Here is a 60,421-nt window from a genome sequence, read left to right on the forward strand (position 1 = left end):
GATAAACCTTTTTCAGAGCTATTTCAGAGGTGACACACACATCTGGCCACTGCGTGGGCTGCTAGGCAACCGTCAACCTCTCTCCCAACACGTTCACAAGAGTGAATGATGTTGACTGTGCCATCCGTCCTCCTAGTCTATGAACCCCAGTGTTTAGCACCCAGCGAAACTCTTTGAAAAGAAAATAGAAGCAGTGAGTCCATGTAGCAGAAAAAAAAAAAAGACCTAAAATGGAATGATGAAAGGTGGAAATGATAGATTCTAGAAAATGCTTCCAAAGCAAAAATTCCTAAAGGAGAAATGATTTCAGCTTCTAAACTTGAACGTACAGCTGAACACCAATAAATCTCTCATTTCTGGGATGACGGAAGGACCGGATATTTTGTTTGGACTTTTGTTACAAGCAGCCCAAGACCACTGCCATCACACAGGATGCCGGGTGTGTAGGGTGGAGGGAGCACCTTTCAGGGTGCTCAGTGTCTGTCTGCTCAGGAGCATGGAGGGACAAGGTCACCTCTGAAGACTACTGACCTCAGTCCGATCTAGGATGATATTTAGAATCTCCCAAAAAGGGGGCTCAGCCTTCTATGAACCCAAGAGCTGGGCTAGGTAGATCTCAGAATACTTCCAAAGCCCGAGCTCCACTCCAGGTCGCAGACAATTAAACTAGCAAATGTGGTATTTTTGACCCTCCTTATGGTGCCTCCTTGAGGAGAGAAGGCCCGGCAGCAGAGCCCATGAGACACGGGGAATCAGTGAGTGCACCCAGCTCTGAGGGAGATAACTCAACTCACGCAACAAGCTATTAAAAATCTTTATTGTTAATTTTTTTTCTCTAACAGATAATATTTTTAGTTGAAATATGAAGCCACAGCAACACCTTCGTGTCTCCCGTTCAGACGACAAGACAGATCGGGCCATCGCTGTTACAAGAGGGAGGCCCATGACCTTGACAAGGGCAGGCTGGGGCAGAGAACACGCCGTTGGCCAGGACACGGACCCTTCGTGGGGGCTACAGGTACAAAGAGAGGGCAAATGGCAACACTGTGTTGGTGCCTGGTGACAGATGTCATAACCTGGGAGGTGGGGCTTCCCCAGGGGCTCAGCTGGAGCCGCAGGACACCGAGCTGGGAGTGTGTCTGTGAGTACACACACGTCCCACCTCTCCTGGAAGAAGATGCTCTCAGGCCCTTGCCGGAGTCCGCACGGTCCTCGTTCCCTGGGGATCAACAATCTTTGCAGGGTAGCCTAACCAGGTCAGCTAACTAGGGCCAGGCGCCTGCGTGTGGAGGATGTCAGGGCCATCTATGCTGTGATACACAGGTCCTCCTGGAGCAAGGCCCAGACGATGCTCAGAGCACAGCATGAACTGCCCATATGGTCCCAGGTCAGCTCCTGGGATCCATGACAGCCCCAGCCCTGAGAAGGCGGAAATTTGGCTCCGAGAATCTTCTCCTGGCTCTGGGTACCTGGGGCAAAAAAGGAGGCCTCAGCCATTTACTATCTCAGGAGGAGGGCAGAGGCTCCCATCCCTGAGGCCTAATCCTTCACCACCTCCCCACCCAGGTTCTGCTCTGGTGAGAGATACAGGGAGAAGGGCAGGCCACCCCCAAGGGAAGGGGGAGGACAGTTCGAAGACCTGGGGTCCTTCCAGCTCTTCACATACGGCTGCTTGGCAGTGTGTTTCCAGGGACCTGGGTTGAGGGCCAGCCTGGTGGGACCTGCTCAGTGACAGCCCAGCCAGCTGTCTCAGGTGGCACTTCATAAACAAACAACGACTCTGTCCATTCCAGGCTGACATGGAGAGAGACCCTTCGGAAGGCGGTGCAGTGAGGGGCTCGGGCCTGGGATCCGAGAACTCCGAGTGCTGCCCAGGGCCTACTGCCCAGCGGCCGGCACCCTGGGAGCCTGGCTGGCGGAGGTCAGGGCTGGGGGTTTAGAGCTGAAGGCTTCCCGGGCTTCGTGAGCCAGGCTTTGTGAGGCTCCGGGCTCCCAGGCAGAGACCTCTGCTACACGGTGGGGTCTCACAGCTGGGAGAAGCTCCTGCCCTTTACAGCAGGAACCCCAGACGAGGCCTCCAGAAGTAGATCTGGAGGAAAGGGCTGAAAAGGCAGCCGCCCAGTGTGGTCCTCCTCTGCTCAGCACGGGCAGGCCAGAGAGGCCCAGCCAGCGATCGAGCAATTCCATTCCCCCAACGGGGAGCTGGCTGGTTGCCAACCCTTGGAAGTGACGCACATAAATCCTGCCTAACGGTCACCTCTAAGCTCCGGTCTGCGCGTTCAGGACAGCACAAACCTCTTCGGGGGCTCTGTTTTCCAGCTGTAGACCTTGCATGGGGTCTTGGAGGTCCCCTCGCTGGGGGAGCCAGGTGTGGTCGTTAAAGCAAATGCACTCTCCAGGTGGATCCCCGGCTGGAGAGGGACTGCGCACGCGGCAGAGTGGGGGCAACCCATGGCAACGGGAGTCATGGATGAGCCAATGAGAAACCAAACACACGTATCAGAAACCAATCAACAGCAAACACAAACAAAACATGGGAAAGCAGCAGCAAGCTCTTTGTGTAATAAATATTGCAAAGCGCACTTGGTTTCTTTCTTTTTTTTTTTTCAAGTCAAATATAACAACCAATGTCCCGAACCCTGTTTTCAGCATTCAAGAGAGGAGCTGTTGCTATCAGCAGAACACCTGCAGCCAATCAAAGAAAAAAAACCGTTTCCCACTAGCCAGCCAATCAAAATCCTTTTCCAGTTTAAGCAGCCAATCGGGCCTCTTCACATTCCTAAAAAGTGACCTAAATAAAGCACCAGATCTCGGAGAGCTTCCTGGGAAGCCATATACCGAGGCGCAAATTAAAAAAAAAAAAGAAAAAAGAAAAAGTCAGAAATAAAAATAAAAGGTTTCTGTTGGTCAAGATTTAAAAATAAAAGGGTTTCTTTCTGCAGCCAATCATGAGTCCGTCCCTTTAAGCCAATTGTAACTGCACCACCGGTGACTCCCTCGATGTCAGCCCTGCTGAGTGACTGTGGGGTGGGGTTGGGGGGTGTAGGGGCCGGGCGAATCGGGAAGGTGATCTGCTGCCACTCAGCTGGCCGAGGTCCACACAGATCTCTTGGCCCTTGCCAGCTTCCAGGGTGTTCCAAGGGGTTCACCGCTACTGCCTCCGGTCCTCCGTCTCCGACCTGGAAAACGCCATCACCACATCCTCTGCACCTGCAGACCAGGGGAAAAGAACCGTTGGATGGGCCTCTGGCGTCGGGCTGCAGTCAGGACAATGCAAGTCGGCCGGGGCCCCTGTTTCAGCATTGGTCTGCCCTAGTGCGGTCCTTCCCAGTACCCAGTGCTTCCAAGGCAGCCTGGCCAGGGGACATGCCAGCAGCCCCACCGGAGGGTGGCAGGGGGCCCGTCGGGGTGAGGCTCGGAGGCTTGCTCAAGGCTATGCCACCGACAGGGCTGCTGGTCCTAGAGCAGGGCTCACATCCTTTGCTCCGTGGTCGCCAAAGCCAGGGGCACTGGGAACCTCTGTCTTTCTTCTCCAGACTCGGGTCTTGATCTCGCTGCAGGTTCTTGCTCACTGGGACTTCTAATTGCCATCCCTCTTTGCCCAAACCCGGCACCTGCTCAAAGGCGCACAGCCGGGCCCATTTCCAGCCTGCAGTCGGCCTGGCTCCGACAGAGAGAGATAATGGCCAGAATCTTTATTATTGTTATTTTTAATCATGGATTTGAGATTCTGGTCCAGGCACTCATGAAATCACTTCCTTTGTCTTGTTTTCCACAAGACAGGCTCTAACATGCAGCCAGAAAAGGCAAGAGCGGGGGGGGGGGGGGGGGGGCGGGGGCGGGGAGGGAAAGAGCTTAAAATATGAACCTGGAACCTGCCGCAGCCACCAGAGCAAGGTGAGCCGACCTGCAGGTCCCGCCCCGCCCCCGGGGCCCTGCCCTCCCTGGGGCCTACTGCTTTCTCCCTTTTTTCTTTTTCTTTCTTTCTTTCTTGCTTGCTTTCTCTTCTCGCTTTCTTTCTTTCTTTCAACATAGTATTTGTTTTTAAGCATTTTTAAAAAAATTTTTAAGTAATCTCTACCCCCAATATGGGGCTCAAGCTCACAACCCCGAGATCAAGTCGCAGCTCTACCGACTGAGCCGGCCAGGTGCCCCTCCCCTTTTTCTAAAGGACGGTTCTCGGTCACGCCCTGAACAAGAATCAGTGGCCTGTGGCCTCTCCGACATACTTCTCTTCTATACCGTTGGAGGGATTCTCCCCAGGAGGAGAGGATGGGAAGAGCGGACACAGGAAAGGCCACAGAAGAGGGAGCCAGTGTGCGTGGTGCATGGGAGAGTTTTCTGGAGTGTGAAGCAGAATCCGGGAAGGGCAGCATTCTGCCTGGCCAGCCCCAGCACAGAGTCGGCCAGCTTCCTCCACACCACAAGGGGGCTTCCCCCCTTCCTTCCTAACTGTCCCACTACACCTGCAGCTGTGGGTGCTGCAGGAGGAGGGCTCACCCACAAGGACGTGACATCGCAGAGATGGCCTTCACTCTGTCCACCAGCGCACCAAGGTGCCACCAAGGGAACCAAGCCCACCACTCACACCCCGATCTGCCTTGAGGGGTTCTGCTGTTGCCAGCATAACTTCCATTCCTGAACAGGGAAACAGGCATCTAGAAAGAAGCTCAAATTATCTGACTTCTTGGGATAGGGGCTCCTTTGCCTGGGAGGCCCTACAAATCCTTCCCTTGTCTTCTTGGGAACATTCTGTTCTCGCCTCAGTCCTAGGACCACGAAATATCACTGCAGGCAGAATTTTCCTAGCAACCACAGAATCCAAGATGACATCATACCCTGCATGGCAGCCGAGCTGGTTACCTACCAGATGCCAGCTCTTCCCGGGCGGGCGCCGCCTGCCCAGTGCACTCATCAGGAGGGGCTGGCGGGGGCTGGGAAAGGGGCGTGGTCAGCCACGAGCAGTGGCAGCCCACTTGCTTCCTTCCTTGCCTGCCTCGTGGGCTCTCTCACAGGGACCTTAGGCCTCTATACTGAGTTGCAGGCACAAAAATAGCACTGGCTACCCTAGGAGGGAATGGTGAGTCTGCAGGGGGAACAGACCCAGGGGCTAGGACTCCCAGCACTGCAGTCTGCCTGGCCTGTGTACCTGGGCTACGCTCTGAGTTGGGGAAGGAAGTGACCTCCTCAAGGTCACACAGGGACTCTGACGCCTCCTCTTTAGCAAGACACCTGAAGCAGAAGGTTTGCTAGAGTCCCACTGGCGCCACAGTGCCAGCTGGTCTCCCGTCCCCGGCTGGGGTGGGGAAATCGGCAGCTTTCATTTTTAGAGCCTCCCACCCTGCCGCTGGGGCCGGGTCTGGAAGGGCCCACAGAGCTGCTGCCCATCCTGTGCCCTGCTCCGTTCCTGAAGGGCTTGCTGTTTTCCAGGCCTCACCAAGAGGGGACAGGCCCTTGCAGAGCATCGTCTGACCTGTCCTTATCATCGGCTGGCTGGCTCTCGTCATTCCACGAGGGCCTGACCGGGAACTGTGCAGGCCTCTAGGCAAGGATGTTGCTTTCCTCTCTCCTCTTCTCCATGAAATTTGGCCCAACAGCCTAACAGGGAGGGTGAGCTGCTCAGTCAGCTGTTGTAATCGAGCTCTTAGAACTGTAGAGCTGGGGGCCTCAGGTGGGTCCCCACGGTCCCTCCCTCTTTAAAGTCCAGTAAGTGGTGGCTCCCTTGGGTGCTCTCACTGCTGGCCATCACAAGGCTCAGAACGGGAAGGCCCAGCCCACTGCCTCCAGGCTGTCAGCCGGTTTCCTATACCATTTTACAGACGGGGCTGTGTCCATCCCATTGTTAGCTCGGCTGGCCCTGTCTGGACTAGGACTCAGAGCTTCCGTCCATCCCTTCCCACCTGATGCAGGTGAGCATGGGAGGGGAGAAGCTAAGCAGCCTTTCCTGTTCAACACTCTCTGACACACCAAGAGATGAAGATGGCCAAAACCAGATGAGGGCATCGTGAGAAAAGAGAACACACACCCGTCTCTCTTACGAATACAGATATTCATAATACCTGTGATATCCAAAAATACTCAACAAAGTCCTAGCAAACAATACGGCAATATACAAATAGGATTCCATGCTCTGAACAAGTGAGATTTACCCCAGAAATGCAAGGGTGTTTTAACACCTGAAAATCAACTAATGTAACACAGACTATCGATAGGAAAAAAGGGAGAAAAACCATACAACTGTCTGAACAGGCACAGAAAACACATCTGACAAAATTCAACACCCCTTCATCGAAACACGCTCAACACACTAGTAATAGAAGGGAGGTTCCTCAATCTGATAACGAGCATTTACTAAAAACCCACAGCTACTATCATACTTAATGGTAAAAGGCTGGAAGTTTTCGCCGCTCAAGATTAGGAAGGAGGAAAGGATGTCCACTCCTGCCATTTCTATTCAACGTCGTGTTGAAAGTTCAATTCAGGGCAATTAGGCAAGAAAAAGAAATAAAAGGCATCCAAATTGGAACGGGAAAGAAGTAAAACTGTATTTGAAGATGACATGGATCTTGTATACAGAAAATCCTAAGGAATCCACTAAAAAACTATTAGAACAAATAAAGTTGCAGGATACCAGATCGACATACAAACGCCATTTGTATTTCTATACATTAGCGATGAATAATCTGCAAATGAAATGAAGAAAACAACTTCATTTACAATAATATCAAAAATAATAAAACACTTAGCAATAAATTTAACGAATGGAGTATGGAATTTGTACTCAGAAAAGTACAAAACATCACTGTGCGAAAACATCATAGAAAGAAATTCGACACAACTCCTATCAAAATCCCAGGTGCCTTTTTTGCAGAAATTGACAAGCTGCTCCTAAAATTTGTAGGGAAATGCAAAGGGTCCAGAACAGCCAAAATCATCTTGAGAAAGAAGAACAAAGTTGGACCCACACTTTTGGATTTTATATCTACTACAAAGCCACAGTAAACAAGACGTGGTGGGACTGGCGTACGGAGAGACGTGTAGGACGATGGAACAGAACAAAGAGTTCAGAAATAAACCCTCCCACTTAGGGTCAGTTAAGTTTTGACAAGGGTATCAAGACAATAGGGTGGGAAAGAAGTGAACAGGTGGTTCTGGGACAACTGGATAGTCACATGACAAGGATGAAGTTGAACCCTTACCTTGCGCCGTTATTTTAGAAATTAACTCAAAATGCACCAATGACCTACCTGTAAGTGCTAAGATTATAAAACTCTTACAAGAAAACACAGGAGTAAATCTTTATGACCTTGGGTTAGGACAGGATTTCTCAGAGATGACACCCTAAACACAAGCAATAAAGGAAAAAATAGATAAATTGGGCTTTCTCGAACTTAAAAACATTTATGCTTCAAAGGATACCACCAAAAAAGTGAAAAGGAGGTGGAGAGGCACCTGGCTGGCTCAGTTGGAGAAGCATGTGATTCTTGATCTCAACGGTGGTGAGTTCGAGCCCCACGCTGGGTTTACAGATTACATACATACATACATAAATGTAAATAAATAAACTTAAAAAAAGAAAAGCTTTAAAAAATAAAATTAAAATAAATTACAATGAGAAGACTTACTATTAAAAAAAAAAAGTGGAAAGGCAAGCAACAGGCTGGGAGAAAATATTTGCAAGTCATATAATCTGGGAAGGGACCAGTACCCAGAATATACAAATAACACAACTCGATAATAATAAAAAGTCAACTCAATTTTTAAAATGGGCAAAGAACTTGAATAGAGATTTCTCCAAAGATATAAGAATGGTCAACAAGCACACGCAAAGATGCTCAACATCATTAGTCACTATGGAAATGCAAACCGAAGCTACAATGAGACACTTCACACCCACTAGGATGGCTGGAATCAGAAAGTGACAATGACAGGAGTTAGGGAGGAGGTGGAGAAGTTGGAACCCTCACACGCTGCTGGTGGAATGCCAAGCGGTGCGGCTCCCAAGCCCACTCCACCCTCAGCCTTCCCCACCTCGGTGACAGCACCGCCATCCTCTAGTTGCTCAAAAACCCAGGGTGGGGGTACTTCCTGATTCCCCACCCCCACCCCGTCCTGTGCGCACACACTCTACGTATAGCACACCAGCAAATGTTCCTGGCTCTACCTTTATTATTATTTTTTAAAAGATTTAATTTATTTGAGAGAGACAGAGAAAGAGAGAGAGATCGGGGAGGGGAAGAGGGAGGGAGAGAGAGAATCTCACGCAGGCTCCACAACCTAGTGCGGAGCCCACGCGGGGCTCGATCTCACAACACTGAGACCACAACCCCAGCCAAAACCAAGAGTTAGACGCCCAACCGACTGGGCTACCCAGGTGTCCCTCTTATTTTTTTGAAGTGCTTTTGTTTTCATTTTGTTTTAGTAATCTCTACACCCAACGTGGGGCTCAAACTTACAACCCTGAGATTAAGCTCAGCAGAGCCCAACACGGGCTCAATCCCGTGACCCCAAGGTCACGACCTGAGCCGAAATCAAGAGTCGGACGCTCTGCCACTGGTGAGCGAGCCACCCAGGTGCCCCTGGCTCTACTTTAAAACGATATCCTGAATACATCGCTGTTTCCTCTACGACCACCCAGTCCAGGCTCCCACATCCCTCACTAGCTTCCTGTAAACCCTTTTCCTGGATCTCCCCACTCTGGCTGCTGATTGTCCATTCTCCACACAGCAGTCAGAAAGAAGTTCGTAAAAACATAAGTCAGACCCTGCCACTCCTTTGCTCAAAACTCTCCAAAGGCTTCTTAAGGCAAGATTTCTCATCACACTCAAAGTAAACTCCAAACCCCATACCTGGCCTGCAAGACCCGACATGCTCTGGCTTCTGGCGGCCTCTTCACCTCCTTTTATACATACCCCTCTCCTCACTCCACTCCATCGCCACGGGCCTCCTGGGCTCTGCGTCCTTCAGGCACAAGTAACTTGCACCTCAGGGCCTTTGCACTTGCTGTTTCCTTTGCCTCAGTGCTCTTCCCCAAGTTCATGTCATAGTTCTTGCACTTTAAACCAGTGCCTGGGCAAAATCAGCTCCTCAGGCCCTCCCAGACCACAGCTTCTAAAGCCGTGCCCTGTGTCAGTGACCTCCAGAGTTATATATTGACGTGATCTGATTCCCTACCGGAAAGCACATTCCACGTAATCAAGGACTTTATCTTGTTCACTCCCATATTCGCAGCACCTGGGAGAGTTCCTGGGACACAGGATGAATCCTCATTTTATAGACGGGGAACTTGAAGCTCAGAGAGTCGAAGCACCTCGGTGTGTCAGTGGCACAGGAAGGACCCTGACCTAGACCCTGAAGTCCATGTCTTCACCACCACCACACATCGCCGTTTCTCCTCAGGAGGAGGCAGGAACTGACCTGCTCCGGTCACCCAGAGCACCGTGGTGGCTCAGGCTTCCCATCAGAGACCAGACCCATCCCTCTGCCCCTATCAGAATGGAACCAAGACCCAGGATTTAAAAAACACCACCAAAACAGCTCTGGGAGAGTTGGAGAGAATTCAGCGTGGAGCCCAGAGCACCATCCCGGGAGGACCCCTGAGCCCAGACCCCTCCCTCCTGCCCCCAACTCCCCGCCCTGACCTAGAGCTCTGCCAGATGTCTCCCTAGTCCCATGGTTCACCTGCTAGGGCAACAGGGCCAAGGCGCTGGTGAGAACACAGCTCTCTGAACCAGGGCAGGGTACCCATCCCACGCCCAATGCCAGCTTTGCCCCTTTAACAGAGTCCAGTCAAGTGACTGGGCAGAGAAAAATGACAACTATGCAGGAGCTTAGAAAAGAGAAGCCGGCCCCCCGCCGGGGGCGGGAGACAGACAATGGGCTCACTGGTCTGTCTGCAAGCTCAGGATGAATTCACAGCCGCAGAAATCCCAGAACAGGCTCCACACACCAGCATCGGCCCCACCCACAGCCGTGTCCGGCTTACGGAGGCACCTGCACCCGGCCCTCAAGAAGTGAGGCTCCCTACAGGGGGCTGGGGGCAGGGGGCCCAGGGCAGCACGGTATGGACAACGCCCCAGGGGCACAGAGACAAGCCCCAGCATCTGGAGAATCTCTCTCGTTAATGGAGGCTCTAACATAAAGTCTTTCAAAGGTCTTTTCATCAATATGTAAGCACCTCAGTATGTTTCCTGAATTGCTAGAACACTCTCCCATCAGCCGTCAGTTTCTAGGCGGCTCAGTGATCATGCATGACAAAGAACAGGAAAGAGGAGCCTGGAGGTAGCCACAGCCCCGAGGCCGATGTGGAGAGGGTACACGTGGCCTGTTGCACAAACCCGTCTGGAGAAATCCTAGCAGAGCCCTTCACCCTTTTCCAGGAAAGGCGGAGCTTGGTCTTGGAAATGCACAGACCCTACCACGCAAGCCTCGGGCCGACAAGGACTGCTCCGAACCCCACCCTCCCTCTCCAGGAGGGACCCTGCCCAGCGAGAGGCAGGCATGGGGGAAGGAAGAGACCAGGCCTCCTAGGCAGCTATGACGCACTGACCATGCAGTTCCTGCCTGCGTTGCACCAAAGCGCCTGGCTGCAGGGGAACAGACGGACCCTGGGAGCTCTTCCAGCTCTGGAGGCTGCAAAGGCCACCTCGGCAGCAGCACTCACAGGTGGATGGGGAGGGGAGACAGCTTTTAGGGCAGACCCTGCCTAGAAATCGACACATGGTATGGAAAGCCTGGTCCAGCTCCCAAAGGCGGCCGGCCCCCGGCCCCATGGTCCAGGATACAGCCCTGCACAGGTGTCACTGGAGTGAGGGGGGGAGTCGCAGGAACAGCATCAGTCACTGGTGGGGGTGTCCCCATCACCCAACTTGGAGCGGTGAGCTCTTGCAGGCCCTGCCTCTCACAACCGAGGGGCGGGCTCTGAAGGCAGCAAGGCTCTCTGAAACCCCTGCGTCCCTCGCTGGCCGGAGCCTCCTAGGACTAGTCCAGTAGTCCTTCAAATCCCCATGGCTGCTGGAAGCCAGAGACAACAAAGGAAGCTCGCTTTGGCCAAGGGCTTCCAAACAGTCCCGGGCATCTGACCTGCCAAACCCTGGCCATCCTCCATGCACACGGCTGATGGGCTGGAGAGGAAGCATGACCACATGCTCCAGAGTGTCCAGGGTAACTCCCACCTCCTGGTCTGCCCCTTCTCTCACCAAGGCTCTTCGGTTGTGACACTTTCTCCTGAGACCCAGGAGCCTGCTGTCGATACGACAGGGTCTGCTCCCTAGCTACCCCAAGCGGCGTGGCTCAGCTACGAGCTCCGAGCTCCGGGGAGATGAGCCAGGCAGCCAGGCTTCTGGAAAAACAGGTCCCAGACCCTCCTCCACGGGGGACAGTTTCCATGGGGATGAGGCACCAGTGCCACCCTGGACGAGGGCTCCTCGCAGACGAAGCCGCTGGGCGGCACGCGCTGTTTTTAGCAGCCACGGCCCCGCAGCCCGGAGCCGGATACATCTCAGCGCTGATGCCTCAAGTTCCCAGGGGATGGCTTTTACCTAGAGACAGCACGACGCTGGTTGCCATGGGGACAGCGGCCACAGATCCACCAAGGTCTCAGCAGCCAAACCAGGCTCCGGGCTCGGGGGCGCCTCCCGGGCTCCAGGCTGACAGTCGCAGCACCAGGCACTCCGGCGGCCAGAAGGTGAGCACGCGGCACCAGACATGGGACGGGATCCTGGCAGAGGCGCTGGGCCTCCTGACCAGCCAGCGAGGGCCTCCCTGGGCTTAGGCGCCCTCAGGGGACACTGGCACCCCAGCAGCTGGGCCTGGGTCTGACCCCGCCCACCTGAGCAACCTGTCCGCACACCTACCTCCATTTTCTCATCTGTGAAATGTGACAAGTCCCACCTGGCCCACCCATCTGACCAGCCAGGATGACGTCTGCAGCAGAAAGCGTCATAAACAACTTCTGGTGTGTGTGTGGGGGGGTGTCACAACTTGGAGTTGTAGTACGCCTGTTCTGTTCTAGTCCCAGACAAGCTCCCTCAAACCCACCTCGTGCCCTCCCACACCCCCACTGAGCCCAACACACATACCCCCTACCTCTGGGCTTGTTTTCCCAGTGAGGTACTTGTTTTCCTCAAATTCTTCGGTTCCCCCCAAAATGTAAGCTCTCCTAGACCAGAGAGCTCGGCTGTATGCAGAAGGGACAGAATCTGGGAGGACTGGGTGTAAGGGGTCAGGACTGACCAGGTCTTCATCTAAAGCCCTGGTATATCCTCAAATTCTAGTGGGCATCAGAATCACCCGGGGGGGGGGGTTTCAAATGCAGATTCCCAGGCTCAGCTGGCAGGCATTCTGATTCAGTGGAGCTGGGGTGGGGCCCAGGAGTCTGCATTTTTAACAAATACACTCGGTGATTCAGGGGTCGTGGTCTGTGGCCTGTACGCCGAGAACTCAATGCTACAGACAGTCCCCTGACCCCCCACCCCACCCCTGAGCTGATGTCCCTTGTCCAACAGCATTCTGAAAGAGACCTCTCCTCCCACTTCCATTTCCTCACTGATCCCAGGCCCACGGCAATCTGGCTCCCAGCCAGGGCTCCGCAGAAACTGTTTTAGTAAAGTTGCCCCTGACCCTTTCATGACAAGCCTGGGGGACCCTGACAAAGACCCTGCTGCCCCTCCCCTCCTTCCGGAGCTGCACCACGTTCCCCACTGCCCTCACAGCTGTGCTCACTGGGCTCCGTCCTCCCCTCCTCACTCTGCCTGCTCTCCCTGTGTGACCTCCCTCGACTCCCCGCCTCCCCCCGGCCATACCCCTCACCTGCTCCCACCTTGAACCTGAGCCCTGACCTGGCTCCCACCCCGGCCAGACACCCCCAGGCACCTCCCCCTCGGAGCTCCCCTTCCTGCCTCTCCGCCACAGCTACTCAGATCCGGTGCCTCTGGCACTGGGCCACTGGGCCCTGGGTCTCAAACCCTGACCCCACCGGTTCACACAGCCTGCAGGTCCTCGGTCTTAAACGTCCTGCCTCTGAAAAATATCTGCATTGCCTCACATGTGGGGGAAGGTCACTGTGACCTTCCAACTATCGCCCTGCCTTACCCTGTGTCCTGTGACCTCTCACCAGCGCTCACCCTAAACGGATGACAATCTGACCTAGCCATCCCCCCCTTTGGATCCGTGGGGACCCCTTGCAGTCCTCAGGATGAACTCTGTCCAGAGCCCATGTGCCTTCCCAGCCACTCACCACCCACCTGGCCACCCCACACCCGTCTCTTAGGGGGACACAATGACGCCCAACACTCACGCTGGGCAGGCTCCAGAGGCTTCCTCCGATTTCCCCCCCACTCACATTCCCACACATCCATCAGGACTCCGGCAATTCTGGGTGGGCTTCCCTTCCCTCGGGATGAGTCACACTGCGATCTGTGCATTTGTTCGTGCGTCTGTCTGCCCTGCTGGACTGGCAGCTCGAGGGCGGGGGCTGTCACCTGGCACCATGCCCGGCCCATGGACTGATGGCCAAAAGGGAGCAACACTGTCCCATCCACGCTGGACCGAGCAGCCCCTTGACACCCCGCTCCAAGACAGAGACCTGCCTTTGATGGGGTGTTGGGAGGTCAGTGCAGTCCTGCAGGAGGGCTTTGAGGACTCTGAGGCCCTTGATCTGGCTCTATGCACTAGAACCCACTAGGCTGGGTAAAGAAGGGTCAAAGCAGCCCTTCCCAGGCCAGGACCAGAGGCTGGAAGGGGCAACCGGCCCTGCATTTCAGCACACCCCTGACCCGGTCTTGGGATGCTTTTTTCTTTTCCTGTGACCTGGGTTATCACGTACCCAATCCTTCTGATTGACTTTTCAGTCTGATTCAATGTTTATGATCTTTTTGGTTCACTTTTATTATTACTAGGTTACAGGTAATTCTCATCTAAGTGTTGATTAAAGTTAAAAAAAAAAATCATCTTCCTGCCCCATAGACTGGAATTCTCCCGAGGCCTGACTGCCATTTCAGTCCAGAGTTTGTCGTTGCTGGGAGCCTCTGGGAAAAGCCTTGGAGCCCCACCTGGGGGACGAGAGGACACAGAACCCCCAGCAGACGGTCCCCGCTCTTACAGGACTCACCTCCCGGAGGCCCGGTCTGTGCAAGTATTCAGGAAACCCTAGCTCAGGGCCAGAAGCTGGCCTAGGGGCTGAGTGTGTCACTGAGAACACAGCACAGCTTTGGGTCCCAAACGGCACAGCAGCTACACTGCAAGAACGGTCACAGGGAGCTGCAGAGCGAAAGGAGGGGCACGGGCTGACCCCGGAAGGAGTCCGAGAGGGCTCCGTGGAGGCAGTGAAAGAGCTGAAGCCACGGGGGGGGGGGGGGGGGAGAGCGCTCCAGGAAGAAGCTGGCTGGGAATGGGGCCTGTGATGCCAGCACCTCACCAGGGGCGCTGAGAGGGCCACAAAGGGGGGCATGAGTGGAGGAGGGCACTCCCTTGGTCAACCGTGAAGCCCGCGTGGTGGCAGGCCCTCCCCCGGAGTCGCTGGCTTCCTGCGGGTTTGCCTGTGACCACAACTATTTTAACAAGGTTCCCAGTGTAACCCTGAGACCAAATGACCTATTTGAGGCTCTCTGGCGGCATACCCTGAGCAGCAGCTCTGGCTTCCAGGGGGGAAAGCCAGAAGAGCCCTGGGACAGCCCAGCTGGCCCAGGCTGGGGACCTTCCCTGGAAAGTCTCTTGGAGAAAGAGTGTGATCAGACAGAGGCTGGAACAGCCCTGAGCGGCGGCCGCGCCAGCACTGTGGCTCCCACGGCCAAGGGGGGGGCGGCGGCCGACCAAGGGATGTCCTGGGAGGCCCCGGGGCAGGGAAGGGACAGAAGCTTCCTTCACAAAATGGGCCTCGTCTAGACCGGACAAGCGCCTATCCACGGCACCGCACAAGGACGAGAGTTCTGTAGACACCTTGTCACAGGGAGGCTTGGCAGAGTGCCAGTGGGGGCCGGGGCCTGGCCCTCGCTGGGCGTCCCATCCCCTCAACAGAGCGCTCAGAGAACCAGCACATTCAAAGGCACCTCGGGTGAAGGGCCTGGGATTAAAAGGCAGCGAAAAACTCCAAATGTTTTCTGCACCTTCCTGAAATACATTATCGCCTAAATCACGCCTGTTCCTCAGATAAAACAGCCCTGCTCAAACACGCACAGGACCTGAAAGCTACTCCTAGAATTCATCTTAAAAGAAGTGCTGAAGTGTGAGGATGGGTGCTCGGCGCCCACCTGCCCTCGTGGCTCTGCGGCCCAGCGCCGACTAACCCTCTCCAGGCCCGTCTTCTCCTCTCGAAGGTGGGGCCGCGACGGCACCTGTCTCACAGGACTGCCGCGGGGACTCACCGGGGTCACTCCTGTGTGCGGCTTGACAACGAAGCCGGCACACAGTAGGAGCTCAACCAATGTTTGCTGTCACTGTAATTAGTAGCAAAAATGAGAAAGAAAAACCCAATGGGAAAGGATTGGTCAACGAACTATACCACAGCCAGCTGGCCGCACGTCATGCGATCGCTAAAATGTTTTCCTGAAAATTGTTTGAAAATACTATAAAATTATTGGGGTGCCTGGATGGCTTAGTCGGTGAAGCGTCTGCCTTCGGCTCTGGTCATGATCCCAGGGTCCTGAGTTCAAGGCCCGTATCGGGCTCCCTGCTCAGCAGCAAGCCTGTTTCTCCCTCCCCCTCGGCCCCCTGCTCGTGCTCTCTCTAAGGCTCTCTATCTCAAATAAATACACAAAATATTTTAGAAAATACTATACAATTATCATAAGTGAAACGTGGATGTTAAAATGGATATTAAAATGTTCATACTGTATGGTCCCAAATTTATGATGTAAATACACGCCTATTTTTTTTTTTTTAAGATTTTATTTGTCAGAGAGAGAGCGCAAGTGCGAAAGCAAGCGCACAAGCAGGGGGAGCAGCAGACTCCCCGCTGAGCAAAGACACCGATGTGAGGCTCGATCCCAGGACCCTGGGATCATGACCTGAGCCCAAGGCAGACGCTTAACCGACTGAGCCACCCAGGTGCCCGATACGAGCCTATTTTTAAAAGGCTAATGGGAACTTGAGCAGGAGGTGATAGAGCTTGCAGCCTTGTGGTCGGATTCAATCCTTCCAGCTTTTCTGCTGCTTCTCCCTTCCCCCGCTTTCTACAATGACTGTGCATTATTTTATAACCAGGAAAAAAGATCAATATGTGTTATGGAGAGAGTAGCACCAGCGATAAGAAAGGAATGAACTCAGCATTCTGTCGAGCCTGCTTTTTGGAAGCTACAGCTCTCGACCCCCACGCTTCCAGCTGGCTTTCTCAGCACTGCGACCTTCCCAGAGCGGTACTGATCTCCTCTGGCTCAGAGTCAGCCCTGCCTGGCTGTCGGGTCTGCTTGGCCACCCCCGGGGAGTAGGAGACAGTGCTCAGAGAATTGGCTCCATGTTCTTGCCTTTCTGGGAGACAGTGGGCCCTCAGGCCCACAGCCTGGTCCATTCTTTTGTCCAAGCATGCCCTGGGGCTTATGGGGGCCCAGCCCCAGAAATACAAAGGGGGAAAGCCACAGTCCCAAGCTGAAGGGGCTCAGAGTTGCTCAAGAGACGGACCGGGAGACGGTGTGGGGAGAAGCACAGGTGGGGTGCACATGTGTGATGGTAATCACAGGAGGGCCTGGCCCAGCCTGCGAGAGGTAGGGGAAGGTTGGGGGTCAGGGCTGAGCTCCCGGCAGCCCACATGCAAATGCAAAGGCACAATGGCCAGCCAGCCCGAGACAGGAACTGAAAGCCATTTGCTATGGCTGTTCACGGTGCATGAAGTCACCGTGGCAGGGGGTCTTGCTTATCACGCAAGGGGGCTGGATTTCAATCGCAAGGCAGTAAGGAGCCACTGAAAGACTTTAAGTAGGGGAAAGACCTGCTGAGGTAAGGGTAGGAAGTGCACTGGAGGGGCGTGGTGGGAAGTCAAGATGCCAGAACCGTCTGCAGGGGTCAAGACAAAAATGAATATGGCTCTGGACAAAATGAGGCTTCGAACCAAGATGGAGACAGGGCGGATCTGAGGAGCACTGGGGCAGAAGGATCACAAGGGCTTGGTAACTTACTAGACACTCGGGTCTTCAAAGAGGAGTGCCGGCGCACTGGGCATTTGGTGGTACATCCGCCACTGAGAATACAGGCAGAAGAATAGGTTCGTGGGGGTAGATCCAGAATCTGGATCTGAGTGTGGGTTGTCTGTGGCAAGATGGTGGGGAGGGAGGGGAATGTAAAGTTCTGGCGGGTCAGGAGAGGGTCTGGGCTGAGGGTGTTTTTGGAGGACGTCGACCAGGGCCGGTGAGACCCCCCCAGGGGAAGGTGTGACAGAAGGGAGGGCAGAACATGGAAAGCATCAGTGTGGTGTGGGAAAAGGAGCGCTCACGGACAGTGAGCAGAGGGGCAGAAGATGAGCTGCGGGGGATGGAGAGACAGAGAGAGAGGTGAGAGAGGTGTATCACAGAGGACAAGGGAGGGGAAGGAGGGCTTCCAGAAAGAGGCCATCATGGGAGGTCTCGGCCCAACAGAGGCCAGGCAGGCCCAAGGCTCAGTGCTGGTTAGGGAGCCCCTATGGTGCAGGCCCATGCAGCACGGTGTCTGGCACCTGCCCGGACCCAGCAGATACAGCACAGGATCACACTTCACTGAGGGAAGACCGGGAGGCCTGGGCGTGGGGCGAGGGATGCCCAGCCCCCTCTCCTCCCTGGGGCTAGGGAGGGCCAGCAGCGCTCCTTGTACCAGACCCCTCCAGCCACAGAGGGGAAGCGTGTGTGAGTCTAATGATGGCAGACCAATGCCAAGCTCTGTCCTGTTGGTGGCTGGTCTCAGGACCCCACTGAGGGGAGCTCAAGGAGGCTGTTCTGTGTCTCTTTGCAGAGGACAGTGCTGGGCATTTGCTGAGACACAGTGCCACCTCGTGGCAGGAGGTGCTCACACCAGATTTCTGCCAGACTGTCACGCACCACGCTGACTGCTCTTAGGCCTTTGGCGGGGGGGGGGGGGGGGGGGGGGGGGGGGGGGGGGGCGTCGGGGGGGGGCGTCTCTTATGCTGGGATCCCACGCACTGGAAGCAATGATCCGGGACTTTTACCACTTGGACAGCACCCGAATCCCTGCCAGCAGCATCCCTGTGGCATCAGCTAACAGGTCCTGCCAACAGATAAGGTGGGCAGGCTAGGAAGTTAGCCAAGCCCCATTTGGCCCCACAGTATGGGCAGAGACGCAGGGTCCTGTTCTCGGGGTTGTGCCCCCAGCACGGGACAGACTTACTGATTGCTGTTTTGTTGTACATTTGTGCATTTGTCTGTAGGGTCCTTACGCACACAAAAATAATGCCAAGATCGTAAAGGTCTTCCACACACGGCTGCCCATTCGCCTCCTACTCAGTCCACAGGAATCCTCAGGACTTTCTGCGGCAGCGTGTCTTCCTGCGTGGTTCAGCTCGGGGGTGACTGTGGGGACCCGGGGGGTAGCAGGCAGGGTGCCCCAACAGCAGGGAACCACACCAGCCACCAGCTGGGTCCTGGTGCAGCTCCAGAAGCCTGCTCCCTGGGGAGATGTATCTGAGGCCTGCCTGGCTGTCCCATGGACACCCCACAACTAGGAAGGCCAGATTCTGGGGCCACACCCACATGCCCACAGCTTACTTCTGACTGCTCAGCAGTTTCAGGCCAGGTGAGGTTATCATGACCTTCACTCCACACAGTTCATTTTTATTCTCAACTGCTGGTTTAGCTAGGTGAGAGACAGAGGTCTCTTAATGCTTTTTTAAACTTCCCCTTATTACAAAAGAAATGCATGTGCAATGTAAAAATACTAGTTTTTCAAAAACATGTGACTTGGAAAGTTAAAGTCCCTTATATAGTTCTACCCTCTATTAAAATTTCCTATTAACAGCCTGGTCTATGTTCTTTCAGCTTGTTTTCCTATACACATACATGTGTGAGTGTGTGTGTGTTTGTGGGGGTGTTTTCCACAATGACATACAGTTCTACAACTTACTGATTTTTTCCTTTAAGAGCATCCTACTAGAGGCATCCTTATCACCCAGCCCCAATTCTGGTTAATTCAGTGACTTAAAATTGGGGTGGGAGAAAAAGCGATGTTCTAGGGACACAGGGGCTTGAGGGTTTCAGGGAGATATGGTTCAGGAGCCTGGGGAGTGAGGGGGGGCCCGTGCTGGAAACCCAGACCAGCCGTGGATGAGAAAGGGTCTCTCCCGGAAACAAAACCCCAGGAGGGGCGGACTCCACCCCTGGCAGTACCGTCGGTACAGAACAGGCTGCGGCAGGAGCGTGACCCAGGCAGGCTGTGCTTGGCGAGTGCCTGTCCCGGGAGCTGCCGGAGCCACGGGGACGCCCTGTACGTTTCTGCTGAGTGGGGTGCACAGGCCAGGTGACAGCCGGCGTCAGAGCTAGGGAGCCGGGCCCTGCGCCAGGGCTGAGGCCTGTGATCTCCAGGAGAGCAAGGACAGCTTCAAGACAAGCGGCCTCGAGTGCTACACCTGCTCTCCTCCTGGGCCCCACCGATCAGCCACACGCCCCTCGGTGCTCCGATGATGGGGGCCAGCTCACATCGGATGCCCCGCAGGCCAGGCCGCACGGTTTCATGGCCGATAATGCCAACGAGGAGAAAAATAAAAGGAAAGGACTAGATGGATGTGCTGGTGAGGACACTGCGGGCTCCAGGGTCAGAGTAAGCCTTCCAGGATGGGAAAGCCCATAAGTGCCCAGCCTCCTGCTGCTCCAGGACAGACCGCGTCGAGCCCTGCCCTGGAGCCGGGCAGCAGGTTGTGCATCCTGAGCCCTCTGGTGACGGGCTATACGACCAGGGCGACCCCTTACTGCTGCTGAACCCATTTCCTTGCCTGTGAAGTGCAAGTAATATCACCGGTTCCGCTCTACGATTAAATGAAATGATGTGTGTCCGGGACTCAGCAGGTGCCTGCTAGACAATAAATACCCTAGTGTCACCCGCCACCATTATCATGATCGGGTAAGGGCACCAGAATGGAAATGACTCCCCCGGGCAGATGGAGCCCTCAGGCATGCAGAGCCCTTGGAGCCTCTGGCCTGGGTAGCACCTGCACGGCTGGTGCCCAGGACAGGTCTAGCCCACGAGGGTGGTCTTCCTGCACCGGGTGCTGGGTGGGCGGGGATCAAGCCAAAAACAGGAAATGCAAAAACCAGAGCCTCTGCAGTCACAGGGGCTCCCCAATGCCTCTATCTCTCGCCTTCTCCAGGCTTAAAAAGGGGGATTCCCAACATTACCTGATGGGGTCCTCGGCTCCCACCTGGGGAAAGAGATGGGCCCAGGCCTGGGACTGAGTTCTATGGATGGGAGGCGGCTACACCCCTCCTGGTCCGCCCCAGGAACCACAACTTAGTGCCTCCAGGAAGGGCGCGGCTGGGCGCCCGGCTGGGACTCACCCTGGTCGATGGAGTGCTGGGGGAGCTGGCTGAGCTGGCTGCTGACTACCCCCGCATACGTGCGCAGGAACTCCTCCTCACTGGCCGTCAGCTGCAAGGGGGAGACAGCCACGGGTGAGGGGCGCCACGCACGGGCTCCCCAAAGGTACCTCCTCCTCTTACCCCTGGCATCCCGTCCCTGAGTCCTGACCCTTCAGTTCCAGAGCGAGAACCCCCTCCCCCCACCCTGAAGCCTGGCCCATGGTCCCACAGGCCTTGCCGCTCAGATCCAATCTGAGACTGGGTTCCGAGGAGCACGGGGCCTGCCCAGGGAGCCCATCCCTTTCTTGCTGAATAATGCTACCCTCTCAGGGCCCATCCTGCCCAGCGCCCCTCGGACACCTCCTGGGGAGACGGGAGGAGAGTAAGTCCAGGGCCTATAGGGGCTCACCGCCCTGCCCCCCCCCCCCGGGCCCAAGCTCAGCACAGGGATGGGAAGACCACCCCAGCAGTCCCCCCGGAACGGACGGGCAGGGCTCTGAGTGACATGAATTGGCCGAACCACAAAGCCAGCACCCCCCTTCCCAGAGCAGGGCTGTCACAGGAGGTGGCTGCCGCTCTCTGCTCTGCACCCTCCCTGGGGGACCCGTGGCTCGGCACCCTGAAGGCACTCACATTTGATCCCATCTTCCTCAGCATGAGCAGCACTCGGACCTTCTGCTGAATGTACATCTCTTCCGGACTCTTCCCGGGAGCCCCCTCACGGTTCATTCCCTGGCCAGCCCTAGGGACTCCTGTAGAGTAAGGAGAAGCACTGAAGTGGGGGTCAGAACGAGACACACCAGACTCAGACGGGGGCTCGGCAGGAGCTGCCAGGCAGCCCGCAGGGCTTCAGGGTCTCGCTTCTGAGAGCCCAGAGCAGCTGGCGAGTTGCACGTTCCTCCCTCACCCCTCCTGGCCCCAGACAGCCAGACTGAGCGGCTCGATCCTGGAGCGGCGCTGGCGGCCAGCACCCTCTGCGAGGAGCTGTCGGGCCCAGGGACACTGAGCTGACCCAGGACTTCTGGCCAGCTCAACCTTCCAGCCACCCCCTCAGCAAGAACCCTGAGATGAGCCACAGGAGATGTGCTGAATGAAGCCCAAAGTGCCCCTTGTGCAACTTCCACAAGGAGCAAAAGTGACACGACCAGAGGCAGCCAGCCGGCGCCTCTGGCTGGAGATACCGTGAGATCGGGACCCAGCCCCGAACACTAGGGCAGCCCCCTCCGCAAAAGCCCCTGACGACTTCAAGAGGCTGGCACCTGGGCTGGGCTCCAAGGAGTCCCTCGATGGGGTCAGGCAGGCCCGGGCTATGGGGCACAGATACCTACCTGAGCTCACTGCTGTCACCCTCACACGCCCACCCCTCGTCAGAGGGCAGCGCCTGCAGGCAGCAGCTGTGTCCAGGGACAGCAAGGACCCGACCTGCACAAAGGTCCCAGGAGAGAAGTCCCAGGGTTTCCCCCCTCTAGGAGGAGCCGGCCGAGAGGAAGCCGGGCGTGGAGGGGTTTGGGTTACACACTTGTAACTCCTGGATGAGTCAGAAATAACGCAGCAGCTGGTGGGGGTGGAGCCTCGGCAGCCCTGGCGCCAAGGAGCTGCACTTGGAGACCAAGGGAACCTGGCTCGTGAGCCAAGGACACTCCTCATGCCGTCCATCCAGGGGCCAGCAAGCCCTGGACCAGCAGGCTCTCCCAGGCCGGCCTGCTCTCTGTGCAGAGGGTGGACTCAGAAATGTGCCAGAGCCCTGGGCACCAGCCTCCCTGGAGGTCCCTGTCAACTGCTCAGTCCCCATAAGCTCACAGGGGCTCTGGCCCTAAAAGTCCACACGATGGGCTAAAAAGCTGGCAAGCTGGGGCTTACGTAGAGCTGTATACTGGATGTAGCATGTCTCCTTCTGGGGCCTTCCTTCCCCCCACATTCTTTCCCCCCCAGACTCCCTATTGTACCATCTTCTCACCTGCCACCTCCTCTGGGCTCAGAAAAAAACCTAATGAACACTGATAACCAGGAAAGACGGGTAAGCCACCTCCAGAGGGCCACTGATGGGAGGCAGCCCCGCCATGCCCAGTGGACAACACTAACTCCCCAGTACCACTGAGTGGGAGAGCCCTGTTGTGGGACGTCACTTCTCACATGGAGCCCCTCCTCACTTCCTTCCACTCCACTAAGCCACGCGAGTACCCACGAGGCCTGCACGGGCGGCCCTGCCTCCTTCTCACGCCTCCCCTCGCGTCCTGCCTTCCTGACCCCGGTCTATTTCTAGAACATACCAAGAAGATCTTTCCCCCAGCAGCCTTTGCACTGGGTGTCCCCTGAGCCCGGGCTGGCTTCTTTTCATCCTTTGACTTGCTTAAAGATGGCTTCCCAAGGAACCTTTCCTGACAGCATTAACTGAAGCAGGTTCTGTGTCCCCCCAACCCTTACATCCTCTGGGTCACATAGCCCAGGCTCATCCCAATTTTCTGAGAGGGTCTTGCTGGAGTACTTGCTTATCATTTCTCCCCTGCTCGACTAGAGGGCCAGGGCCCGCTTAGCTCACCCCATCCTCCACAGCCCAGCACTGTGCCTGGGAGGCCCTTAACAGATACCGCCGGCTGGCTGAGTGGAAAATCAGGACGGTCTGTGGGGTCTAAGCTTCTCCCTTCTACAGTATCCACACTGATTTAGGGCCAAATGTCGCCGTGTTGAAACTGACCGAAGTGCCTAATCCAGGCTCCATAACCAAGCTGAGCCGTGGCAGAGGGCTCCCGTTCAAGCGGGTGGAGTGCCGTGGGCTGTCCTGTTCCCCAGAGGACTTCTGACACACTCCACAAAGCCTTCAAACTGGGAGTCAGGGCTTCGGGGAGTAAAAATCTTCCACCCCCGTCCTGTGTCCAAGGGCTAAACAGTCAGTTTGCCCTCTCCTTGTGAAAGACAGCATCGAAGACCGGTGGTGACCTGCCACTAGGTGTCACCACACACAAAAGAACCAGAATTCCAGCAAGATTCCCCGCCTACCCCCACCCCAACTCCCCAACAGGCCCATCTGGTTCAAGCCCCTATTCTGATCCTATGTCACAAAGCACACCCCAGCCCCAGTTCCCACAGCGAGATCTAGTCATCATCCAGGGGCCGGCCCCACTCGGGCAAGGATACGTATCTGGTCATGCTGCATATCCCAGGACCTAGGGGTCCTGGCTTCCCAGGGGTTGGGGACCCCTTCCTCACTGTCCGTCCCTGACCAGCCAAGCTTCCTCCAACAGAGACGTGGGCTCAGAACTGCAGAAGTGTGTGAGCGTGACCATGAGCGTGGGTGTGTGTGAATCTCTACATGGTCTATTTTACAGAATTTGCTCTGTCCAGCAATCCTGGCATCACGTACAGATGGATGTCATCCCATTGTCCTCCACTGGAGCCTCGGTGTCCGGGGGACCTCCCACACTCAAACTGTGATTACGGGGGGTGGGGGGGTAAACGCCACCCAGCCATGGGCCTCAGGTGTCATGGGGCTTGAGTGGGTGTTTGGGGCCAGGTTACTCCCACTTCAGCTTCCTTGGCAGAAACAGTTTCTTAAACTGTCTGTTCTTGCTTTGAGGAAGAGTCATCATTTCTAAAAATTCTGGCTTTCTAGTATTCTTCGAGCTCTACGGGAGCTGTTCTGCCCTGCTGCCTGCTAGGGGAAACGCCCAGGGCTGGGTCTGGGGCAGAAAGTAGCAGCCACGAGCACACGCGCCCGCCCTTCACACTTCAATCCAAAACAGAGGAGGACATCATGACTGCTTTACAGGGTTCTGTCCTAAACAGAATCTGCAGCGGGGGTGTCCACGTGAAGAAAATTAGTAACTGAAGAGAGTAAATCATAATCACCCAAACAACACACACGCGACAGTCGCTGACAGGCGGCAAGTCTACTAAAGCATTCTTGGGTTCGGTGCCTATCCCAGCAAACATGCTATTCGATTTCCATCACCATTCTCACAAGCGTCAGATTAACTTCACTAGAAAACCCTCATCCTCCCCTGTAGGGATGAGGAACTGGGCTCCAGTGAAATGGGTCTGAATTACGTAAGTCCAAACTGCAAGTAATTTGGACAAAATAGTTGTGCAGTCCTGAGCCGTGAGGCAAAGGTGACAAGCCGTTCTCAGTTATGGTCTCCCAGCTGCTCTGGAAACATCTCATCATCTAGAAAGGCGGTACTTCCATTCTAAGTCCTGAGAAAATGTCTCGATGTTGACTGCCCAAGTCAGAGACAGACCTGCTCCCTCTCCTAGCCACCACTGTGGGAGCTAACTAGGGAAAATGTAGATGAGCCAGAAAATGGAAAACGGAAACAGGAAACCATCAGCTACCCAAATGAAATGGTGAGGGCAGAGGCCCGTGGCTACAGACGTGGGTATAAGTCCAGAAACTTACATCTGATTGGGACCGATGTGATTAAGGGAAACCAAGGTACAGACATATTCCCCAGCACACCCCCTTCGTTCCTGTTGGTTCTGAGCCCGCATCTCTGTGGGAGGAAGGCTGACTGGCACGGGGATCCCAACCACTAGGAGGGATCCATACAAAGTGACAAGGTGGCCCGTGGCCTAAGAGGCCACACTGCAGTCCGTGGGAAACATCAAGCTCACACGTGAGATAGCACGCTCCTGCCCTGCCCTGCAGGAACCCAGCCTCTCCCAGCACACGGTCTCCAGCTTGAAGCAGCGGCCGTCACTTCAGAAGAACCTCGGCGCAGAAGGAACCCCAGAGCAGGACAGCCAAGTGTTCCATGCAGCAATCAGGCCATTCTGATAAACAGCGTTGAAAACTGGCCTCCTTCTGATGGGCACGAATGGCCCTGCACACAAATACAGCCACCTGCGTGCATCCTTATGTAGAAACTTGAAGCTCATGCTGTTTGAATACCCACATTTATAAAACTGGAATATACATTTACACCCGGGGTGGTCTTACACCTGCTTGGAAAACAGTGAGTCACTTCAAGCTGGGGCAAGACAACAGGGGTGTCCTTTACCCACACAACCCACCTCTGCTCTGTGGGTCCCCACACTTGTCTTCGTTCTACCCATTTTTTTTAAAGTTGTGATATATTTTAAACGCTTACATTTAAAAAGGTACGTTTACATGTATGCAATGTAAAACAACGTTCTATAATTGTGTGATTCACAGAACTTACACAAAATATTAATTCAGACACTGCACACATCTTAGCCTAAAAGCAAAGAGCAGTGCCATAGCATTGACGGGCAGGTGACTATGAGCAGTATCGAGAGGAGCTCCCTTTGCATTCGAGCCCCGCAGCCCAAACCCAAGGCCCGCTCCCCAGCACTGCCCTACGGCCTGCTACCAGAGTCCTTCCCCAGGGGTCCTTACCTGCCTCTGGAAATTAACTTCAGGGAAACAGCTGCTCGACTGTGATGGGCGGGCTGTGGCCGGGGAGAAATAGGAAGGTGGGGCCCTGTGGAAACACAGAACACGGGTCATGGGAGGAGCCGGGACGGCCCGCGGGGCTGCGGGAGTCGAAGCTAGAGCACACGGCCCACGCCCATGGACCCACCACACTGGTGGGAAGCTCGTGGCAACGGGCTCTGCCGCGGTCTGGAAATACCTGTGTGTCTGGCCGGCCCGGGGAACCTGCACCAACACCTCTGGGATCAGGTGCTGACTGCAGCTAGGCTCGCCTGTCGTTTCCGGCTAAAGCAGGTCACCACACACCCTCCTGCCTCGGGTTAGTCACCAAGTCCAATGGAGAGCTGAGCTGGGAGATGTTGCCGCTAGAGTGAGTCACTCGAGGCAGCTGACGGGCAAGTCCCGCACCTGCACCAGAAGGCGTCCCACCCACTGCACGTCACCTGAGCCAGGCGCCGGGACCGCGTGCTCCGCCTGCTGTGTGCTCAGATGTGCATTTCTGTTTGTCCTGTGCCTGGTGAACATCTGTAGCTGGACGTGTAAACATAAACTAAACCCCCCCCACACACACACACATAAAACACAGCTGCGGGTCATTTACAGGCTGCCCGCCTGCCCACACGTCTCCCGGCCCCTAACACCCCTCTTGCAGGAATCAAAGAACACTGTCTTCTCCTCTTTCGCCTCTGCCGCACAACCTCATTGCGGAGGTCCCGTGCAGGTTACTGAGGCAGGTGGGGGGCACCAGGGAGCGGTGCCCACCGCGCCAGCCCGGCCACCTCCTCCGCTGTGCGCACTGACCTCGGAGCCCTGGGTTACAGGGGGACTCCCAACTCTCAGCCCTGCTGTGAGGACAGAGGTCTGAGGGTGACACTTTGAGACACCTGTTCTGCGGGAGGCGCGGGACCGAGGACAGCTGGGAAGCCCCTCTTCCACTATCTTTTGGCAAAGAAAGATGCTCACTCACCCGGGGAGGGGGGGTGGCCTGAAGAAAACGTGTTTCCCGGAGAAAGTGAGATTTCAAAAGCCTGCCCTACAGGTGGACGCTGCCCGAACCCTCCGGTCTCTGGTCTGTGCATCTCTTCAAGCAGCAGTGGCCCTCGGAGGGAGGAACCGTCACCCACCCCTGTGGGAACACTCCCTCTGCCCTCAGACTGCGGGAACAGCCGCCCCTATGGGAACAGGCATCTTTAGCGATTAATTGCTCTTTTATTCCTCTAGATATCAAAGCACCGAAATACCAAGGCTCCCTGGGGAACCTTCCACCCAAGTCCCCACGTTCCTTCAAAAAGAGATGAGAAGAGGCAGCCTCCTCCTACTTCTGAGGGTCTTTAATTTCTTCAACTACCACAACAGCCAATTAGCCTCCTACTGTCTACAGGACCCGGGTCCTTCCAAGAAGCAGAGAGGACCTTGTATTAGTGATTTTAAGGGGAGGCATCCAAAGGCTGCAGGTCTGTTCCAGATGGGACTGTCTGGGGATTGGTGACCAACTGTTCTATTTGCCATTTTTAGGATCAGGTCAATGTCCCCATTTTACAGAGAAGAAAACTGAGGCTCAAAGTTCTGGGGGCTCCTGAGCCAGTGGAAGGCAGTAAGCATGCTCCAGGAGCTGGACTGTTTTCAGTTCTGCTTTGTTGCCGATCAACTGTGCTCCCCGAGCTTGGTCACTGCCCTTTGGGCCCTTCATTTTGCCCACCATAAAAAGGAAATCATGACCTCTACCATGTCTCCCTGCACTGGCTACAATGAGATCAGGGCGGGCTTCATGAGCTGAGGCCTAGCAGGTCCCATCCTTGGTTTAGAGCTCGGCTATCACCATCTTGAAATGCTTAATCATTTTTGAATAAGGGGCCCTATGAGGGGCCCTGCAAATTATAAAGTGGTCCAGAATGAGAAAAAGAATGTCAAGGTGCCTCGCAAACTGCCGTGGGCCCCGGAATCTGAAGTAGATGCGACACTGACTCCAGCAGGATTCACTAACACCTTCCTTGGGGTATACAGCCCCGTGTCAGGCTCAGGGAACAGGAGATACAAAAGTGGGGCTGTGACATCAAGCCTGCCTTCCAGGAAGCCACCAAGTGGCTGAGGAAATCACACTACACAAAGCAAACAGAAAACAACACAAACAGCACGTAAGGACGAGCCAAAGAGATATATCGGGTTAAGACACGAACACTGCCAGAGAGCCAGATGCGTGCGTGGCCATGCCCAGCCCCTCCCCCAGAGCAGCTCAGCAGCCGCAGGGAAAGGCCGGGGGCTCGGGCCCAGTGCAGTAAGTGGCAGAATAGGAGTGTGCAAAGTTCTGCAAGAACACAGCGGAGGAGCTCCGGGGAGAGCAACCTGGAGCTAGGTCTTGAAGGATGAATAGGAGTTTGCCGGCAGAGAGGAAGAAGGGCACTGGAGGCACAGGGACGTTCTCTGAACGATTGCTGAGCGTCTATTCCATGCCAGGCCCCGTGCCAGGCATCGAAGATACACAGCTGAGAGAAAACAGCCGTGGTCTGCCTGTGATGAGGGGCTCCCAGTGAGTCACACCCAGGTGCGTGCACCCCCAGACACCGGGAGGGATAAGTGCGCAGGATAAGTGCAAGGTGCCCTGAGGACACGCAGCGGGGAGCCTGACTCAGCCCTGAGGGAAGGCATCCAGAGGAGAAGATGTAGTCTTTGGAAAACCTGGAGGAAGAAGGTGTCGGGTGAGAGGCGTCAAGGGGAGCTGGTACTGGGCCCCAAGGGGCTCTGAGAGGGCTGAGGAGAGGCACTGAAGCCGGGGTACTCAGTCTGAGCTTCACGAGACCACTGTGGCTGCAGCGGGAAGGAGACCGTGGGGCAGAGCTGGAGGGGAAGCCCCCTCTGGACCAGCAGGGAGCCAGGGCCTGGGCTGGGAATGCCGGCGAAGGGATGGTGAGGATGGGGGATGGGGGCATGCTGGCAGGCGGAACTGCAGGATGGCAGCTGGGTAAGAGTGTGACTGGCACGGCGGCCGCGGGCAGGGGTGTGGGAGGCCTGTTGGTAAGGGCCGTGAGGACAGGCTTTAGAGCGAGGACTGGGCTCCACGGGCCACGGAGGAGCCCACGAGGGCTGGCAAGTAGGGCGGAACCGTCCTTCAGAGAAAGTTGCTCCTACAGTGGACATCTGCAAAGTGTTCCGGAGACAGAGTCAAAACGTGGTAAGCAGCCAGATCTGGGAGACGAGGCCCTGAACGGGGTGAGGGGGACGGAGCAACATGTGTAAAGGTGAAGATCTGGCATCCTGGCGACCGCATCACCAGCCCGGTGGCCCTGGGGAAGTCATCAATCAACAAATGTATTTTACTACGTATTGGGATATATCAGTGAAAAAACAGCCCAAAATCCCTACATGCTCTGGTGAGAGGGGAGAGCAGACGAAACAAAATAAAAATCAATCAATGGGAAATAATATAGTGTGGATGGAAGAAGGTGACCGACAGGTGCTAGGATAAAAATCGAGCTGGGTGAGGGGACCAGGAATGTGGGGTGGCTGGGTGGGCCTTCCTTAGCAAAGACTGGAACGGGGTGACGGAGGGAGCTGTCGCAGAGCTGGATGGAGGCCCCAGGGTGGGTGTGCTGGAGGAATAGCAAGGAAGGCCCCGGGTGCCACAGGAAGGGAATGCGCACGGGGACAAGGGGCAAAGAGCAGTGAGGCCTCTGGAAAACCTGACCTGGACCTGTAAGAAGGGGCAGCAAGCAGAGGTATAGCCTGGCCTGACTTGGGTGTTGGCAGGACCGCCCTGAGTCTGACACAGAGAGGAGGCGGGAGGCTGAGAGCAGACGCAAGGGGAGGCCGTGGTGGGAATCCAGGCAAGAGGAGTGGACAGGACATCGGGAGGGCCAGCAGGCGCGGCATGCAGTGGGGGCAGGTGCATGAGACAGGGTCGCCCAGGCCTGGGGGCTGAGCAGCTGAAGGCGGCACTCCTATCAACCAAGACGGGAGAGACGCAGCGGAACAGTTTTGGGAAAGGACCAGGGGTTGAGCCGCAGACAGCTTAGAGCCTTCCCATCAGAAAGCCTCAGTTTCCTTATCTGTAGAATGGGAATGATAATGGCACCTGCCTATCAGGGCTGTAAATGAGATAAGGGAGAGAGAGAGCACTCGGCATAGTGCCTGGCACACAGCAAACGCTCTATAAACACTAGTTACTCTAATGAGATCACAAGGTGACAACAGACAATGTGAGTAGGTGATCTTTTTGTTATAGGATGGGGGGTGGTGGGAACAAGACTACACAGTAAGAATTCAAAGGCTTAACACACCCAGCTTCCCTTCTTCCCTCTTCCCTCCCAGTTCAACCATCGGTCCCCAACTGGCTCAAAGGAATGATAAGGGGTGAAGAACTACGGGGTTGGGTGGGGGGGGAGGGCAGGACCCCACCTCCATGTTCCACACAGCGCCCTAAATCACTGGGGTGCTTTCCAGCAGTTTCCCAACCTTGGCACAATGGAGATTTTGGAGTTCTTTGCTGTGAGGACGGTCAGGGGCATCATACGACATTCAGCAGCCTCCCCGGGCTCTCTCCGCGAGATGCCAGCGGCGGCTCCTCCTTGGTTGTGACAACCAAAATGTCTCTGGACATTGCCATGTGTTCCCCGGGAGGCACAATCACCCCGGGGTGAGAACGCCTTTAAAGAAATAGTTGACGCGCATTCTAACTATTGGCCAAGTGCTGCGCTCACCCCTTCGTGTACATGAATCATTCAGGCTTCAGAACAAACGTCATTATAAGGTTCAACAAAGGAGGACACGGAGCGGCAGAGATCACCCAGTGATCACTCAGCCAGTCCGTTCCACTCTCCACTGAGGCAGGATTCAAACCCAGACCGTCCAAGTTCTGAACCACTATGCGACATGCTGTCCAGGCTACATGTAAATGGGCAGAAAGCACTCAGGGCCAAGGAGAGGGAGGCGGGCCCGAGCCTGGTCTGCTGCTCCGTACCAGGCGGCAGCTCAGACCCTCAGCGACATCAAAACTGGGGCACTGGAGAGAATTTCCATAAGCTCTGCTCTCAGTAATTAAACTGCAACCTCCTGGACTCTGGGGCCTCATGAGCAACTGCCTTAATTAATAAATTCCATATTGCAGCCTCCTCAATCCAGAGCCAGGCTCAGCATTCTCGAACCATGTTCCACCAGGAGGAGCAAAACAGGTCTAATGGCAGCTCTGGCCAGTCCGGGAGTCTGCAGGACGCAGCATCATTCTTCCGGGCATGAGCTTGGGATAAGGAGTTCCTCCTGAGGTCGCCAACCCAAGTTAACCCTGACTCAAAGCTCCTTCCTGCTCTGTGAAGCCAGGCCATGTGGCAGAACAACAATGATAATTACTGCTGTTTCTGGAGCATTCTCCGAGGGCCAGGCACACGGTAAGTCACATTCACCACATTGTCTCGTTTAATTTTAGTACTTGCAACAAGCCTGCAAGGTAAGAATTATTCCCATTTGATAGGGATGGTAAGTAACCTGCCCAAGGCCACGGAGCTAAGAAGTGACAGGGCCTGGATTTGAATGCATGAGTTCCTTCCATCCTATCAAGCCCCTCCTGGCTCAGGAGTTGAGAGAAGTGTCAGTCATTTTAACTGAAATTAAAATGAAAATCCACTTTAGAGGAAAAAAAAAAAAAAAAAAAAGGCCAGAGCCCCAAACTCCTGCCAATCAGAAAAGAAGATAATACAGCATAACAACTAAACACAGTGAATGGTCCTTGATGGGATCCAGGGGAGGGGGACGCGGGAAGGAGTCATAAAGGCCATTATTGGGCAATTAGGGAAGCTTTACTAGGGAGTATTGATTCGATAATGGTATTGTATCAATGTTGTGTGTGTTGAATGTGATTTTATCCTGGTTGCGCTGGAAAATACCCTGGTCCTTAAGCCATACGGGCTGGAGTATGCAAGGGTGAAAGTCTCGAGGCTTGCAGCTTACTCTCAAGTGTACAGGGGGAAAATGCGTGCGCGTAAGTGCGTGCGAGCGTGCACTGAGTGCATGAGCAACTGTGGCAAAAGGTTAACACTGCTGAAACCAGGTAAAGGGCATAGTTCACTACTATTTCGACTTTTCCGCAGATTTGAAATCAAAATGAAAAGCTGTGAAAACACTGAAAAGCCACGGGGACATGGTCAAATAGGAGGGGCCTGCACTTGCTCTCTGGGGACGGCACCCCTGAGGGGTGGGGAGCTGTGTGTAGCCCAATCGGAAGGCCCTGCTGCAGTGGGGACTGAGGCCTAAACACAGCTGAGCCCTGCTCCTCTCTGGCTGCGGGCCCGTGGGCACAGGAGTGATGCCAAACTCTTGGGGTTCACCCCCCAAACACCTCCCACCTCAGAGCTGAACCTGCCTTTCACGGCAATGCGGTCGGCTCATTCCATTCCAGGCGTGAACGGCTCTGATGAAGGCCCCGGGTGAAGGTTCTTGCAGCTTTAAAATCAAACCGGTAAGACCCGATTCAAAACAACCCAACAGAAAGCAGAGCGCAGCCGCTGTCCTGACAACCAGGGGAAGGCAGCCACACAGAAGAGCACAGTTAGGCTGGGAGGGCGGCACCTGGAAGCGTCAGGAGGGCCTCGGGGATAAGACTACCCCTCAGAGCAGAGCAAGGCTCTCAGGCACATGGCATCCAAGGGGATGTCACATAAACCAAAGGCACTCTAGGGGGTGCCTGGGGGGCTCAGTCAGTTAAGCGGCTGACTCTTGATTTCGGCTCAGGTCAGATCTCAGGGTCCAGGGACGAAGCCCCGTGTCGAGCTCCTCACTCAGCAGAGTCTGCTGGAGATTCTCTCCCTCTCCCTCTCCCTCTGCTTCTCCCCTACTCTCCCTCCTTCTTTCTCCCCTAAATCAATCAATCTTTCTTTTTTTTTTTTTAAAGATTTTATTTATTTATTTGACAGTGAGACAGCCAGTGAGAGAGGGAACACAGCAGGGGAGTGTGAGAGGAAGAAGCAGGCTCCTAGCAGAGGAGCCCGATGTGGGGCTCCATCTCGGAACGCCGGGATCACGCCCTGAGCCGAAGGCAGACGCCTAACGACTGCGCCACCCAGGCGCCCCTCAATCAATCTTTCAACAACAACAACAAAGGGCTGCAGGACGGGCACAGACCTGCCCAGAGAGGGCTCCCCGGGACCTGCGCACTGGACAGGAGGCGAGAAGAAAGGGCTCCCCCACACCCCGCCTTGGGCAGGGGCAGGTGGTCAGACCCCAGCTGTCCACCACATCCCTGTGCAGCGGGTGTGCTCAGTCGGGGGCATCTGGCGATGTCTGAGACATTTCTGGTCGTCGTAATGGGGAGGATGCTAGTGGGTAGGGGCCAGGGATGTTGCCGAATGCCCTGGGATGCCTGTGGCAGCCCCGGCCCCTACACCCGCTCAGCGGCCACCTCCGAGTTATCAGCTGCACGGGGCTCCTCCAACACCTCTGGGCCTTAGCAGCTGCGGGTCCCTCGGCCTGGAATACCCTTTCCTACTTACTGTTCTCTGCTCTGTACCACCCTCCCTGGGCTGCCCTGAGCCCTGGGTTCACACCTGCCCAAGTTTCCTGCCTCATGGTGCCGCCTGACATTCCCCCCGGGGGGTGTCTGCACATCTCCTCCCACCTCCCAGCTGGAAGCTGTCTGTGGGCAGGCCCCAGGCAGCCTTATTCTCAGAGACATTAAAATGAACGCATGTATCTCATGACGTGGGATTCTGCTCTAAGTCATAGAGGGAGCTGATGCTTTTTCTTCAGTCTCCAATATTTTTGTGGACCCTCAGAGAGCTTGCAGGCCGTAGGCTGTGTGCTGAAGAATCTGGATGGGGAGGGGAGAACAGCGCCGCTGGTCCCATCTGGGGCTCTGTTATGTGAATGAACGGATTTGGGGAGCCTGTTAGAGTCACCTGGGAACCACAAAGGAGCTCCCAGCCTCAGCGCCATCACCACAGAGAATCTGAGGCATGGAGGAACAGAAGGGCCCGTCTGAATAGACTATATAATGTTGGTGCGGCTGCACTGATAGAAGCATCTGTTTAGACCTTCAGGCTCAAAAGACATTTTTCCAATGATTGTGGCCTAACTGATAAAAGTAAGTTACTCGGATAGTACTGTATCTTCAAGTCTTGACTTGGGTGAAACCCCCCTTTTTACAGCTAAGAAAGAGTACCTGGCAGGCCTGCTCTGACAGCCTCTCGCGGTTCAGCTGAGAACAATGCAAACAGGAAGGGAACGTGGAGCCAGAGCCGGAGGAAGTTTCCCCAGCTGCCCGGGGACACTCCTGATCCCCGGCTGAGTGACGAGACTGTGGTTCTGACCAAGGCACACGCAGGTGGTGGCGGTGTTCTCTCTGCACAATAGGGGAAGAGGACAGAAGGAAAAAGGCATCTTTTGACCCAATTTTAAAAGATTCTTTTTTCTTCCCAGAGAACAGCTGGAGCCCTGAAACCTGGCCAAGCCAGAGCCGGAGACCTGAAGTCAGGAACCAGCGCGCCTACAAAACCCGGCTCCGGATCTTCCTCTGATTCAGTCTGATTCGTGACCCTCGGCCTCTGGCAGGTTCCAGGGAGTGGGTAATGCAGACTCCAGAGCCCTGGTCTATTTATAAGTGATGGAAGAGCTGGAAGCGTCAGCTCTCAAATGGGTACAAACCCACTCTTCCCCCCTCCCGGGCAGGAGGTGTCCCAGGCTGGATGACCCAATCCTCACCACGGGCTGAGCACCTGGTGGTGTCCAAAGCCACCCCGTGCAGGCTGGTGACAGAAGGACCCTTTTTCTCTCCTGTGACCTAGATCAATATCTGAGATGTCCCCAGCTTGCTGACGCCCCTGCTCCCTCTACCAAGAGAAAACTCACTTTGCCTTGCCGGTCAGTCTTCCGAGGGAGAGAGCGGAAGTCCGCTGCAGGCCTAGCGGGAAGGAGCCTGGCCGGGAGGTTTCACAGACCTTGTGTCACCTCCAGAGAAGGAGGGAGGCCAGAGTGGAAATTTCAACCCATGGAAATCCTGTCAACCCCACTGCCCACAGCTATGCCAATTCTTACAGGGTCACCATTTAAATTTTTTAATTAAATTGGGAAATTTAAAAGATTTTTTTTAAAGAGGAAGGGGAAAGACTGCCAACGCTATTTATTTATCAGGAGCTACATGAGGTCCCTTCACTCAGAAACCTATGGACAAGTTCACACCACCCTCATAATGGCAGGGACAAGCCTCATTCCCAGAGGCAGGCCCAGGCATGGCCCGGCCCGGCCCTCCCCTCCCCTCCCGTCACCGGCCTCAGCAGCTCTTCTCCCTCTGCCTCAGCTCTCCCTCCATCCCTTCCCTCCATTAAAGTCTCTTATAATTGGTTCAAATAAATAAGCTTCCTGAACGGGTTCACTGCGTCCCCTCAGAATCCCAGGGCAGGAAGGCCTCCAACTTCCTGTTGTGAGAATTAGGTCATTAAATCAATGGGGTCGCCTGCCGGGCAAGGGCTCAGTCCCCTGGTTGTGCCCCCAGAGCCCGCAGGTCCTTCCCGCCCAGCTCTGGGATGACTATCCTTGGGATCCGCTGGGAGGCTCCAAGTATGGCCTCCTGGGTGAAAATTCTTCCTATAAATTCTTAAGAAAGTAAGTTCTAGGGGACGCCTGGGTGGCTCAGTCGGTGAAGCATCTGCCTTTGGCTCAGGTCATGATCCCAGGGTCCTGGGATTGAGCCCCTGCTCAGTGGGGAGCCTGCTTCTCCCTCCCCTCCCCCCGGGGTGCTTGCTCTCTCTCTCTCTCTCAAATAAATAAATTTAAACATCTTAAAAAAAAAAAAGAACATAAATTTTAGGATTACTGCCTCCTCTTTCCTGTAAGCTTTCAACATCTAGGTATGCATTGATTTGTATAAAGCATAGGTATGTTTGTTGACCTCAAAACCATACACATGCCATTCCCACAAATTGCAAGGATCCATTCTACCCACGCGTCCCATTAGCCACACTGTTTGTTTGGGTAACTGCTTCTGCTCTATGACACAGGCAGTGACCTCCCCTCTCCTTTCCCTCCAGCTACCTCTGAACAAAAAAATAATCCGAGGAGGGAGGAAACCTCCCCAGAAGAGGCTGTGAGACTCAGTTTCCTCCCTCTCTAAATGTTTAACAAGCTGATAATCAAAAACAAAAATGTTTTAAACAAAGACAACGCCAGAATCCACATGCGTTTATTCCATTAGCTCGAGGTGGGGGGGGATGGGGAGGTAACATGAAGATGAGAACTCCCCAGTGGGCCACAAAACTCCAGCCTGAGGGCAAACGTGGTGGCGGCTGGAGAGGTGAGGGGTGGTCAGGGAAAACACACGTGCTCCTAGGGGGTGGAAAAACGCAGCACGGAGCGCAGCAGGAATCCAGCCGTGCTCACCTAGAGGGTTTGCTCCAGGCCAGGGCCACCACAGAGAAGCTCAGAACAGTGGACCGAAATGGACTGGGGGCTGCTGGGGCCCGTGTGAGGGCTGAGAAAGAAACTGTCCCCATTCCCAAAGGGTGTAGGCATAAACACCCAGACGAGGCACACCCAGATAATCGAGTTCAGCCGCCAAATCCCCATCATCCATTTGTAATGACATCCTTCATTCCCAAAGCCACGAAACCATTAGTCACCAAGCCACGGACGGGGAGCAGAAGCTCCCAGCAAAACTGGCTTGTTACCACTCCCCTGACAAAAAGGCTCCTGGTTTTACAGGCCAGCTACCCACCCAAGACTGTCACATTTCATAAAATGAGACACAGGAGTCTTTTACAAGCCCATGTCCACGTAAGGCAAAGCGGAGCCTGACCTCTTGCAAAAACTCGCAGCTGAGAAGAAAAAGCTTCTATCAAGGATCGTGGGGAGAGAGGTTAACGACACTACATACTAGTTTGATGGTAATCTCAAGGACTGAGGCTTCCAGTCTCAGAGAACTAAACTTCCTTGCAAATTTACTTGGAGCACATAATGCCACGTAGGAACAAAACAAGAATACCAGCACCAATGCGCACTGGTCTTACCTGCTTCTAGAAAAGCCACGTAAGTCTGCCAGAAAGATACCAGGTCATAAAAATTTCCAGCTCCAAAAAAGAGGTTCCTAAGAGAAAGGGAAATAGACAACGGTATACGCTGGAAGGGAAGAGGAAAGAAGCCAGAAATCCAGGACGGTAACCCAGGAGCACCAGGCAAAGCCAAGGGAACCAGACCAAAATAGATTCCAGATGGAACAAAGTTGGGGTTTTTTTCCCTCACCTTTTTATTGTGACAAATGTCAAAGCCATGGAAAAGCTGAAAGACTGGTACAGGGAACGTCCCAATACCTGCCCCTGGAGTCACCGCTTGCTAACATTTTGCCACATTTGCCTCATGTCTTTCCATGTTGTGGGCATATGGAGATGTGTACCCTGCTTTTCTTCCTGAGCCATCTGAAAGTAAGCTGTGGACACCACAATACTTTGCTCAGTGTCTCATCACTGTCTCCTAAGGCCATCCTCCCACAGAGAACTGGGACACTATTTGCACCCCCCAGGAATTTCATATTGACCCAGTAGTATTTTGTGACGTATGCCCATGTCCCAGTTTCCCAGCCCCCCTCTGTGGCCATCACTGGTTTCCTTTTTTTTTTTTTTTAAGATTTTATTTTTAAGGGGCGCCTGGGTGGCACAGCGGTTAAGCGTCTGCCTTGGGCTCAGGGCGTCATCCCGGTGTTATGGGATCGAGCCCCACATCAGGCTCCTCCGCTATGAGCCTGCTTCTTCCTCTCCCACTCCCCCTGCTTGTGTTCCCTCTCTCGCTGGCTGTCTCTATCTCTGTCGAATAAATAAATAAAATCTTAAAAAAAAAAAAAAAGATTTTATTTTTAAGTAATCCCAACACCCAACGTGCAACTTGAACTCATGACCGTGAGATCAAGAGTCACACAATCCACCGAGTCCAGGCACCCTGGCCGTCCCTGGTTTTCAATCCAAGATCCAGTGGGGGATCTCAAGTGCATTCGATCTCCACGCTCTTTCACCTCCCTTAGCCTGGAGTGGTTCACTAGCTTTTCTTTGTCTATCACGACAAGAACATTTTTTAGAGTCCGGGAACGTTGTATTTAGGACGTCCCACAACCTGGATTTGCCTATCTGTTCCCTAGAATTAGAATAAGGCTAACTGTTGGGCAAGAAGCTATCATAGCTGTTGCCAACACCCCACTGGAGGCACCCAGGGCTGGTTCGCCCCATTTCTGGTGATGCCGGCTTTGATGCCTTCGCTTTGGAACAACGTTTTAAATGTCTAAAATAGAGAGTAAGTATATTGCATGAAAATGCAGGAAAGCGGTGGGACAAGAAAATAGTATGAAATGAAACCTAAACATTATAAAAGATTCAGAAATCTGATCATACAAAAATCAAAACTCTACGCATAGAAAGAAATATATAATCAAAAGAATAACGAGGAATTGTTGAGCTAGGTGTACACTATATCACAGCAGTAGGACAAACTTTCTTAATATATAAAGAACACCTGTTGATCCATAAGAAAAGACTGCCAGCTCAAGAAAGAAATGAGCAAACGGTGTAACACATTGCTCATAAATGGCTCTTGAAGCTATGAAATGAAAAATTCCTCTATTTCTTCATAAGGAAAATGCCAATTAAAACTATAATGACATACACTTCTAACCTATCAGATTAGCAGCAATCAAAAAGTTTGACAACTTCTGCCAAGGGATGGGGGAAATAGGTATTCCTGTACAATTTTCATGGGCACATAAAATGTTACCATCTCCATGACAGTGAGTTGACAATACTGCAAATCTAAACAGACGCACCCTTTGCTCTAGCGATTCAGCTAGAATTTGTCCTACAGATACCCTTAAGTGCGCAAAAATGTGTATAAGAATGTTCCTTGTTAATAGTAATAAAAGACGGAAAACTTAAATGCTCACCAATAGGGGACTGGTTTTAAGAAATTAAAATACGACCCATCAAAAGAATGCTATGGAACCATTAAAATGAGTAAGATAGTTCTAAATGAACTTAGGCAAGTAACTTAATCTCTCCATGCCTCAGTTTACTCGTCTGCCAACTGTGGACAATAACAGTACTTAGTTTGCAGGATTTTTGTGAGGAGTAAATGAGTACTATAAGTAAAGCACTTTTAACAATACCCAGCACATGTGGGGGCATCTAGCATGTGACTGCTGATCTCAGGGTCATGAGTTCAAGCCCCACGCAGGACGTGGAGCCTATCTAAAAAAAAAAAAAAAAAAAAGCAATACCCAGCACATGAGAAGTGCTCGAGAGGTATTAGCTGAATGATGACAACGAAGATGGTGCTGGGATGGAATGAGTTCCAGTATTTATTGTGAGGTGGGAAACAACAGGACGCAGAACACTGTGTATGACAGTGTGAAAACAGTGCATGTGTGTGTGATCACGCGTGTGCATGACACACGTGCACACGTGCAGAATGTCGCTGGCTAAGACGCACAGGACACAGGCTGACAGCGGTCTCTTCTGGGGCTGGGAAGCCAGGAAGGAAGACTGTGTAGCCTTCTGAATTCTATACTATGTCTCGCTGACCCAGGCCAAAAGAAATGAGTGCTTTTTTTTTAAAGGAAGGGGAATGGGGTCAGAAGACAGGAATAAGAGAGAGCTCTTCCTCTGGATGGTCCCGCCGGTCTAGGAAGTGCTTGTGGGGAACATTCAAGCTCCCCTGTCCTGGCTCTCAGGCCTAACGAGCCTCTTCTCTCCCGTGGGCAGCCGACACCTGCGGCAAACGTGGGGTGACGGGCGCACGTGGCCTCAGGTAGAGTAGCAGATTCCCCCTGGCGGGGGTGGGAGGACTCTGTACGTGTTTTGGCTGACTCCACTCTACCGTAAGCTCCAGAAGGCTGCCCTGTGCAAAAAAGCAGAGCCAGGGCCCTGGAGAGACACCCCCACAGTCGACCTGCTGGCTTGTAGGCCCCCCCACATCCTCCTAAATATCACTGGCACCCCATCTTCCTGCAACTCCAGCGATCGGCCGGAGGGACGCCGTGTGCCTTGAGAGAGGCCAGCGGGTAGTGGCAACAGCAGGAACAGACACGGGTCAGGGGACAGGGGGTTGACACACCCTCTGCCTCAGTCGGGAAGCTGAGCACACGGTCAGCAATGGCCCTCACAGGTCTGAGATCATGGCTTCCCCGAGCTGACCTACCACCTTTTGCCCCTACCTTTGTAAATATGATTGGATCATTCGGGGGCTCAGAACCACTTGACCCGCTTAAAATCCCCAAATCATCTCGGTAGTATTTACATCTCCATGGCTATAAATCGGCCTTCTTCCATCCCCCACCCCCACGGGAGAAACAAAATTACAAAGAGAAAATCATTCAAATGTTCTCTACCTGAAGAGAATAGAAGAAACCCGGAAGGTCCGAAACACGTTTCAGTTCATATTCCTGCAGCAGAAGAACATTCTGTGAGAGACGAGGGTCAGGAGGGGTCTGTGGGAAGCCAGGGCTGCCTGGAGCAGGGGGCTGTGAGCCCTGGTCTGGGTGGGGGCGTGTCAAGGCTAACGCCTGTCCTTGGCAACAGGGCCTCTGGTTTGCCTGGTGATTTAGCAGGAAGAACAAGGGTGGGGCCCACATCAGGAAAGGTGTTTGAACCCACGGGATCCTGATCTCCACAGGAAGCCTGGCTCGCGGAATCCAGGACTGCGGGATGACGAGGCGGTAACTTCATCTGTCTTGGAGCTGTTATTCAGCTCAGGGGCACGGACCACAGGATTCCAGCAGCAGGAAACATGTGGGTGGGACACTCAGGAGATAGTCGGGCCTGAAAAAACCTTAATTGGAGCTGGTCTCCAAAAGCCTCCCACCCAGCTCCCCACATGGGAGAGGACATGGAAGTGTCACATTCTCCTGGCTGAACCAGCATCACTGTGGGCTCCAACCACACTTAAAGAAGTCTGGGGACACTGAGGGACCTGGCCTTCTTGCTGGGCCGGCCGTTTGCTCCTGATCCCGGAGCGGATGGTGATGAGTCCCCAGACCAAAGGGGCAGCTGATTAGCACCAGGAAGGCAGTGACATGTCAGGGGCTGGTAAAAGTCACGTCACCCAGGAGTGTGCTGTCCTGGGTCCTCCTCTCACTCTGAATATGGGCAGATGTCTCTGCCAGCCCTTTGCCCTCTCCACCCCAGCCCTGCTGGAGGGACAGAGGAAGAACACTGTGTGCTTTCCCATGACCTGCTGGGCCTCCCTGACCTCGCTCTTTGAAGGGATCCCGAGGCCTGATGCTGGGAAGACTTGGGGAAGAAATAACCCTCCCCGCCCCCGTATCTATAAATTGACCCCACATAGGTGTCTACAGGCACCAGTCCCCTCGGGAACTCCGCGGGCCTGCCGGAGAGCACCAAGCAGCTAGCCCCACTGGGGCCTGCTGCCAGATGCCTGCTTTCCAGGGCTGGCAGAGGGAGACCTGACAGGCAGGAGAGACAAGGTCTAATGGTCATTTCTTAAGAAAGGCACCAGACTGGTGGCATAAACTTAAAAAAAGAAAAAAAAATTGGGAAGAACCTATGATCATTCCTTCCTGACTTGAATTCAAATAACAAAGGGTCAAGGCTCTCGGTGGAAATGTGCAGCTTTTGCTAAGTACGACACAGAGGGGCTCTAAGTACGACACAGAGGGGCTCTAATCTGTTAACACTTCCCTTGCTCTTCTGGGAAGCCAAACACCGTCCCACACCTTAAGGCCCACCTGGGGCAGGTACCCACGGGGAGCTGATGTACACGCCTGGAAATTATATCCTGACTCTTCCTTGAGAGTTCAAAACATTCACCAACACATTCTTTGTTTATTCCCATGGCTCCATCTAGATAATAAGCCTCCTGGCCCTAGACTAGAAGCTTTGCATGGGGAAGAACTATTTTTACTCTGCTCATTACCCAGATCATAATAAAAGTTCTGTAAATATTTATTAATTGAATCAGTGAATCATTAGAAGGAAGGAAGGACGAATGGAAAACCGCCATCACTTCTTGGTATCTCTGTGTTCTTGGCTTATCCTATAAAGACATCACAGCCAGGATTAGAAACCGAGCCCTTTATTCCCCTTCTCTGCCTTGCCATCGGTAGTCCTCAATCCTGTATGAGGCATAGAGACCTACTTACAGAAGCTTACACACTACAACACAACCAGGAAAAATGGAGAAACAGTCATGACCCTCGATCCTTAAGAAACTTTGGAAGGAGGAAAACAGTGCTTTGGTCCAGCTGTGTCCTCCACAAGGACACCTCTCCCTCTGGGGACTGTTGTCTTTCCCTTTTAACAAGCCTTTGTGGAGGATCAAGGCATAATGGGTCTTTAATAACTGCGCGTAACAGCAATTGGTGCTCAGCGCCCTTTCGTAAAACAAGTTCAAAAGCACTTTGGCTCAAACATCACAATGCCCCTGGGAGCTATGAAGGTAAAAGTATCATTATCCCCACTTACAGTTGGGGAAAGTAAGGTAAAGGGAGGTTAATTAGCTTGCCCAAGGTCAGATGAGACAGGGAAAGGGTGTAGGATTCAAACCCTTTGCAGCAGCCAGTCAGCTAACTCTGGCCAGTGTCACCCACACTGGGCTTAAGAGAGATTTTTCTCTTCTCTACTGTTTGTGCTGAGAAGCAGTATCTAACATGGGGCTCCGAGCTGGTGACCAGGAGACACACTGCCTGGGTTTGAATCCTGATCTGTTCCTGACTAGCTTGACCTGTAACAAATTACTCAACCTTTGCGGGCCTCAGCGTCTGAATGTGTAAAATGGTACTAATGGTGCGATCTCCAAAACTAGTGTGAGGATTAAATGAGACAATGTATGTAAAATGCCATTTTCATTCATTTTCTCAATGAGCACATATCACTCTCATTGAAAAAAAAAAAAGAAGTTACTTGAGAAAAGGGTTGCACCCACTCTGGGCTTAGTTTTTATAAGGCTGCAGATGACATACGACTAACAGGCATTTTGGATTCTGCCAATGAAATGTCCCAGGAGCCTGAAAGTGACTTGCAACACCAAGTTTAGATTCCCACCGACTTGTGCTGGCCTCTCAAGGTTAGCAGAGCAAGTGGCATCGTGAACACAACTGACAAGGCGGATGCCTGAATGAGAAGCCGGCCAACAGCACCCCGTCTAACGAGGCCAGCTCGGGGTTCCTGGCCAGCTGAACCCCTGGGTTCTAAATGCCACTTCTCAGAGTGCTCTGCTGAGCTTCCCAACTGCACGCATGCACTCAGCCCGGACCAAGGACAGCCAATGCCCTCTCGGTACCACCATGGTCCTGATCAAACAGGAGGTGTTCGTGGGTGACAGTGTGGCCAGACCCTCTACAGAGGGACAGCTGATACTGAGCAGGGGCCTGGAAGAGAAGTGGTGGTGGGCTGGGGGAGGACAGCGACGCAGTCAATTTCAGGATACCCCCGACAAAGACTCTGTGACATTCACGTGTGTGGCCATCCCTGACGCACACATGAAGGCCAGTCGCAAAACTCTGTTTTTTCAGTGTCACTGCCAAGACAAGAAGCTTTAACTTGGGGCGCCTGGGTGGCTCAGTCAGTTAGGCATCTGCCTTCAGCTCAGGTCATGATCTCAGGGTCCTGGGATTGAGCCCTGTGTCGGGCTCCTTGCTCAGTGGGGAGCCTGCTTCTCCCTCTCCCTTTGCCTGCTGCTCCCCCTGCTTGTGTTCTCTCTCTAAATAAAAAAATAAAATCTTTTTTTTTTTAAGATTTTTATTTTATTTATTTGACAGAGAGAGAGACAGCCAGCGAGAGAGGGAACACAAGCAGGGGGAGTGTAAGAGGGAGAAGCAGGCTCCCAGCAGAGGAGCCCGATGTGGGGCTCGATCCCAGGACTCTGGGATCACGCCCTGAGCCAAATAAAAAAATAAAATCTTAAAAAAAAAAAAAAAGTAGGAGAGGTATTTAATTAAAAAAACAAAAAAACAAAAAAAACCAGAAGCTTTAACTCATCCAGAGAGGATTAGAGAAATAGGACATGTCACGGTACAAGGCAAGATGCTAAGAGCTGGCAATGCTCATTCATTCAACTCAAGACTCTGATTACCCTCATTCTCAGGGCGGGGAAAGAAGGCTCAAAGGAATCTGCAGGACACACAGACACACACCTAGCTGATGGCTCCCCTATCTCCTGGGCACCTAGGCCAGAGAAATGAGGAACCTGATGGGAATGAAGCCAACACTGCTAGGCTGCTGGCCTCTAAAAGCCTTCCCAGGACAAGGAGAGCCCACTCACTGCTCTTCCTGCCATCCTGCTCTTTCTCCTAGCGTGCACCCTCATGGAAGAGTTCTCGTGCAGTGACTTCCCACTGTTCAGAGTAGGTGAGTAAGACCCAAACTCCTCACCATGGCCACAGGTCCAGCCCCTGTCAACTCGTCGCTCACCATGTTCCAGCCCCACTGGGCTTATGGCTCCTGCTGTCCTCTGTGCCCATCAGCTGGGCCCCCATTCAAAGTCACGTCCTGAGAGCAAGTTAGAGTTCTGATCCTGACCCCTATCCCAGTCATCTCCATCTTAGTGCCCTGTTTTACTCTCCCTGCCTCTCTTTTCACCATCCTGCATTATTTTGTTTTACCTTTTCACTGGTTGTCTCTCCCACCGGAACATAGTCTCCATTAGACCGAGGATCCTGGTCATCTTGTTCTTGGCTATATCCCCAGCACCTACCACAGGGCCTGGCATAAAGTAGGCATTCAATACGCGTTTCAATTCAGCAAATATTTACTGAGTGCCTACAAAGTTTAGACACCGGACTACAACAGTAGACAAAAAAAAAAAAAAAGACAAAATCTCTGCCCTCGAAGAGCTTCTGGTGGCAGATAAGAAACAGATAAATAACAGTGGGATGATAACTACTACTTCAACTAACCACATACTATGGGTTTGGAGCCATTCTAAGCATCTGATAGGTGTTACCTAATTTAATCCTCCCAACAACTCCCTAACTGGTTAGTATTTTACAGATGGGGAAACTGAGGCACAGAGAGGTTAGGTTAAGTTACTTGCTGAAGGTCACGCAGCTGGTAACCGCGGAAACCAAGATCCAAACCCAGATAGCCTTGGTACAAAGTCCATGCTCTGAGTAAGGGCTACACTTCATCTTTGCTGAGTGTTGAGTAACGACGTGGTCAGCGCCCCCCACAGCTGTTCTCTGTAGGCAGGGCTGGAGAGAGAGCAGATCCATCGAGGAAGGGCTGCCCTGTTCTGTGAGGTCAGTGCGGTGGAGACGGCTGGCTTAACCACTGTACTGCACCCTGGATGAGGAGGGATCTGCAGGGAAGTGTGGTCTGATGTTGAGACAGGGACAGGGCCAGGATTCCTGGCTTCTAGTTTCAGGTGCTGAGACACCCACACAAGTCAACTAATATTTGATGAGTTTATTTTTTGGGCAAGACAGTGATTTTGACATTGGGAGGGATGCAAAGATGAATCCACCACAGATCCTAGCCTCAGAAAGCTGAGAGTCATGCAGGTACACACATTTGGAGCTGAAATAGAGGTAGAAAGTGGCAGGTGCCATTACAAATGTACAAACTGCTATGGGATTCAGGAGTTATGTAGCCTCTAGGGGCCATAGGTCCCTGGCCAGAAAAGAGGGGGCTGGCCTACACAACCCCCAAGGTCCTCTGCCTCTGACATGTTCTGACAGCACAGATTTGGAGCAGCACAGAGATCAAGTTTTATTCTGGTTAATAGTTCAAGTGCATGGCCACTGACTAGTTGTCTCATCTACCATGAGAACAGTCCCAATTTCTTTGAGCATCTTATAGCATCGGCAGGGCAATAAAAATGCTCTCATTTAAATAATGCAGCCAGATATGGGACCGAAGCCCAGTGTGCTCTGCGCTCCTCCACCTCTAACTGGCTTTTAAACCCACAAGCCCTCTCCGTCAAAGAGGGGGTGACCCTTCTGTGAGCACGTCGTTATATTCCCTTGTTCTTGTCTGTAACGCTAGAGTCTAGCACAGTAGCTGACTCACAACAGGGGCTGAGCAGGGTTAGCTGAGCTAAACCTGACTATGATCCAGAAATGATCTGCTAGACGGGTAGATCTGAGTCGGTGTTTCCTGAAGGTGTGCTTTACAGCTCTCAGCCTCTCCCGGGCGGAGGAGACAGGTTCCAGCTCTTTACTATTACTACCACCAGCCTGGTCCCCCGAGCCACCACCATCTCTTGCCCAGAAGCTGCAGTCGTCTATCCCCCAGCTGGTATCCCTGCTTCTACCCTTGCGCCTTACAATCCAGTCTCTATACAGCAGCCAGAACAATCTTTGAAAACTTAGATCTTATCACCTCTCTGCTTAAAATCCTCTAACAGCTTCTAACTGCACTTGGAATAAGAGCCAAACCGGTTCTTCATAGCACTTAACGCCACTGAAATTATTTTGCTTATTTGTTTACTCCCTCCTCTTTAGAGTGTCTACTTCGGGAGGACAGAGGCTGGGTCTGTTTTCACCATCGGAGCCCCAGTGCTCGGCATGGTGCCTGTCACATAGGGAGCGCTCACCACTGAATGGATGAATCTCCACCTTACAGAGGCAACTTGTATTTACAAGGCCCACTAACTCCACCAGAAAACCATGAATGACACACTGACATTTAACAGCCAGCACCTTTTTTATGATTCAAAGTCCTGCTTTAAATCAGAGGAAACTAGTATCTCTGGACATTTTAATGGCCCAAAAGATGAGTATCACTTAGGGTCTAAAGCCAGGAACAAGAGCCCAGTAGTTGCAGCAGGGAGGTAAGATCCAAGGCACTTGGGAACAAAACCTCAGGACAAACTCTGACTTGCCTCCAGGTCCTATACTGGCACATTCCGTGCCTCAATTTACCCAGCAGCCGGCCAGGCACACTTCCGTAAGTTCTTTGAGTGACAGGAGACAAAATAATTAACAGCTAGAGCATACTTAGATTCTCAGATAGGAGGTGCTGCAAGCCACACATCTCATTATTCATAAAACTCTTGATTTGCTGCCAACGCAAGCCTCCTCGGCCTTCCCAGGGGCTAACCTGACAGCAGGTACTGCTCAGACAAGTTCAGCACACAAGAGAGAGGGAAGCATGTGGGGCCTAACAGAGGTTCGGTGTCCAGACCTATCTGTGTGCCTCGGTTACCAGGTTCAAGAATAAGGAAGGTGGTTGGGTGGGGGTGATGAAAAGGAGGTGACAAGTGCAGTTTGGGGCTCCCAGTGGTTCATTTTGCAGGCTCACGTATACACACCCGCCATACAGGTGAAACATGTGCCTGCAATGTGCACCTTCCAGGAACACTCACGGGGAGAGGTGGAAGGGGGAAGCGACAGTTCAATCACACGAGAGGGAGGAAGGGCGGCCCAGTGGCCAGACCTTGGCAGCATTTACTTTGGGGAAATATGGAGGGGCTCTATACAGAGGATCGGAATGCTGAGCGTGAGGAGCAGGTGAGGGGAGAGTCAGGAGGGCACGGGACCTGGAGTGCTGACAGACGGTGACAACCGCGCCGACGCGGTGGGGTGAACAACAGAGTGGGTGGCTCGGACACCTGTGGAGGCGACCCCTGGGCGAAGGTGAGGACGGCTGGAGGGTGGTCTGTGGCGGGGTCGAGGGCGGCGAGCGGCGGGAGGCGGGTGGCGGCGACGACCAGGCGGGGCGAGGAGGCCGGGCCCAGACCAGGGCGCCGCACCGGGGGCCAGCCAGTGGGTCCGAGAGGGGTCGGGGGCGCCCTCCGCGGCCCCTCCCCGGGAGACAAAGGGCCGGCGGCTCCCCCGAGCCCCGGCGCGGCGCTGTGGGCGCGGGGCCGGCCTCGGCGCTTACCTGGGCCGCCCGACCCAGCCGGGCCGGCGGGGGCTGCGGGTCCGTGCACGGCGCGCGGCGGCCTGTTCCGGGGCGCGCTCAGCCCGAGCAGCCGCGGCGGCGGCAGCAGCAGCAGAGGCGGCGGCGGCAGCGGCGGCGGCAGCAGCAGCAGCAGCAGCAGCAGCAGCGGGAGCGGCCGGTTGAGCCTCCGCCTCCCGCTCCGTGAGTCACCGCGGCGGGGAAGGAGGGAGGCGCCAGGCCGCCGGGGGAGGGACCGGCGGAGGGGGCGGCATCTGGCTCCGCGCGGGCGGCGGAGGCGCGGCCACCGCAACGCCCCGGGGAGGGGGAGGGAGTGGGGGGGAAGGAGGGCCGGGCGCCAGGGGAGGGTCCCGAGGGTGGGGCGGGGCCGCGGGGCCGTCGGGCGCCCATTGGTTAAATCGGCCCATGGGGCGGGGTCTCCTGCATACGGGGAGGGTGCTGGGGGGAGCGCGGGGACGCTCATTGGCCTCCGCAGGAGAAGGTGGGGCCAGGGATCCCGGGGCGGGGCCACGAGATGGGCGGGTGGAACAGGGTCGTGAGTAGTGGCCGAGCGGCGCTCAGAGCAAAGAGGTGGAGCGGAGGGTGGGCAGGGGAAGAGGGGCGGGGGCTCGGAGGAGGAGGCGGTCTGAGGGCGGAGCCCAAATTAAGGATGGAGCTGCCTCTGCGGTGAAGCGACTCTGCCTGTCCCTAGCTGCTCCAGGAGCACATAGATCCCATAAAAATAATGGCCTCTCCCACACACGAGTCTGTGTTTAAAAATGGGAGCGGTCAGACGGGGCGGAATCCTCGGTGAGGCCGGTTTCTCCAGGACCCCTGAAAAATTTGAAACGGACGAGGTTGCAAAACATTTAGAGGCGTGGTCTTCCTGCGCGGTGGAACTGGGAACATAGCTACCTTTGAAGCAGCTAGGCCCACTCTTGAATTGGATCCACGGAGCCCAGAAAGCTCAGGGATGGGCCTCCGTGGGCCCATTAAACTTAAAGTATCATGTGTTTTGGTGGGAAGTACAGTTTTCTGGGGAGAAGGGGTCCATGATTTAAAAATGTTAATCTGCTAGATGGCTCTGTCTGGATAGAGTACAGGGAGAAATAGCCCTTTTTGGGCAAAATATGAATTGCTTTGAACACCCACTTTCCCTTTTAAAGGGACGCATGTCTTTAAGAGTGGCCTCATTTTCAACATTTTTAACAGTTACGTAGTGTTACACTAACCACACTTAAGAAGACCTCCTGCCCAGCTTTTCCAGCCTTTCCTTTCGCCTCTTTTCCGTCCCACCCTTCTCCACTCCCCTCACATTTCTTCCCCATTCTTATGCAAGAATATGAGATATATATATTTTTTTACTTTATTGTGTTTACATTTCATAATGTCCATATTACTCTTTTTGAGTTAATGACTATTTTAGTTATAATTGAATATTTTAATTTTATCAAAATTAGGTGGACTTGCCTGTATCCCCAGGGCAAGGGCTCAACCAATATTTGCCCATACAGTGTACCAGCTGATCCTTCAAGTTTCCCAGTGCACACCAATGCAAAAAATGTACACATTCGAATTATTTTTATGTAAATATTGATGTTTAAACAAATGAATTAAAACTGAACAAGTTGCTTGGTGTTCAAGACATAATGTATAAATACATTTTTAAAAAAGATTTTGTTTATTTGAGAGAGCCAGAACAAGCAGGGGGAGCAGCAGAGGGAGAGGGAGAAACAGACTCCACACTGAGCAGGGAGCCTGAAGTGGGGTTCCATCCCAGGACCCTGAGATCATGACCTGAACCAAAGGCAGATGCTTAACCAACTGAGCCACCCAGGTGCCCCAAATGCATACCCTTTTTAAAAGACATGCTGGGGCACCTGGGTGGCTCAGTTGGTTGGGCATCTGCCTTCGGCTCAGGTCATGGTCCCAGGGTCCTGGGATTGAGTGCCGCGTCAGGCTCCCAGCTCAGTGGGGAGCTTGCTTCTTCCTCTACCCCCTGCTCTTGCTCTCTCTCTCTCTCTCTCTCAAATAAATAAATAAATAAATAATCTTAAAAAAAAAGAGAGACATATGCTTAAGGATAAAGGTGGGAAAGCAATGCATAAAATGCAAATGTGTCCATGTGAAATAATGGATGCTTTTCCTTTTCTCAAATTTTTCATAAATCTATTGTTTTTATATTTCAAAGTTATAATACGTTCATCACAGTCAGTCCCTCAGCTACCCTATCAGCTCATAGCAGAAAATTCTTCCTTTCTAGACAACAGTATTACTTCAGGATTACGCAGGCTCCACCTATCTGTAGGGTCTTAGAATGAAACACTGAAGGTTTAGAATGTAGGGAACATCTGTTAGTTCTGACAGCCCAGCACTGTCTCTTCCCCTTGGGAAACTGCTCCTCCCTACCATCTACCCTCCAGAGGGTCTGATGAGGCTATCAATTACAGTATTCTGCCCTCTCCGCTTCATTAAAAAAAGCCCACAAACAAACAGGGGAAACATGGGATGCAAGCTGGACCAGTTAAGTGCTACATTCTCTTGACTATTGGATAAGAAGCAGGATATGTCCCAAGCCGAGCCAGTTGGAGTCCTTCCCTAAAACTTTCTTTTTTTTTTTTAAAGATTTTATTTGGGGTGCCTGGGTGGCTCAGTCATTAAGTGTCTGCCTTTGGCTCAGGTCAGGATCCCAGGGTCCTGGGATCGAGCCCCACATCAGGCTCCCTGCTCAGCGGGGAGCCTGCTTCTCCCTCTCCCACTCCCCCTGTTGTGTTCACTCTCTCTCTCTGTGTGTCTCTGTCAAGTAAATAAATAAAATCTTTAAAGAAAAAAAAGATTTTATTTATTTGAGAGAGAGCGAGTGAGAGCACAAGCCGGGGGAGGGGCAGAGGGAGAGGGAAGCAGACTTCCCGCTGAGCAGAGAGCCTGTCTTGGAACTTGATCCCAGGACCCTGGGGTCATGACCTGAGCCAAAGGCAGATGTTTACCAGACTGAGCCACCCAGGGCCCCCCCATTGTCCTTTTTAAAATGTACCAATCTTGTGAGTCCTCTGCTCTTCAATGACTTCTCTTTGACTTTGTGATGAACTTCAAAGCTTTCAGCATGGCTGCGAAGCCCTGCATCATCTAGTTCCAGCCTGATCTTGAACCACGTTTGCTGACTGGGCTCCAGCCACACGTGGGCCTTCTCCCTGTCCATTGATCATAGGGTACTTCATGCTTCACGACTCCTAGGTGTGCAGTTTCCTTTGCCTCGGTAGTTCTTCTCCACTTCTCCCTTGTCACTCGACTGAATATTTGATCTTCTTTAAGGAGGCTTTTCTTAACCTGTGCTAGCCGCAGTCCAGCATGGCCATACTTTCCAGGGGGGCAAGGACGTCCCTGAAAACCACTGCCACCTAGTACAAGATCTGGCACACGCAGATGCCCTCCAAATAGTGTTGCATGAATGAATGAATGAATGAATGAATGAATGAATGAATAATAAAACCCGCTTAGATACCCTGCCCAGGACTGTCGTTTCTATTGGGCACCCACTCCTACTTGCCCAGCTCCACCCCCAACCCCAGTGCTATCAACCCTCTCCTCGCTCTTCACTCATCGAATTTATGATTCTGGATTTTATCCTTTCAGCTTTGGGGAGGGTCCCTCTGTGCTCCCAGACACGTATGTATCTTTAAATACTAGTTGTCCAGGGCCAAAAAAAAATCTCTATCCCCTCTGCCGAAGGGATAACTGTTAACAGTACAAAATTTTAGGCCACATGTGAAACAACAGCGGAGCCAACGGTTACAGGGAAGGAGACCTATTCTGAAGTAGGTTTGCCAAGAGCGGTCCTCAAGTTTTACCCCATAAGATGGCCTTGCTGTCTAGGTTAGCAAGTACAAGACGAGGACAGGAGAGAAAGGAAGAGACTTCGCGCTAAATAGGACGAGGTTTGATAGCACAGAAAAATGAGAACCCTTTCTTTTTGTATTTTGAGAACCACATTTCAAATATTAATTAATAATTTCCAGAAAGATAGAAGGTAAAAGAGTTTGTCTTTTGGTCCCGATGTTTGCCTTCCTGTTTACATTCGGTGCAGCTCTGACTTTTCAGAGGACAGGGTGATAAGGAGGCTAAGGGCACCGCAGGCAAGGAGCGCCGCAGTCATGCGCCGTTCTCCTGTGTTTCGCTTTGGCAATGACTTGTCATCTAATTTTACTTTGGAGATAATAAGGAATTATTAAACACAGCGATGAAAGCATTTTGTAGATCAGTGAATATACATATTTTGTGTCACGAGTGGGCTATGTGCAGCTGTGAACACCTGGCTCTCTGCCAGGCTGTCCCCAGAGCGATGGTTTCTGCATGGGTAGGTCCTCCTAAATCACAGAACCCTGTTCGTAGTGCACTTGGGAACAATAGAAAGAAATGATTATTCGTTTCCTTGGCTGAGTGTTCTGACAGAACAACATGTCTTGTAAGTGTATTTTGTCTGTGCAGAAACGTTTTAATCACCTAGTGAAGACAAACCGACATAAGACTTCAGTTTGGGGGCGCCTGGGTGGCACAGCGGTTAAGGGTCTGCCTTCGGCTCAGGGCGTGGTCCCGGCGTTCTGGGATCGAGCCCCACATCAGGCTCCTCCTCTGCTGGGAGCCTGCTTCTTCCTCTCCCACTCCCCCTGCTTGTGTTCCCTCTCTCGCTGGCTGTCTCTCTCTCTGTCAAATAAATAAATAATCTTTAAAAAAAAAAAAAAAGACTTCAGTTTGGGTCCAAATACTCAGCTTAATTTTTTTTTTAAGATTTTATTTATTTATTTGACAGAGCAAGAGAGCAGCAGCCAGAGGGAGAGGGAGAACCCGGATCCCCGCTGAGCAAGGAGCCCGATGCGGGGCTCGATCCCAGGACCCTGGGATCATGACCCGAGCCGAAGGCAGACACTTAACCATCTGAGCCACCCAGGTGCCCCCAATACTCAACTTATTATCCTTTAGGCATACTTGTCTGTTTGTCACCTTTTTCCCCTGCTGGTTATCGTCTAATTAAGTACTAAAAAATTACTATTCCCAGGGCGCCTGGGTGGCTCAGTCAGTTAAGCATCTGCCCTCAGCTCAGGTCATGATCTCAAGGTCCTGGGATTGAGCCTTGGATTGGGCTCCCTGCTTGGCGGGGAGTCTGCTTCTCCCTCTCCCTCTGCTCCTTCCCTGGCTTTTGGGACCTAGTTCTCTCTCTCTCTCTCAAAATGAATTAAAAAGAAAAATTACCATTCCTGAAAGCAAATAGCCTCTACTCTCTGGGAATAAACAATAAACAGCTCTTTCCCCCAGCGCATACCAGCAACACGCTTCCTATCAGCAGGTGTGCAATGCTACCAGTGTTCTCAGGGTGAGACTGAAGAACATTCTTGACAGGCCGTTCGTCACCCTGTTGAGGTACAGACTGCCCAGTAGTTTATTGTCGTGAACAAGAAGAGGGGCCTGTTACGATTAAATATGTGTAGCTTTGCTCCTACCCTGCACTGTGTTCAGAGCAGAAATTTTTAAACCTATCTGAGACTATAAACCCTCCTGTTTCACATTCATAGGTTTGCCAGGGGGTTCCTGAAATCCTTTGCTGTTTGTGACCCCGAAGTCTGGCTTTGGGGTAATGTAACAGACACTTAGATTTTGTGTTTTGATCCAGCAGAGATTTCTCAATCTAAATGAACTTCGTGGTTTTCTTTCCTCCCCGTCCCCCTCCCCTCACTGTCTTCATTACTGTTCTTCCGGGAAATTACTTCCCATCAGCAGTATTAGCCCCCAGCTGGTGCATCAGATGGGGCTCTTTTTTATAGTTAATAAACACGGAAGGCTGAGGGCGGCTCATGTACATGCCAGTGCCAGCTACCAAAGAGCCTCAGATGAAAGCTTATGCAAAGGGGACAGGCATGGTGCAAATGTCCTGGGATCCGAGATTACTCACTCTTCTCCCCCATGCTGCATAACAGATAGTAATGATTATTAATTATTTAAGCAAAGAACATGAGAGCCAACACAGGCAGGGGAGAAAAAAAAAAAAGGAAGCTGCACTCTAAGATCCTCTGCTGAAACCACTTTAATTAGCACAAGCTACAGAGCCAGGGGAAATAGACCAAGATACTTAATAGCTAAAGAAGTTTTAAAGATTCTTTACCACTTTTTGTCCCTTAAAAGAAAAGATACCTTAGCTTCCATTTGTGTATGTTGCTGATAAACTGGAACAGGACAGTGACATGGCTTCCGCAGGCTCCCTTCAGGGATGGAAGGGGGGGCAGTGGCGCGTGGGGGCGACTGGAAGAGGCTCAGTCGGGTGTTCGCAGGTGTTAGTGAATCCTGAGGCCGTGAGTCCCAGGGCTCCCCTGGAGACCTGTCTTTTGTGTTCATAAGCGGTAAGGACATTGAAACTCGAAAGTTGAAGCTCCCTCCACCCGGATTTTCTTTCCTTTGTACTTTGGACTGAAACCTTCATGAGATTTTCACTTCAAATTTCAAAGCTCGCGTCATTCCTGCTATGTTTGACTTTTTCTCTGTATCTATATCATGATACCTAGAACAGTTTTTCTCTCTCAGGTCAACCGTGACACGATTTAAAAAGTTAAGAACCCAAACGCTGTGAATACAGGAGGGCACAGGTCTGATTTTATTTTCAAATTCTTGGACCATCTTCACTCGCTTGAAGCTCACTGGGCGTTCTAGTGCGGTCCAACCTTCCCACATTGTCAGTCCCTCGCCTAATGACATTTCCTCTTGTAATCAGTTTTCTTTTCTAATTCAGTCCCGTTTAGAAATCCAACTCTCATCATGATTATAACAAACCTGGCTCTGTGACTAACAAGAGACTGTTTCCTCTGCAGGTGTTTTTTTGGTTTTTGTTTTGTTTTGTTTTGTTTTACCCTGTTCCAGTATTCACACCCTCTGATGCTCCTTCCTTACCAGATGTTTCCGATGAACTGATCATGAACATCACGGATGACCTGTCCTGTGTCCCCCGACTTCTGTTCAAGCACAGTCTCTGTACTCACTCACTCAAGAACGATGAACTGCTTCCCAGGTACATGTCCTCGAGCTCAGCGAGGGATAAAGCAGCACATCAGACAAATATTGTCCTTGCCCTCGAGATGGGTAAGATGAGTTACACAAGTGAATAATTCACCGCAACTGTAGTTAAGAGCTAAAAGCTGAAATACAACAGGCTGTGAGACCATATTATTGACCATCTAACCTTGCATTAGGGTCAAGGAGAACCTACTTGGCGAGGTAACATTTAAGCTTCCTCTTAACTAGGCATTAACTAAGCAGAGGGTGGGGAGGAGAGGTTAGCACATGTGGGACCAGTCCATAAAAAGGTCATGGGGAGAAAAGAAAGCACGGTGAGATCAAACAACTGAGAGAAGGCAGGGTGGCTGGAGCGCAGAGCGATGGGAAAGAGGCCAGGCATTGAGGGTACAACTCTTTATAGATCATGCTAAACATTTGGTCTTTATTCCAAAATAAGAACTACTGAGAGGTTTAAACAAGGACGTGATACGGGGGGTTTGTATTTAAATAGAGAACTATGGGGCACCTGGATGGCTCAGTTGGTTAAGTATCCAACGTGAGATTTCGGCTCAGGTCATGATCTCAGGGTCATGATCTCAGGATCGTGAGATTGAGCCCTGCACTGGGCCCTGTGCTGAGCGTAGAGCCTGCTTGAGATTCTCTCTCTCTTTCCCTCTGCCCTCCCCACCACTGATTTGCACGCGCTCTATCTAGTAAATAAATAGAGAACTATGGCTTTAACATGGAGAATGGACTAAAATAGAACAACAGTGATATATCAGGGCGTCTGGGTGACTCAGTCGGTTAAGCCTCTGCCTTTGGCTCAGGTCATGATCCTGGGATCCTGGGTTCCTGGGATTGAGCGCCACATCTCAGGCTCCCTGCTGGGCGGGGAGCCTGCTTCTCCCTCTGCTTCTCCCCCTTCCCCTGCTCATGCGTGCTTTCTCTCTCAAATAAAAACTTTTTAAAAAAATGATGTATCAGTCAACTATTGCTGCATAAAAAAACACCTCAAAAACTCAATGGCAGAAACAAGCGTTTATAATTTTTGTTAAGGGGTCTGTGAATTGCCTGGTGTGGGTCTGCTTCAGGCTGTGGGTTGACTGACTCTGCTAGTTCGGGCTGGGATCAGCAGGATTTAGCTTCAGGATGGGATTAAGTCTGTTCCACATGTCTCCTCATTCTCCTTCGACCAGAGGCTACACAGGACATATTCTTCTTACGATGAAAGAGCAAGAATGCCAAGCCAAACCGGGGATGCACATTGAAGACCTCCAAAGTTATATCCATAAACCTTCCATTGGCCACATGCAGTCTCATGGCCGAGCCCAAAACAGGGGGATGGTGAGTAATATGCCAACATAACGAAGTGAGGATGATCAAGGCATTTTCCATTCTGATGACACCAAATAAATGGTAGAGGCTATTGCTTTCCTCATCCTGAGCCACCTTGCTTTAGCCCCCAAACGACTGCTCTAATTTTCCCTGAATTCTTTTTTTTATAAAGATTTTATTTATTTGACAGAGAGAGACAGTGAGAGAGGAAAGACAAGCAAGGGGAGTGGGAGAGGGAGAAGCAGGCTTCCCGCCGAGCAGGGAGCCCGATGTGAGGCTCGATCCCAGGACCCTGGGATCATGATCCGAGCGGAAGGCAGACGCCTAATGGCCAAGCCACCCAGGCACCCCTCCCAGAATTCTTTAACAGGAGGGTAGGGTATAAAACTGGTGTATTACTGGCCTAGAACGACTTCAATCATTGACAAAACAGTTTAGGGTCCTCAACCCCAATTTTTTCACTGGATCTATGGATGCAATGATGATTTTACAAGTTTTCAGAAACAAATCGACTGCTTTTTGCACTTCTTTGTAAACATGACAGGAGTTTCTTCCTGCCTCCGCCTTGCCGGGGAACACTCCCTCTTCGTCAGCTACCACTTCTACAATGGGTTCCAAATGGACAGGACAGAAAGTCATAGTAAATACCTGATTTATGACAGATGGGTCTGGCACAGTGCTATGTACTCTCATCAGTGTTTATTTTTTAAAAGATCTTATTTCTTGAGAGAGGGAGAGACAGAGATAGCGAGAGAGAGAGCAAGAGCAGGGAGGGACCGAGGGAGAAGCAGGCTCCCTGCTGAACAGGGAGCCCAACACGGGACTCAATCCCAGGACCCCGGGATCACAACCTGAGCCGAGGGCAGATGCTTCACCAACTGAGCCACCCAGGCGCCCCTCGCTGATCAATGTTTAGATAGTTTTGTTTTTTGCTTTAAAAAAAATAATTTATTTTTTGTGGGAAAAAGAAAATCTGGGGGTTTGTTTGTTTTTCTCCCCAAAGCCCTGGTTTCTTATCTCATATTCTTGGGTTCAGCTTTAGCAGTTAGGCATGTATTCACAGCAATTGTCCTGGGTCTTTAAGAAGCTAGGCTTGTTATGGGCATCAGTATTTTTGGTGGGGTGTTAGGGTGAGGGGTAAGTTCGGGTTAAGTCAGAAGCAGCCCTGGGGAGTAAAAGTGAACTATTCTTAGCTGAATTCAAGTGGTGGCAATTCACTTAAAGAACCCAAAGGCTTTCGCAATATCTTAGGTTGACTTTAATGAGTAGTTAAGACTGAAATAGCTCCAGGCTCCAGGGGGTAGACCAAACCTATTGAGAACCTCTCCTGGGAGATAAAAAGGTGCTTATATAGCTTGCCTCCTGAAGTCCTGTCAGCTGCTTCCATGCCCCCAGCACAGGCTCAGCAAGGGAGCATTTCTGCTCATCTTACTAATTGGTGGCTAAGTACAGACAGAACAGAAAGGGACACTTATTTCACTAATAAGTAGAAAAGCTTTCTTGGGAAAGAGAAGACAGGCTCACAGGAGGCAGGGAGTCCTCAAGCAAACATACAGGTGACACTTGTGACTTTTTAAAACAACTTTGAGCAGGCAATTTCCATTTAATTTCTTTTCAGAGTAAGAAGAGACACATAGAAACAGCGTGCTAAAGGGGCTGCAGTGTCTGGAAAAGATAAAGAGGCCAGTTTTAATATGCCTTCCATTTCTTCAGCTAAGGACACCCTGCTGAGACAGACTATAATATTAACACACAAATTCCCATAAACTCCCAGGAACATTCTTTCAGTAGAATGTCTTGGGTTATTATAAGATCTCCTTAGCAGAACTTCTATCATTAAAAGGAAATAGAACAGAAAAGGTAATTTATCTCACGTCCAGGAAAGGAAAAAAACAAAAGTAACAAAGGTAGGCTCTTTCCCACATTAGGTACTCCCAGGTAATTTTATGATCTTAATTTCCCATTACTTCAAACATCTGGAATATGAACGTGAGCTTCCCTTAGTCAAACCAAACACAATGCCTCCATTTTATTTAGCATTTTTAAAATGCATGTTTTGAGGGGCGCCTGGGTGGCACAGCGGTTAAGCGTCTGCCTTCGGCTCAGGGCGTGGTCCCGGCGTTCTGGGATCGAGCCCCGCATCAGGCTCCTCCGCTGGGAGCCTGCTTCTTCCTCTCCCACTCCCCCTGCTTGTGTTCCCTCTCTCGCTGGCTGTCTCTCTCTGTCAAATAAATAAATAAGATTTTTTAAAAAAGTAAAATGCATGTTTTGAGATTTAAAATTTTATTCTAATAAAAGTGGTATTATTTAGCTTTTATACAGTTCCTTACACGGTGGTTTCAAAGCAATTTATACCTTTAGTAGCCACTCTTCACAAAATAGCTACCTGAATGTCTGAAAATATCTGTGTTGTTTTAGAGAATACTAAATGGAGAGAAAGGTGGAATACTTCTGTAGGGGAGGAAAAATATCTTTCCGCTACCCTTTAATGCTGTTGACTGGGACCCCTATTACAAAAGACATTAACAAGAGAAAAGACACAAATTTAATTAATACACATTTTATATGACACAGGAGTCTTCATAAGGAAATGAAGTCCCAAGAAATAGTTAAACCTGAGTGCTTTTATGCTGGGTTTGATGAAGAGTGGAAAGTCACATAAAGATGTTGATAAAGTGTAGTAAAGATGAGAGAAGTGTAGTGAACTGAATCTTAGCAAGTTGTTTTTGTTGGGATTCCTCTCCCTGTCCCTTGTCTTGGGAGATAAGGATGCTGCTGCTTCTAGGTACTGGAAGGGTGCCTCTCACATGCAAGGCAACGTCACAAAGTGGGACAGACATGAAAGAGTGGCAGAATTAGGACTAGAAATGGAGTGACAAGGCTTCGGGACATGCTTCCTCAAAATATGGTACCTTGGCACATGGAATATTTTAAGTCGAAGGAATTTGAAAAACGGCACAAATATTTTTGCGAGCTATGTAGTTTCCAAGATTGACCAAAAGGTGAAGTAAAATATTATAGATGAAAGAGATCATTTAGGTCAAATTATATAGATCAGGATTATTTCCAAGCATAATATTCTTTACAGTATATAGATACACATCGAAGTAATGTTTCTAGGGACCCAGCCAACTATGATAGAGCAACAAATATCTTTTTTTTTTTTTTATTGTTAGGTCCATTTAAAATCTAATTTTATCACTGTAAAATAAGCCTCTTGGTAATGCAGCTGGATATCTGAACCTCTATTTTTTTTAACAAGATTTTATTTATTTACTTGAAAGAGAGCACAGAGGGAGAGAGAGAAGCAGACCCCCGCTGAACAGGGAGCCCAACGCAGGGCTCAATCCCAGGACCCCAGGATCATGACCTGAGCTGAAGGCAAACGCTTAACCAACTGAGCCACCCAGGCACCCCTAAACCTCTATTAATTATATAAATACTAAAGAATCATTTTTTTAAAAAAAGATTTTATTTATTTATTTGACACAGAGAAAGAGAGAGAGCGCGTGCACAGGCAGAGAAGCAACAGAGGGAGAGGGAGAGGAAGACGGAGGTTCCCCACTGAGCAGAGAGCCCAACATGGGGCTTGATCCCAGGACCCTGGGATCATGACCCGAGCTGAAGGCAAAGGCAGTTGCTTAACCAACTGAGCCACCCGAGTGCTCTTAAACAGTCATTTTTTAAAAGATTTTATTTACTTGAGAGAGAGAGAGGGTGGGGGGGGGGCAGAGGGAGAGGGAGAATCAGACCCCTGCTGAGCAGGGAGCCAGACCTGGGGCTCCCAGACCCTGGCAATCATGACCCAGGTTGAAGGCAGATGCTTAGCAACTGAGCCACCCAGGTGCCTCCTAAAGAGTCATTAAAAACAAAAGACAAGAAAACAAGACACTAGGGGCGCCTTGGTGGTTCAGTCAGTCGAGCATCTGACTCTTGGTTTCAGCTCAGGTCATGATCTCAGGGTGCTGGGATCGAGCCCCTTGTCGGGCTCTGTGCTCAGCACAGAGTGTGCTGGAGATTCTCTCTCCCTCTCCCACTGCCCCCTCCCAATAAATAAAAAAAAATTATATTAAAAAAAAAAGACCCTATCCAATATCCAATTTAGAATATTTAATGGGGCACCTGGATGGCTGTCAGGTAAGCATCCGATTTTTGATGCCAGCTCAGGTCTCGATCTCAGGGTTGTGAGTTCAGGCCCTGCATTCGGCTCCACGAAGGGCATGGAGCCTATGGAAGGAAGGAAGGAAGGAAGGAAGGGAGGGAGGGAGGGAGGGAGGGAGGGAGGAAGGAAGGAAGGAAGGAAGTCAGGAAGTCAAGGATTTAACAAAAGAGACCCAAGCAATGTGTCTGGCATATATCAGCGCTCAGAAAATGTCTGAGGAAAGACG

At 52.3% G+C, this 60,421-nt stretch overlaps 1 protein-coding gene across 5 annotated transcripts; it reads right to left on the bottom strand.

Moving 5' to 3' along the window:
* Window positions 1-799: 799 nt before the first annotated feature.
* Window positions 800-47,877, bottom strand: CTNNBIP1 (catenin beta interacting protein 1). Of its 5 annotated transcripts, XM_044391427.3 has the most exons (8): window positions 47,664-47,855; window positions 40,214-40,267; window positions 36,858-36,934; window positions 34,019-34,198; window positions 25,840-25,924; window positions 21,120-21,238; window positions 20,466-20,556; window positions 800-3,210 (listed from the first exon to the last, which is right to left on the bottom strand). In XM_044391427.3, the coding sequence occupies exons 6-8, from the start codon at window positions 21,213-21,215 to the stop codon at window positions 3,152-3,154; spliced, it is 246 nt and encodes an 81-aa protein (XP_044247362.1). In that variant the 5' UTR covers window positions 21,216-21,238; window positions 25,840-25,924; window positions 34,019-34,198; window positions 36,858-36,934; window positions 40,214-40,267; window positions 47,664-47,855; the 3' UTR covers window positions 800-3,151. The 5 variants fall into 5 exon arrangements, with proteins under 5 accessions (XP_044247362.1, XP_044247365.1, XP_044247364.1 ...); XM_044391430.3 differs by lacking the exon at window positions 36,858-36,934; XM_044391429.3 differs by lacking the exons at window positions 36,858-36,934; window positions 40,214-40,267.
* Window positions 47,878-60,421: the final 12,544 nt, after the last annotated feature.

Source organism: Ursus arctos, unplaced genomic scaffold (genome assembly GCF_023065955.2).
Source record: "Ursus arctos isolate Adak ecotype North America unplaced genomic scaffold, UrsArc2.0 scaffold_32, whole genome shotgun sequence".
NCBI lineage: Eukaryota > Metazoa > Chordata > Mammalia > Carnivora > Ursidae > Ursus > Ursus arctos.

Bases quoted from the DNA above. Each gene is read 5' to 3' on its own strand.
- CTNNBIP1 (XM_044391431.3), bottom strand. From the start codon at position 21,215: ATGAACCGTGAGGGGGCTCCCGGGAAGAGTCCGGAAGAGATGTACATT. The intron at 20,557-21,119 runs GTGAGTGCCTTC...TCCCCCTTGCAG, and splicing joins TGAGGAAGATGGGATCAAAT to CTGACGGCCAGTGAGGAGGA. The intron at 3,211-20,465 runs GTGAGTCCCAGC...CCTGGTCTGCAG, and splicing joins CCAGCACTCCATCGACCAGG to GTGCAGAGGATGTGGTGATG.